The sequence below is a fragment of the Pempheris klunzingeri genome, chromosome 19, assembly GCF_042242105.1.
Source record: "Pempheris klunzingeri isolate RE-2024b chromosome 19, fPemKlu1.hap1, whole genome shotgun sequence".
Classification (NCBI taxonomy): domain Eukaryota; kingdom Metazoa; phylum Chordata; class Actinopteri; order Acropomatiformes; family Pempheridae; genus Pempheris; species Pempheris klunzingeri.
The window spans coordinates 12,531,949-12,604,037 of record NC_092030.1 but is presented as its reverse complement, the minus strand read 5'-3'; the positions used below and the strand labels follow the sequence as shown (position 1 = coordinate 12,604,037).

The 72,089-nt window shown below is 40.9% G+C and overlaps 2 protein-coding genes across 3 annotated transcripts; both read left to right on the top strand.

The window, feature by feature from the left end:
• The first annotated feature begins 19,859 nt into the window (after positions 1-19,859).
• tbx3a (T-box transcription factor 3a) lies at positions 19,860-27,877 on the top strand. Of its 2 annotated transcripts, none has more exons than XM_070850877.1 (7): positions 19,860-21,073; positions 22,139-22,406; positions 22,864-23,010; positions 23,948-24,024; positions 24,479-24,636; positions 25,032-25,675; positions 26,781-27,877. In XM_070850877.1, exons 1-7 carry the CDS (start codon positions 20,682-20,684, stop codon positions 27,225-27,227), a joined length of 2,133 nt encoding a protein of 710 aa, XP_070706978.1. In that variant the 5' UTR covers positions 19,860-20,681; the 3' UTR covers positions 27,228-27,877. The 2 variants fall into 2 exon arrangements, with proteins under 2 accessions (XP_070706978.1, XP_070706977.1); XM_070850876.1 differs by having other exon boundaries at positions 19,861-21,073; positions 22,139-22,421.
• Positions 27,878-50,220: 22,343 nt separating this feature from the next.
• On the top strand, positions 50,221-66,545 carry tbx5a (T-box transcription factor 5a). The gene is made up of 8 exons (XM_070850715.1): positions 50,221-50,364; positions 51,249-51,343; positions 52,953-53,072; positions 54,179-54,326; positions 60,383-60,535; positions 63,600-63,691; positions 65,044-65,276; positions 65,953-66,545. The coding sequence occupies exons 1-8, from the start codon at positions 50,221-50,223 to the stop codon at positions 66,543-66,545; spliced, it is 1,578 nt and encodes a 525-aa protein (XP_070706816.1).
• The last annotated feature ends 5,544 nt before the right edge of the window (positions 66,546-72,089 follow it).

The window sequence follows — 72,089 nt, the reverse complement described above, 5'->3', positions numbered from 1 at the left end:
TTTCTGGAAAGACAGTCACAACAGAAACAGATGTTTTGCTATACACCATAACCTATGACCTTATATGTTTCAGCCTTTGATCTATCACATCTGTCCAGTGATAAGAGCTCTGTGATCTTCACTCAGCTGTTCACCAGTTATGGCTTCAATGTCTTCGTGAAGTCAATGTGAAGTCAACTTGTCGAAATCTAACCATGAGCTGTGACTGTGAGCTCTTTCAGAGAGGCACATCTTTGATGTGTTGATGAACTCCCACTATTTTCCAATCATTATTATTATTTTCCATTGATTTCTCACAGCTTTCACAGCCATTTTTACATTGAATATTCGTGTTAAGGGCTACATTGAGTGATTAATGAGTGTATAACTTCCATCTGTTTAGTTGCCATCGTTATTGCTGCAGGAAAATGAAACCTTATACTTTCTTTTCCAGGTTTCAATTAGCATCTACAGTCACCATTAACTACTGCAATTGACTAAATCAATACCTTCCCAGAAAGCATAAAAATCGGCACAAGATAAAGTAATCAGCTCTGTTTTCAGTTGTCTGCCGTTATACTATAAAGATGAAATACTAATACAAGGTTTCAGACAATATAATTCACCCTCACTCACCTACCTGAATCATCAATACACACAAAAAAAAATGATTTCACCATTTGTAAAGCAACCCAGAATTCTCAATCTTATGCACAGTGCACAACCAGTAGACACTCGCAAACATATGTGAGCCATGAACACGGTCGCGAATCTCCTCCTAACACATTTTCTCTTTTCTACGCCTCTCTTTTGAGGGCACACAAAACCACACAATCAAATCAGCAGTGAGGAAAGGAGAGGGATTTACATTTTGAAGTTAGTTTAACCTTGCAGTGACACCTATTGCAGATGCTTTGAAATGGTTGAGAAGAATAGTTTCCGCATGGTGGGATCTGCAATTAGGCGGCACATCTGCACCAGCAGCAGCACCCCGGCGTCCCCTCAACCTCCAAATCTGGCATGCTCAGAGCTTGGTGTTGGTTGACGGCCAACACAAACACTTCCCACAGCATAACTGTGAATCATTTTATAAGATGAATCTCAACTGGGCAACTTTGAGTGGAATATTTCAAGAGCACCACGCGTTCAACTTTCCAATTAATATGAAAAGGGACAGATTAAGGCAGCAAGAGAGAAGTAGATACAAATCACAGAGCAGGAGCAGCAAACAGTTGAAAGAGGGAAGTGAAGAGACAAAGAAGGATATACAGAGAGGACGATGAAAGGGGGGGGGGGACTAGTGACAGCCATGAGACAGAAATTTACAACCAGATCATCAATTAAGCACTCCAATCACAATGGATCAAGCCATTAAATGTGCATTTCTTCTAAACGACCTCCTGACTGACAACGACTGCAGATCATGAGCTTGTATTGATGGCCGTTGGAACACTATGCAGTCCCAAAGTCTGAGAAGTTCACTGTTTGTCAGTTAATTCAGCACATGCCGTCAGGAACAAAACAAATCTCTGCCCTCTCAACTTACATACGTCTCATTAAATGCAATCCAGTTATTTCAAGCTACAAGACTAATGTCTTGTGCTCTCAAGTTGGCATGTTTACCTTGCTCTCGTTTTTCTTGTGCTGAATAAGCACAGAATGTGACCATTAAATATATTGCTGATGGAGAGACAAGGGGAGGGAAACATCAATATTAAAGTGAACTGGAGTTACTGCCGACTGTGTTACGTGATAGGCTATCCCTGAGTGACGTCATCTCCAGGTTAGATACAGAATATGCAATGAAGTAGCATTATGTTAAGTTTCAAGCATTAAGTTCAATTTTGAGTGAAAGTGTGTCATTTAACGATGTTCACAAGACTTATCAATGCTCATTTGAATAGCGGAATTAATTAATGCTCTGTGAGATCAAATGTACGAGGTTATTTTTCAACATATGCTTATTTCCTTAAATTGCCTATCTAGCTATTGAAAATTGAGAGGAAAAAACAGCCACACGCTATCACTGCAATGGTGTCTGTGTTGTGAAAAAAAACAAACTGTGAAAGAAAAGTACTTTAGGACATAGCATACTCAATACAATCCCACTTTCAGCACCTCTGAAATTAGCCCTAAAGTCCCCCAGAGGGGCTATTAGTCGACAAATTCCTGCTATTGACCAGGTTCTGCCCTCTGCTTGCTCATGACTGATGTCCCAAAGTCTTTGAAGTCCCTCACCACCACAACACCAGAACCACTTCCTCTAGACAGAGGAGCTCTAGACAGGCAAAATGCAAGTTGCCCCTCTTAGGACACCAGAAAGGAGCAGGAGAGGTTTTAAAAGGAGGAAAGGGGACCCTTAACATTCAAAATAAGCCAGATGTTTGCATCCCACGCTAACATGTGGAGACATGCGCTTGCCGTGTACCTGCATTAATGAAGGAGGAGGGGGATGCTGTGTGATAGGCTGTGGCGCACACACACACACACCCACACACACACACACACACACCCGGTCACATGTGCTTGCAATAATTTAGCCTGGTGCCACTCTGGTCAGACACACAGACGGAACTGAGCTGAGCATCTATTGATGAGACGAAAATATTTCTCATTTCGGCTGCAGAAAGCGAAGAAAATACCTGTAATCTACTGAAAGGCTGCTGAAAGCTGTAACACTCGTCTTAACAGATGTTAAATATATATACATTGTTATAGGTTGATCCGAAAAAGCTGTAGCTGGTGATGTGACACATAACTTTATATTGTGATTATGTTTTAAATATAAGGTTTAGTGTTCTACTGTTGCTCTGCAGACATCTGAGATAAATAAAAAAAAAAACACTGACAATTGAACCAGAGGATTACAGTAAACTCTGTTAACTACAGTTGAAAAATAATTAATGATATAGTACAATAACTATAACGTCGCACAATTAGAATAAAAGTACATTAAATAAAATTTGCACCTCTTTTGGCGATAAAAACTTCTAACAGAGCAGGGGGAAAATTACATTTTAGATCTTAAAAAATATTGTACACTAGTTAATTAATCCTATTATGATTCAGCCAAACATTTCATGGTTACTTTCTGCCATCACTAGTATCACTATTAAAAAATATGATTTTTGTCTGGTGGAATACTACAGCGATGGGTTAGCATTAACATAGGTTAATATTTAACTTACTTAGATATCTTTAAAAAAGGGGTGCCTATTAAATCATAATGCTGTTCTTATGGACATGAATTATGCTGATTTTAAATTCATTATGCTATTTGACTAAGAGTGTGCCATCTCAGCGAAGGAAGTGTTCCACTTTAGCCGAAAGATTTTGTATCACTCCAGCACAATGTTATTTAATTTTTCATTACGCTATTAATAGAATCTGTCCTCACATCGTGTTGATACAGTTATGAAAATATTGTAAAGAAAAAAGGAAATTAAAAGGCATTTTGGCACAAATTAAAAGAACAGTGTCAATGTTACTTATGGGTTGTAAGCATTACTTGCAAGCAAACTAATATTGGGTGACTTTCTGGCAGGCATAAATGAAGTACTTGTGTGCGTGCATTTTCTGTTTTTCTATCTTCTTTGTTGGACTTCTGAAAGTTTCTGGATCTCTGAAAAGTTCAGTTGGCAGGATTACTGAGCCGCACTGGTATCATGTCGGGCTTAAGAGTTTGTGTGTTTGGCTGTATGTTTTGATTACGAGTGCATTTCAGACGCACTTCAGAGTAATTAGAGATCAGTATACAGTCGCAGTACGTACATTGTAGTGTGACTCACATCTCCGCCATGACAGTATTGCTCCTGGGCATTCAGCAAAGCATGCAGAATATGTCAAAGCGCCCCAACATTTTGATCTGAAAAGCGAAATATGTCAACGTGAAGAAATAACTGCTCGTAGATATTAGCATTTCAAAAAGAGAAAAGAAAGAACTGCACGATAAGCGAAGGGCTGAAGAGCGGAAGGCGGGACAGAGTAAGGGTGAATGGCAATGTGAAGATTGCATGGAATGCTCTTGCGTGAACTGTAAATGAACCCCTAAACCCCAATCTCCACCTGACAAAATCTGTTCTTTGCCCTGACACACAACCACAAAGAGCTTGCAGCGAGCATGCAGGAATTCCACGTTAAGATCACAATTACCTCTCTATAGGCTTGAAAAAAGAAATATTTCCATCCCCGGAGAGGCTGTGGAAACATTATACAATTGAGGATCTTTATTCACTCAATATTTTATTATCCTGCTTACTCTGATTGTTTGGGGGGAAAGAGGGGATATTTACAACCATGATACCTGAAATATACACTAAGATCTCATTAGGGAGGTGAGATTATGGCGCACTTATTTTGGAAAACAACAAGGTGATAAAACTATCACTCAAGAACAAAAACATTAAAATGACTCTTTCGGGATATCCCTCACAATTACAGTTTTTTTTCTTTTTTCGTTCATAGTTTGAACTGAATGAACCAGACGCACAGTTAAGGGCCATCCATTGTTCGAACGCTTTCTGACGGTCTAAAAACAAAACGTTGGACACCTCTGTGGTGTGTGACCACATTGTTGGCTGTCTGATCTCTCTCAGCCAGTCAACAGTGACTCACATCACATTAAAACCGACCCAACTCAGGTAATGATAACCACAGTTGCACAGTGGAACTGGTATTTAAGCAGCCTAATGCCCTGTTTGTTTTCCTATGTGCTCTCCCAGTGGTGCTCTCAATCCAGTGAGAGTGTGTTGAGTGCTGTGATTGGTGTGTTTTTGTCTGTGTGTGTATGTTCAGAGACACTCCCTCTCCTAAACTAGTCAGGTCTTTTTCCCTGTGTGTGTTTGTGTCCGTCTCCCTCCTTCATTCAGTCACTCACTTTCCCTCACTCGCTCTTTTCTTTCTCTTTTCACTTCCCCTCTTAATGTCCGCTTGTTTCCTCCTCCTCCTTTCTTCTCCATCTCTCCTCCCACAGGGGCTGTATGCATTCCTGCCAGGAGGGGCGGAGGTGTCTGTGATCCGGGCTCGATAAGGACCAGGCCTCCCCTCCATGCTACCCTCCCTCCTCGTGTTCGCCCTCACCCCCTCCCTGGGAAAATGGGTGCACCCTCCTCCCTGGCAGGGCACCGGCTCCCCTTTGAGTGTGCTGCCAGCCGTGGCAGCAGAGACTTAACATGATTTGTTTGTCTGCTGCTGCGTGTTTGCACCAAACCCTAGCGCCAACCCCCATTACTCCTGCAGGGGAACCAGAGGCCTGGTTAGCTGGTACAGATCTGGAGTCGGGCTCCTGGAGGTGGGGGGGGGTGGAAGGTTAAAGGGGTGTTAAAGAGGGTGAGGTAGGCAGGGTGGGGGATGAAGGGAGAGATTGGGGTTAAAAAGAGTTTGGAATATGATCCACAGGCTGGAAACATTCAACATTTCTTGAAAATTAGTCTGGCTGCAACAAGCTGCACTGAGCATATATAAGATAACTGGAAAACATGTGCTCCCAGACACACACACACACACACACACACACACAACTATTTCCCTAATCACTCAGTTCGTATTTGCAAAAGACTGAGGGTTTTCCCATTCTTCTTTTTTTTCTGGTGTTTTGTAATTGGCTTGCTTCCTGGTGCAGTGGCGGACAGCAGGCACAGCAGCGGCTGCCCAGTCGGCCCATTGATCTTTCATCAGCCCATAGAGTTAAAGCTGAAGGCATGAGGGAGAGGCTGGAGAGGCAGCCCCTCTTTTTATGGCAGCCCGCTGGAGCCTGCCTCGGATTGTTCCCCGTTTCCTCAGATTGTTTTTCATTTAGCCAGGGTGCAGCGCTGTGCCGCTCTGAGGAGGTGAGGTGAAGTGTCGCAGACATTTAGAGGAGCACGTAACAGCTACGGCCTGGGTAGGTGAATACAATGGTACAGCAGGGCTTGTTTGCTGATAACATTTTAGTTTCTGTGTGTGACAGTGTGTGTGTCAGAGTTTTAGGCTGCAAGTGTTTTTTTGGGTTTTTTTGAGTGTACGGGATGTATGATAGCTCTGGCATATTTCTCCTGTTCCAAAGCGTGGATTAAATGCAGGCCAACGATTGGGAAGGTGTTGATAGCAGTTGATCTGTAGCCTAATAAGTGATTACTGTAAAAAGTCAATTTAGCTAATCTAGACAGAGTTTCACAGTGTGTGATAAACTCAAGTGAAGGATTGTTGTCAGATAAAGTTGTATGACAAACAGCAGCACCACTAATTTAGTGGAGATACATTAGACTGTTGCACTTGATAATATTTCTCCATGGCCTCTCAGACTATTAATCAAAACCATTTTACATTAGGAAAAAGTAGCAAGAGCTCTTAGCGCAAATCAAATTTCACTTAAGGGGCTAAAATTACCTTTATCAATTTGCATGAAAGCCATGGTAGTGGTCAAGACGTCCATGTGATATCCAATCAGAGGGTCTAATCAGTATGTGGGTGTGGTCCATTGTATCCCCAACAGTATTCCATTGATCGAGCTCCAGCGCTGAGCTGCAACAGTCGTGAAGGCCCTGAACTTGGTCATCTAACCGATATGTGATATTAGGATCCTTTCCTCGAGGCAGCTCCATGGGGATCTGGTCAGAGAGAGAGAGAGAAAAACAGACTTCAGATCAGCAGATCAATTTTCACTGGACCTTGAATATTTCATGTAAGGAGTCTTGCAGCAGACACACAGATGGGCTAAACAACCATGTCCAGTCACACACACACACACACAAATGAAATTTGTACAAAAATAAATGCCATGTCATGTTTTCCATCTGATTTGAATGAGCAAAAAGGAGTTGACCACGTTGGTTCAAGCATAGATAGTAAGCCCCCACCCCCATCTTTACCCCCAAAACTGAGCAAAGCAACAAACAAACAAAAAAAAAGATGGCCGTTATATTATTTATGTGAAAATACAAATCCATTGCAATGCTACAAACAAAAAAAGAAGGTGGTTACTGTTTGTACTGCATAACAAGAACATTTCTGTGGGAAGATGTTGCACAGACACACACACACACACTCACATGGCCATTCCACCCAAAGGGCCGAGTTAGGGGAATCATGTCTGGATCATGTTTCTAGTCCAAGCGAACATGTGGTCGATGTAAGACTGTGATACTGACTCAGCCCTGGTGCTGGAAGTGGACAAAACGCCTCTACTGTTTCTACACACAGTAGAGATATACCTGTGTCCGTAAGCGAAATTATTTGTTCATCAGTGTATTATGTGTATTCTATCGATATGTCCTTTGTCATTTAATTCCCACTAAATGGTGCAAGATCATAACATTTTGGAACATAAACGTCAGATAATTCAAAAGAGAAACTTAAATTATTCCCTGTGTAAAGCGGACAGTAAATCTATCCAGAGTATCAGCAGTAACGATGCAACAGGATGACTCGCTCTAGCAGCAATAACCCACACCTGACCCCTAAACCTTCACCCACAGAAAGGATGTTGTTTCACCGACTGTCTTCAAATACTTTCCTCTCGGAAAGACATCAGTGAAACCAGAGCTTGTCAGACCCTGTATTTGTTTATTAAGTATGCTCTTGGACTGGCTTACTCCCAAGATGGCTGTAACTGAGAGATTTGTTCATGTAGGCATTAGGGCTGGCTATCAGTGGTGAATTATTTATTGAAAAAAATCTCCCTTTCCTTGACGGATGAGAGAATATGTAGGGCTGCTCACTGACTCTGCCATATATTAGAGGAATGATGAAAACATTGTTAAGCGCTGCACGTTAAAAAAAACAAAAACAAAACCTGAACAAAATCTCTGTTGCTGGAAAATAATCCTTGTTATAGAAATACAATGACTTGGAGAAAAATACAATTGGCAATACTTCTGCCCTAATACATCAGTTGTTTAGTAACTGAATATTCAAAACATACATTTTAATGACTACAATTTTATATATAAGCATTGAATATTCCAATTGTTAAGTTATCCAACGCTTCATATGTCACATTTTGGCCAAAGCTGTATCAGTCTGTCAGCGGCTCTTTAAGATTGGATTGATGTATTTTTTATAAATGATATCTTGATAAACTTCAGTGTAAACATGAACACCAGGTATTCCAGAACGTAGAAGGAAGTGGTTGCAAAACATGTGCCGATACCGTAGGACCCCCAAACACTGTTTTTCAAGTCACACACAGTCGGACAACTAAAAATTCAGTTACCACAGATATCTCTCCTGCCCGATTTAAAGCACAAATGATTTGTTCGAATCAGAATAAATCACATTTGTAATTTTCTCTGCCCGCTTTATTATGTTAGTTTTCTGTAGTCTGCAGCAGTGAAAGAAAGAGAGACAGACAGAGGGGCCTGGCTATTGTCATTCAATAGCCAAGCCATTTTGGAAATCACCGCTCTCGATTTGCTCCTGCTGCCTCCGTCTCTGTATTCCCTTATGGCTGCACTAGATGGAAGGCTTCCTTTTATAATTTCCAAGTTGCACATACACCACCCACCCCCCCTCCTCCTCCTTCCCAGAATAACATACACATGTCAAAGGCTGAGCTGAATGATTGAATGAGTCAGTGACAGGAATAAAAAAAAAATTATGCTGGCTGGACTGTTTGAATTTATTCATTTTCTTTCAATAAAACCTGCAACAACAGATGCGTCTTTATACTGGTATAACTATTTAACCCTTATTTAAAATTACACAACAAAATAGTTGAAGTTGAGATCTCTCGGGGTAAATTACAACTACAGACATCCATATATTGGTGTTAAAGCTAAATGCTCTCCCACTACCAGAAGGGACTAGTACTTGTGATCTATGCCCGCTCACTCAGCAAATAATCAATCATACTGATTGACTGTGTTTAAAAGGAGAGAATTCCTCAAAATTTTACGAAGAATGATTGAATTAAACAATTTTCTTGCATGTGGAGGGTCACGTTCTAAGCCTTTATTATGTAATGTTAAGGTGACCTGATCTAATAGAAACTATATTGGAGTATACTATGCTAGTTAGAGTGGCATATGGCTTTTGTAAGCTCCATACCTAATTTGAATAAAATCACTCTGGCCCTGTGAGCCAGGCTCATCCAAACACACAGAGAGCCATTAAAAGGGGGCTCCATGACCCATTTTGTGTCTTAGCCCATATTTCAATTATACAGTATTAGTCAAATGTTGCTATCAGTGCGTCAGCATCTTCACTGGAAAAAAAAAAAAAACACAGATCACAGAAAGAGTGCTGTGTACAGCAGCTAAACAGATAAGCAATAAGATAACTTAACAAACTAGAAAACTGCATAAAACCCAAGATATTCATGGAGGAGCCGAGGATGTGCCTGATGACCTGAGTAATTGCAGATCTGTCTTAGAACAACCTGCATGTTAAGACGTTAATTTGCAGGAATCAGGCATAATCTCCAAACTGCCAGTCTCACAATGAGGGAGATTATTCTCAACAATGGGGCATGAAATTCACTGGCTGATCACTGGACACCCTGCCTGTTTTGAGGCAAACAAAGTGACCACTGACGTAAAGTGCCAGTGTCTTTCTCTCTCTCTCTCTCTCCCCGTGTGTGTGTGTGAGTGTGTGTGAGAGAGAGAGAGTGAGAGAGAGAAGAAGAAGAAGAAGACAGACATGTTTGCGTGCCTGCGAGTTCCTCCTTGCAAATGAGAAGGACTTTTGTAGCGTTTTCCTTTTTCTTTTTTTCTTTTTTTGCTGAATAATTTTACATGCATTTTCTCTTTTTTCACACACTTGAATCAAATCTCATTATCAGGCTTCACACATACATTCTATGTTTTCAGAGATAGAATATAGATACCGGGACCATTTTAACTTTTGTGCTACTTGACTTTACGCAGAAAACCATCCAACCACAACGAGCATAAAAAAAACCCTACTGATAAAAGTGCAACCTGCTGAAATCGAGCCTTAAATAACCTGCTTGTGAACAAGCATCGGCCGATTTGTCACAAGTGATGATATTTGGGACAAAGGACAGACTGTGTAGAGAATGCTGCATGACAGAACTGAAAAACGAGATCCCTTGGCTGATTACCATGAAGTAATTGCAATGTGATAAATTGATTTGGTTGGGAGTTTGGGGAGCAGACCTGTACATGCACCTTACTTCAGGGAAATGAGAGAAACCAGTATTTTAGGAATACTTCAACATGTTGAAACACTTATAGCACAGTAAAGGAACACTACAGCAGGTAAAACACAGGTCAGAAGAAGATGGTATAGTTCATGTGTGTATATAGCTTATTTATGATGCAGGTCATGCACGGACATTAAATCCATGTTTGGGTAGGACATGTGGGATAGTGTGCTAATTTAGCTCTCTAAATGGCACTATCAACCCTTAAGGCACATCCTTAAATAGATAAATGTCTATAGTCGCCTTTCTTAGACAAGCTGCCCTGTTGTATGTTCAAATGCTCAGGAGGGAGATCCCTCGGCAGCCTCCAGAGAGTCTCCCCGAGCTGCAGCCATGACATCAAACGCTCCTCAGTATTTACATGACCGGGAAGTGTCCAGAGAAGTGTGTGTAAACGGCTGAATAAAAAGGAGATGATCAAGCAGATCCACTCCCCCCCCCACCACTCCCACACACACACACACACACACACACACACACACGCTCACACACCCTTCGCTGCTACAACACATGGCTGCAGGACGCGTCTCGCCTTTAGCGCAGGGTTTGTGCAGCAGGCGCCGAGAATAATCTGTTTACAGTGAGCACGTTGATGGTCATTTTTTATGATGTTGTTTAATCCACAGTGGATGTGGTGGTGGTGGGGGGTGGTGGTGGTGGTGTTGGGGGGAGGAGGGAGGAGGGAGGAGGAGGAGGGGGGGGGTCTAGCGGAGCTCCAGACAAGCTGGCTCCAGCGGCCATCTCTGTAGGCTATAGGCTTCTCTATTTGAGCAGAGAGACAGGTGTAAATCTCTCCTGCGATCTTTACTCTACACTCACCTGAAGGTAAATAAATGCTTTATGGCCAAGTAAATGAACCACCTCTCTGGGTTTGTGCACACAGAGAGGACGCCCCATTCATTGACATTGTACCGACAACTTAGCCAGCTGTGGTTGTGAATGTAATTGTCAATATTCGAGGGCTGAAGAAAACAATATTAAACTATACTTACCGGTGAGTAAAACTATTCGTGTGTTAATTTTATTGGGAATGTATCTAAAGACACTGAGAATAGGCTATTACAAGATTTTCCTCAAAATGAGAATAGGGAATTTTTATTTTACATTTTCAGGTTAAAACGTATCTTAAGCCGAAAAGTAAATATACCCCGCAATACAGTAAAGTTGTTATAGAAAGATATAAGGCATTTGGAGTGAATAGAAGATAGATAATAATATGTATATTATGTGTATATCCCATTAAACGCCAGTTTAATTATGTAAGTGTGACTGCTGGTGCGCGCAGTTATTGGATAGTTTTTGATAGCCCACTAAAAGGTGATCTCACCATTCCAGGATCTCATTGCCATATTGTCACTCCACGTCACGCAAAGTGTGTGTGTGTGTGTGTGTGTGTGTGTGTGTGTGTGTGTGTGTGTGTGTGTGTGTGTGTGTGTGCGTGCGCGCGCCTGTGTGTGTGTGCATGTGTGTTTGTAGAGAGAAAGCAAGAGAGAGGGGGGCCATTATACCAAAGTTCGGCAAAGTAGGTCTGTGCCACTCTTGATTAGGGATTGCTCCCAAAAGATGGTTGCAGACATGAGATAATGAGGTCCTGTGATAACGCGGGTCTCCTTTAAGTTTTTCCCATGAATCGAGACTGTCGCCAGTCCACAAAACGACACTGTGCATCGGCACCACGCTACTCACTTCTCATTTGTCGAACACAAAAGCTGATCCACCCCAAATCCGCACTAACAAACCAGGGGCCGGGAGCAAATCATATAATGTTCAATCGTATTCACTTCTCCACTAATTAACTGGAATCCCACCTTATTCTTAAATACAGTGACCAATTAAATTGCCATGTATGCCAAAGGTCTCTGGGGGCCACAGTCGGTCGCCAGGAACATTTGTGAAGGTCTGCGGCTTCACTATAGGCAATGGATCTTATTAGATGGATGACCTCAGCGAGGAAAGGTTACAGACTTTTTCACTGCCCTCGGTTGGAAAACTAAGATGTTTCCTAATCGGATTTTAATTGGTTGGTTGGTGCTTATGTCCTCTCGGTGTGCGCACTGGGATGAATGTTTGTATTTCAGCAGATCCACAAAAATGGAAAGCGTGGAAATAAGCTGATAGACGGAGTGACACAATCAAAACGTGCGACAGGCAAAAAATGGCTTTATAGTGATTTATATATGCGTCCACATCGGGGCTAAATCAACAGGTGCTGAGATCCATTGTTGGTCTTTACAAATAATTTCACAGGAGGAATTTTCACAGCTCCACACGGCAGCAAATCTTTGTGAAACAGCCTCTCTGCTCCACTTTCCAAAGTTACAACAGACTGAAATAAAGTTATGAAGGTGGCCATGACCACAAATGACCATCTACTCAGCACCTACCCCACCAAAACGGGCCACGCTCACATTTTTTCCCCACCAGTGCTATTTCTTGCAACAGTTGCCCATCAGTCTCCTCTGCGCACATTCGAGGTTACTGAAGAATCCTATAAGTTAAGCCAGCCAGGTTCAGCTTACGTTCAAATACTCCCCCTCATTACCCCAAAAACGTCTTTATGCAAAACATCTGTAGGGACTTCAATAAATGAAAGCACAGCCCCAAACCGCATCCTACTTATTTTGATTTTCATGTGGTTTTCGTGTATTGTCTAACTTAGTAAATACGGCCATCCTCATATTTCAAATGTCACAAGTCTCTGACGACTTGCAATTTGGACATGAAAAAGCAGCAAAGGCAAACAGCTAGTAAAAAAAAAAAAAGAGAGAGAGCGAGAGAAAGGTGGCTCCGACACTGTCTGACTTGGGTCACATTAAACTCATAATAGATGTATAGAAAGAAAAAAGGTTTTTTTTTTTAATTCCACCTCGGTGGCTGGAGCTCACTGTAGACTATAAGGTGGTAAAAACTGGTAGTTTTATGTCAAACCTAATAGGCCAACTGGTAAATACAGTACAATAAGCTTTTCAATTCACATGTCTCACACAGGCCAGCAGCGCACCGAGCCTGATAAACCTGTTGACTCACAACATCAGTGGCCGCATCATACAGCACAGAGCAAAGAGACAACTTCATCTGCAAACACGTATGTAGTATTCAACGCGCTGTTTGAGAAAAAGAAAAGAAAAGAAAGAGGCAGGGGCGATCCCAAAATGTTTGATCCCAGTGTTGTAAAATGATTTAACCTTTACTCTGCATTTGGCATTTGAAAGAAAACTGTTTTCTTTTCCTAAAATATATATATGAAACATTTCTAAATATCAAAATACAGGCAGATCATGAATACACACATATATATAATTTTAAATCTCAAGTCTCCATACCCAGAGGAGTTTTTTTTTTTTTTTTTTTGCAAACATTTACAAGGCATTAAGGCTTCAACAGTTGACAGAGGGGTCCATCCATCGCGCAGAGAAGCATGTGGGGGATTCAATTGACCGCACTCAACTTTGCCGCCGCTTCAGCTTGCCGCATACACTTCAAATTGTTGTTCTCGCTACTGACAAAACCGTTAATTCACCCAGAAACGGGAGGTCAAGTTTCAGCAGGAGCAGGGGAAAAAAAAAAAAAAAAAAGTAGCTGGCAACTTACAGGAACGTTTGTGTCAGACCACAAAGGTTCCTCTACCCGAAGAGCCCTGAGCTCCTCTAAAATATTTAGCGAACATCATAAAAGTTTGACACCTGTTGCTTTTATTCATCAGCGTGCTTGCAAAAAAAGAGATCAAAGAGTGAAGTCTGAGCTTTAACGGCAGCAGAGGTGATATTAAAAACAAAAAAAAAATCCCCTCAACAAATGTCTGAAAACTCTTTTTCTTTTAAAAAGGAGGGAGGAATCTAAAATCTAAGATCTATATCAGAGAATTGCAATTCTGGAGGAGCCTATTGTTGACATTAACAAAAAAAAAAACTGCTTATACTGTTATTTAGTGCATATCTGAATATTGGGTTTTCTGTATTTTAAAAAGAACCTACAATTTGATTATATGAAAAGTAGAATTTCAGAGTTATCTTTTCCCTGAAGTCTAAAAATATTCTGAAATGACTCAAATCTTTATTTACTTCTCTTTAAAAAGAAATGAAAATACATTTTTTTTTTTTTAAAACTCAGCACAAGTTAAAACACTTCACTAATAGGTGAGAAAAATGCTTGTTATGTATGTCTGTGTTGCTTCACATTAAAAAAAAAAAAAAAAAAAGTAAAAAAATCCAAATCTTAGTGGGATGAGGTGCAGCAAAAGCCGCACTGAAAAGGGTGGATTATGGGCTCAGGCCTGCACACAGCACCTGTAGGGAGTGGCTGGAGAATCCCTCCCAAAGATAACCCAGAAAACTCATCCTGGCAGGTCTACAACAAGGTTGGACAGGAAAAACGACATACCCCCTGAGGCACAAATCTAGGAAAACCTGGCTTACCTCGAGGGAGAACTGACACCTAAGTGAGTTTTTACAAGGTCATTCTGAGATGGGATATACTGCTGTTTATGTAGCATAACTGTGCAGCAAAATTCCTTAACTGCGTTTAAAGAGCTCCCTTGAAGCCACGGTCACCACTATGATGTGGTTTATCTGTGAGCATATAAGCACGTCTGAAACCTCCTTATTTCCTATTGAATGTCCATCATAGTACTTAGCATGGATTTCCTTTAAAAGATTGGTATTGCACTTGATCCATTTACCTCAATGACCATTCTTGGTAACAAAATGTCTGATTGTGGGGCAGGAAGACATAAAAGACATGTATTCAACCGTCCCGTCAGTGGAAATCAGTGCTGGTTTCTTTTACCCAGCCTTTCAGACTGCATGGCACTTGCTTTTCCGCCTATGGTTTTCCATTTCAAAGCCCTATGTCTCCATGTAAATACCAAAACACAGTAATCCAATCTGACCCCATTGCAAATTTTCCAGAAACTATTGGGGGGTAGAGGGGTTGACATGAGCCACACACTTATCCCACTTAACCTCCAGAGAGAAGCCACCCTAACCCCCTTAGCCCAAAGATTCCCTTGGTGGAGGAATGCACTGCTTTATACCACTCTCCTCTTAAAAGCACTGGGTCTTGAGGTTGGACTCAATAGTAAAACCTTATAACTTCGTGAGACTGTAAACTCAAAGCAGCTCAAAGCCAGTGCTGATGGTGGGGAAGCCAAATGGACAGCAGAAATCCACATTAAGGCACCTCCCTGCCCACTGCTCAATGCAAACCTAAATACATTTTGATTCAAACTCTAAATAGTCCCTAACTGATGCCTCTCATGAACATAGCGGGAACATATTTACACTGTGCTAACTTGATGACAAATAACCTGAGGATTGTTCTGTTTCACATTTGCTGTTGTTTGCTTTTTAGCACGCAAAACTGGTTTCAGTGAGATGCTCAGCGCTCAGAACATAAGAGGAAAGATGCTTATCTCTCATGTTGGCGAGCGGTGGCACGAAAGGCAAGCTAAAGACTTTTGACACATGGTCCACATCTGAGGCCTTTACCACGAGCATCTTGATCACACAGCTTGTAGCTGCAGAGAAAGCCTGATGGCTGTTTATGGGGTTGAGCAGACAAATCCCCCTGCATTATGCTCTACAGGTGATGCATGCCACTGGACTGGTTGGTTCTTATAGGGCTGCGTACAATGTACCTTTGAAAAGCAGCTGCTCAGTCCTTGCTTTATTCTACAGCAACAGGTGATAATGAGCATAGCTTGTTTTACATGAACAGGAAGCATTAAGAAAGCATTTAGTGGGCCCCTGGCCAGACAATGCAATACAAATGTATTTAGAAACATAATATAAACTCTGCCCTGAGAATGATTTATTTTAAATGTGAAAGAATGGTTCAGTCACTAATTTAATACATATAACAGCATATCTTGTGAATTCATGACTGTGACACTGATCTTATATTACTTATTGCCAATCAACTACTGGACAAATCAGATTGTTCTTTAAACTTTCTTTTGCTTGTAGAGATTAATATCAGGGCCTCTTCTCAGCAGTATTGCTGTATTTAGATAGTCGATCAAAAGCAACATTTTCCAATTGCCTCTTCCTTAACTATGTGGTAGTAACTTAAAAGTTATGAGCCTGAGTCACTGTAGATGGACAACCTCAACTAAGGGAGCAAATGCCCCCCCCCCTCCTGCACACTACCATTTTCCTTGTCAAGCTGTAGTCAATGCGCTGCCATCAATAAGCACATCCCCTAATTAACTAAAATTGTTTTTCATCAATACCTATAACTGGCCAGCACAGGAATTGATGAGAGCAAGGGTTGACTTGACTAAAAATGCCAGACAGGGACAATTCATCGACAGGTAAAGAGTTTATCATTCCTCCTGCCAATTGACTGAAACATGTGTGTGATTCTGGAAAGTGCATTTTACAATCCGTTCCCCTTTTGGGGCAATATAGCCTCAGTGGATCAATTTTAGCCCCACCTAAATCTCGAAGGTAAACGTTTTGCATTTATAGAAAGCCATTATGCCGTCAATTGAACATGCCCCCCTTCTACTTTGTGTCAAGATGTCCATAATGAAGTTTGGGGTCATTATAGTAGTTGAACATACTAATCTTGTGATGTTTCCTTTCCCTATCATGTTGTGTTAGGGTTGATGACTCTCAGCAGACAATCTCCTCCATTCAGGAGCGGTGCCACCAAGTCTGTCCTTGCTTATCATTAACAATCTGCAAATAAACAGGACAGCATACATTACATCACTTGCAGCTCCATGATCAATTCCAGGAATGTCTTTGAAGCTTTGCTTAATGAACCTACACAGTATAGCTGTTGTGTGTAGCCAGGGCACTGAGGCTTCATAACCCATGACCTTAATGCAATTTTTCCTCAGTGGGTAAATAGTAATAAGAATATTCAATAAAAACACAGTGGCTGCAGTTGAAATAAACTGCAGAGCAGAACCATGTGAACGAAAATGCTTTTCCATTGAAATGCCAGCGTCCTGCAGCACATTCTCTGAGGAGAATGCCTGCATAGTGTGTGGACAGCACTGCATGACGCTTTTGCATATCAGACAAGTTAAAAACATAAGCTGTCCCCCCCCCGCACTGTGAGATATCACCCACCAACCCACCCACCCACGTGGAGTGAGAGATTTCAGAGCCTGTCCAGTCAAATATACTGCCCCTTTTGATTTTGATATGCATGATCTCTGCAGATGTATAAAAGGGAAGCGCTGACAAAGTTGGCTTCATCAATCAGTAGTGTCAGCTCAGACCTTTTTATAGCCTCTCGGAGTCCCTGAGAGCCCTAACCCTGTAAAAGTTTATATAGTGTATTGACCATTCTCTACTTGCTTAGCTAATGAAGCCAGCCTGGCCACAGAGACTGAGAGGCCGCCGCCGTGTCAACACTACTTCCTACTTGATGACACCTTCCACTAAATTGAAATGTGCTGCTAATAGGGGTGAGTGTTTAAAGAAGAATAAGCCACAGTAATTGACACAGGCCTGACCTCACTCACACAAAGAGAAATGGATGGAAGGCCCTACATATGCTGGTGGAAAGGAGCACTTTATGCCATGTGAAGGTTCGGCTACTTGCTTTAGCTGCTGTGGCTTATCAACAGCTATCGCATTTGTTTTCTCTGGCAAATCAATATCACGCAACACATAAGCCGAAAATCCTTGTGCATCTCTCCTGGGGAATATACTGCATATGCATGCAGACCACTCCACTTTCCACACGCACACTCACACAAACACACACACACACACACACACACACTTGTTTGAAGGGCAGTTTTCAACCAAGTCATGCCATGATGGAGGGCTCTGTGACATGTATAACTCACATCAAGATAGACAACAATTGAGCTGCAATGAGCAAAACATGCATAATCTGACAGCAGAGGCCTCTCACCAATAGTTGCATGCATGAGCAGTGCTGAATGGGAATTCAGTTGAATTAAATACTGTCAGAGGCTCCCAATATGAGTCCTGCTGCCTATTTCAAGTTCCTAGCTTCAAAATTATACTAGATAGTCTTCCAAAAAAAAAAGAAATTCTAACAACCAGTGTGCAACAAGTACATCACAAGTTTAAACGTTTATGGTATGTAAGGACTAGAATGATTTATGCTGCTTCAGGATCAGCCTATTGCTTCTTTTGAGGGAGTACTCTCTGCATGGTCCCCCTCAAGGACTTTGAGATCCACCATCGCTGCGGTCCCGCCTGGAGACAGACAATTGACTGAGAATTGATGGTCAATGTTTATCCAAGGTGGCTGACTGGCCACGGCTCTCTAGTTTGCTTGTGAATTCGTGGTTAAATTGCATTTTAGAGAGCACTAGCGTGGCTTTGTCTGGGTTGCACATCTCTTTAGACGCAGTGAAGCCACATTGTTGTACCCAATAGTGAGCCACTGCACACCTCTAATTGGCGTTTTAGCTGAGAATAAAGTTAGAAAAAAAAAAAAAAGTATGCGGCTAACTGCGATTCAGATCTACAAGAAAGGAAATAGAATGACAGTTGTATTCAACTTCACATAACCGAGACCTTTGCTCAGATAGGATTAAATGAATTTGCCTTGTTTTCTCAATAAGACTACTTGGGGCAGCTCTTGCAACTGTCACTCTGTAGACTGAATAAAAGTGAATTGTGTCCCAGAGACAATGGTGCCGGGAAAGCGTGCTATATTTATCATCCCAATTGATTGGTATGATTCAAATCATAGACGTTTCGATGCAAGAATTGGAAATGCACAAGCACCAGTGAACACACCCTGTAGACGTTTGCGCGCAACTCTTGTGATGCAGCCTGCGATCAAACTCCAAACTCCAAACTCCAAATAAAAATGCTATTTCGAGCCCAAATGAAAAATATCCACTAGTTGAAATCAGTTTGTCGCTCATCCACCACTCAGCAGCTCTTTGTGTTTCAATATAAGATGAGAATTTACATTCTTTAAAACACACACACACACACACAGATATCCATAACCGATGTCACTCACACTGACTCAAATCCAAATTTAAACTGGAGAGAATAAGTAGGAATGAGGAGCAAATGGAGTGTATGCCTAAATATCCAGGATGACAAAATTAGAGACAGCGTTTACAGCCACAACAATTCTTACAAAATCCAATAAAGCAACATAAACATCATAATAAACAATTGTCGAGTATTTCTGCAGCGTCTTATTAACAATACATGAGCCTATCATTGAGCGCTTCATCCCGTCATCAGGTCATATTTTCCTTTCCTATTATTTCAAGAGGAGGATGTTACAGGAAATGTTGGCTGATCGGGCTGTTTTACGGCGCTGTTAAATGTCTGGGGAAAGTAGCAGATCGCGGGCGGAATATTGTCAGAGAACAAATATATTTAGATGTGAATTAAGTTGTGCTGTCGACATTCAAAGTGCAGGAGCGGTGCTGTGCTGCGGGAGAGAGAGAGAGAGAGAGAAGGAAGTCAACGGCGCGGAAGATCACAGCGTCTCGGCCGGGGGAAACGTGCCGGTTCCCCCGGCTTGGCTCGTCTGCTCTCTCCGCCCTTTCGCTGGGTCTCACGGAGCGACCGATAGCGCAACTTCTTATAACGATGTTGGCATATTCACACAACACCGGCTGGGGCAGTGGTGGTGTTTCACGGCAAAGCCCTTTTTGAGTTTCCAAACACCTTTTTATAAGTCTGAAGTCTGTCCCCTCCACCCGACCTGTTAAAACCACGCCTACGCAGCCACACAATTGGTCCGAAAGCGTCAAAGAGCCAATCAAACGGAGCGCTGCTACTCGTAACATGCAACACATCCATACAGTATGAAGCCCTATGGGCCACAGAGGCGCTAGGAAAATCACGGAGCTGGGACCTTACCACCTCTCTCTCTCTCTCTCTCTCTCCCTCTCTCTTTCTCTCCCTCTCTCTCCTTGGCCGTCAGCGGACTCCTTTCCTCTGCACACGTCTTTCTCTGAAATGTGTGTGTGCGTGAAAGAGAGAGGAGGAATAAAGTGTGTGTGTGCGTGTGAGGGTGCATGTCCGGAGCAAGTAAAGGCAGGGGGATTATTCGGCGCTATCGAAATATTTCAACACGTCGCCCTCGCTGCAGGACTGAAGCCAATAAGAAGGAACGCATTTTAACAGGAATGCCGATATTGTAAACAGCAGCAGAGGAGAAAGAATGCACTGCAGTCAATTAAGTGACTCACCCGACTTGGTTTAATTCGACTAATGTCCGCGAGCCAGCGACACACAGAGAGGTGTCCGATGCGCGTCAACCTCTGAAGAAAATTGGTTTCGCAGCACTTCTGGCGAATAATGGAGAGCATTTTTACATTTCTCCGTGCAGACTTTTGATCAAACTCAGCGAACGAACCGTTTCCCAGCAACTTGTGAAAATTAAGTGGATGCTTATTTCTGCAGAGCCGAAGGAGGGATTTCCATAGCTTTCCTGCTCCACATTCATTTTTGACCTGTTTTTTTTTTTTTGTTGTTTTTTTTTCCTTCTTCTTATTTTGTCTCCGATTGCTCCTCTTGTACGCAGGCTTCGCTGTTGCTAGAAACATTGTTTCACATCCAGCCAGTCGTCTCTGTTTGTTGCCTGCACTTGGATGAACTTCCTGATGAGAGATCCAGTCATACAAGGATCAAGTATGGCATATCATCCGTTTATACCTCACCGGGGTCCGGAATTTGCCATGAGTGCAATGCTGGGTCACCAGCCGCCTTTCTTCCCGGCCCTGGCTCTCCCTCACAGCGGCTCCCTCTCTCTGCCGGGCGCTCTGGGAAAGCCGATCATGGACCAGCTGATGGGAGCCGCGGAGACCGGCCTCCACTTCTCCTCGCTGGGGCACCAGGCTGCGGCCGCCCACCTCAGGCCTCTGAAGACTCTGGAGCCTGAGGAGGAGGTGGAGGACGACCCTAAAGTTCACCTGGAAGCCAAGGAGCTTTGGGAACTTTTCCACAAGAGAGGCACCGAGATGGTGATCACAAAATCCGGAAGGTAAAATAGTTTTTTTTTTATTTTGGTGTGTTCATTCAAAAAGTGTAATATATTATCTGGCATACCTGTTGTGCACATTGACAACTCACGATGAAGGGATTAGTTAAAATACACACGGATATTTATACATATGCCACTATGAGTTAGGGAGGCTATATCTCTACAACTCCCCCGGATAACGTCAACCTTAAGCCTCTCTATTAGTCCAATTTGTATTAATTAAACTTAGATTGCCGCGTAATTAACAATTGTCATGTAGATATGAGATTTATTACACAATAAAGTGTCACTACAAAATAAAAGCATGACCCACAATATAATCTATAGATGTGTATTTTTAGCTCGATGTAAAAACCAAGAAAAAAAACCGAGACCTCCTGTGTGTTCAAACCCAGAGGTCTGAGGTAAAACGATCCTCTTAACAAACGTGTCTTTAATGCTGGGAAATTGGATGCTTTAACGTTATTTTGTAAAATAAAACGAGGCCAGGCTTGTGGCTGCTGTGTTATTAATATTTAAGCCTCCAGTTACAGTAGCTTCCAGCTTATTTCCACATACACAATAAAAAAAAAATAATAAAAAAAAACAATTAAAAAAAACTGGCTTGCTTATAATCCTGCTGTTTCATTTCCATGCCCGTTTTGTCAGAACTTTACATTGAAGGATTAGTCCACTGAAATGCCAGCTTTCACTTAATTATTTTCGTCTTCAGCACAGTGACAGTACACAAAGATGGCTGCTGTGTCTGTGTACAGGCCTTGCAAGACATTAAAAAAAAAAAAATGAAGACACCAACACATCAGCCTAATCAGAGATAAAGTAGAAAAATAATTTTTATATGTTTACTGAGCTTCTTATATTTAAACACTTTTATGGCCGACTTATCTTCAGCACATAACATGACACCACACACTTTCATCTGAAAAGCATATTTATGCCCTTCTGAAAATTAGATATTTGATATATTGTTGATTTTTTATTTTTTTTTTAAACCATTCTTTTATTTTCCTCTACGTCAGTGCTTATCATTTATCTATTTTTTTTTTTTTTTTTTTTGTGGCACAGGCGGATGTTCCCCCCGTTCAAAGTGAGGTGCACTGGTCTGGACAAGAAGGCCAAATATATTCTCTTGATGGATATTGTTGCAGCCGACGACTGCAGGTACAAATTTCACAACTCCCGCTGGATGGTGGCGGGGAAGGCCGACCCCGAAATGCCAAAGAGGATGTACATTCACCCGGACAGTCCGGCTACTGGTGAACAGTGGATGTCAAAAGTCGTCAATTTTCACAAACTCAAGCTGACAAATAACATCTCCGACAAGCATGGATTTGTAAGTTCCACTAATGTATGTCAATTTTCCTTTTTACCAACATACCCACACGTCATAGTAATTTACATTTTGATGCTTTTACCTGTAACTTACTTTACTCAAGCACAAGAAGTCCCATTTAAGAGTTTAAGAATAAGAATGTCACCATCAATGCGGATGTATAATTAATATAAACACTGAGCAAGTCAATTAAGCTTCATAAATATTCCATCCAAAAAAAATTATGTCCATCATGTTTCTTTTTACAGCGACTGTTATGTACAAGATGTAATTATTTCTAATGATGTGACATTTGAGGGAAATGTGAAATGTTAGGATTTATTCTGTAAAAACGACCACAAATGCCAGTGTTACATCAAGAGTGCGCTTATGTTTTTTTTTGTTTTGTGTGTGTGTGTGTGTGTGTGTGTGTGTGTGTGTGTGTGTGTGTGTGTGTGTGTGATTGTGTTTCTTGCAGACCATACTTAACTCCATGCACAAATATCAGCCTCGGTTTCACATTGTGAGGGCCAACGATATTCTCAAACTCCCGTACAGTACCTTCAGGACTTATGTTTTCCCCGAAACGGATTTCATTGCAGTGACTGCTTATCAAAATGACAAGGTAAGCACAATTATTGCTCACGGGCTTATATCCTGGATATTTTAGAAAATAGAGGCCAGCTTGTGTGTCCCCCCTGCCCTGTCAGACGCGCTCTCCTCTCCGTCTTTCATGCTCTGCACCATTTTGTTGTCATAAAATATGAAAGACGTCATATTTGTTGGAGCCTGGGAGAGTGGAGTATCATAGTGGGAGGGGGGTTGGGGTGGTGGTGGTGGTGGTGGTGGGGGGGGATGATGTTGCGAGTAGGTGCCATATTCGCCAGCCTGTGGTAGGAAAGCAATAATTCTGAGGAATGTTATACAGGTTGTCTTCCTTATATTTAATCACGTGGAAAGGATTTGGCACAGACCCAGACTCATGTGTGTGTGAGAGTGCCAGTGTGAGAGAGAGAGAGAGAGAGAGAGAGAGAAACTAAAAGGGTTGGGGGTTGAGAAATGAGGAAAAGAAGAGGGGCAACACTGTATGGTTGAATGGAGAAAAAGAAAAAAAGGGAGGGAGGGGGGGGCATTTGGTTGTGTCAGGCTGTGCTGCGTGGTAACATTTTATTCTCTGTAAGACATAAAAATAATGAAAATCATCTCCTCGACTGTTTGATACCCCCCCTTCCTCCCCCTAGTTCCCGGGATTGAGAGGAAGTGGTGTGGGAGTGAAGTTTTGCACACAAAAACCTCGTGGAAAAACATGCCAATGTTAGGACTCACGTTTGTGCGCGCTGGTGTGCCTGCGCGTTTTGTCTTATGTGCGTTTCGTCTATAAACCAAAAAAAGGTGTTACTGCAGCAGCTTTAACCCGATGGGACAATAACATCCATGTAAACTTGTAGAAATTAGCCACAGCTTTGGGACTGTGTGTTTTGCCTGCAGTTGAATGTGAGCACTACAGGGAAGTGAAACTACTCCCGCTGATAATTGTATTGTAATAATTTTATTTATTTCAGATAACCCAGCTGAAAATTGACCACAATCCATTTGCCAAAGGATTTCGTGACACTGGCAATGGGAGACGGGAAAAGAGGTAAGACATGGGAGGAGGGGGGAGCGGGGGGGTTGAAAAAAAAAATTAAATGAATACAATTCATATGTCTTGTGTCTGATACATGGAGTTTCTAACCAAATAGCTCAATAAACTATAGTTCGCTATAATCCTTAAATCTTATCTCACTAGTGGCAACAGAAACTGCTGTTTCACTAGCTAATTATTATTTTTCAATATACATTTTCCCCCAAATGTTGAATATTTAAAATTAGGTGGTGTCTGCATTCAAAGTGGACAATGTGGTGGATAGATAAACAGGCCTGCTAGAGCAACGGCACTGCACTGGCTCTCTAATCGGAGTCAGTCAGGAGCTTCGTTATGTCAGGTGTCCAGTCTAAATAAGCTTCTCCACACCATCCATCGTGCTGCTGATGTCGTCTCTGACCTGAGAACTGTGGCCACCGCTTCTAACAACCTGAGTGCTTGTGCGCAGGAAACAGCTGGCTCTGCAGTCCATGCGTTCATACGAGGAGCAGCAGAAAAAGGAGAACGGGGCTTCAGACGACTCCTCTGGAGAGCAGGCTTCCTTCAAGTGCTTCGGCCAGGCCTCGTCCCCTGCCGTGTCTACTGTGGGCCCCCCACACCTGAAAGGTAGGCAGGCGGACCCCACAGTCCTGTGGAGAGTCGTAAAATATCCACGGTGGCAAGGCTTTTCTAACAGCCTAATGCGCAGAGTAAGAGTAAATGTGTAAAGTAGTTATAGCTGTTAAACTTCTTTAATATCAGCTACTCACTCATATTCAGCACATTGGGACACTGATAGCAGTCCTCTGAATTGATTGTTATTGATATCAACAGTAAAACATAAGGACACAAGAGGCAAGATCTCAGTCTGACACAAATACGCATCCAAATATTATTGGGAACATTTGGGAAGCTCACGTCACGGGTGTTTTACTGGTGAATTGACCACTCCAGTACATGGGTGATAAAGGGGGTCAGTGTGCAGAAACTCAACTGATGGCTTACTCCTCCTGCTTTTCCAGATTTCTGCGACAGCGATGAGGACAGCGACGATGAGAGCAAAGATGGACACATCAAAGATGGTCCGGACTCCAGTAAGATTTCCACGACTACGGAGGACGGAAAGGATCACGAGGCGAGCCCAGCTAAGGGGCATGCCTTCAGTAACAGTGACACTGGCAGCAGGAACCGCGACAGCGGCCCTCGGACTGAGAAAAGCCAGGCAGACTCACGACAGAGCCCCATCACCGTCATCTCCAGCACCACGCGCTCTGGAGAAGACCTCAAGAGCCCGAGTGTGGAGCAGCCCAAAACGGACGAGTGCAGGCCAATAAGCAAAGACAGTTTCATGCCTTTGACTGTTCAGACTGACAGCCCGCACATAGGCCACAGCCACTTGCATAACTTTGGATTTCCAACAGGCCTAACAGGACAACAGTTTTTCAATCACCTTGGGAGTGCGCATCCGTTTCTCTTGCACCCCAGTCAGTTCAACATGGGAGGTGCATTCTCAAACATGGCCGCGGGCATGGGGCCACTATTGGCAGCCGTGTCCACGGGAGGGGTGAGCACCATGGACACAACTACCATGGCATCACCTACGCAAAGCTTGACGGGAGCGCCGGGCCTGCCTTTTCATCTGCAGCAACATGTCTTGGCATCACAGGTAAAACCTGTTTTCTTGGGCCCTGGCCTCCTCGCAGCCTCGAGTGAAGCACACGTGGGGTTACAGGCTACAGTAGCGACAGCAGACAACAGGCTCCACGGGCCTACATTACATATGCCAGATGTTGAATTCCCTTTAATTCGTTATTCTTCATGCCATCAGGTTCACGTGTGCATTGTAAACATAACTTTAAGTGTGCGTGCGTGCGTGCGTGCGTGTGCGTGTGTGTGTGTGTGTGCTCGCCCTTGTTTGTTTTGTTTGATTGCCAAATAGGCTAATATTCGAGGTAAAGTGGAGCAGCTGCATTTTGACTGACTGGGCAATTGGGCCTCGTTTTATCTCGTTTCTCTTGGCATTGTTGTAGCAGATATTAACCTTCTTTAAGAAAAACAGAGCTGAGAGACTGAGACCACCTTGCAACAGCTTAAGGTGTTCATTCAGATCACTTAGTTTTCCAGCAACGATTGCGAGTATTAAAATGCCTCATGGAGGGAATCAACATCATGTTTTAATAGACAACAAATATCGTCTTTGTCTGTTTGTTGTAAAAAAAAACAACAAAAAAAACAAGTGTTATAGCTACAACCTGCCTTGTTTGATTGCAGTAATACATAATAGGCGTTTTTTATTTGCATCACAAATTCTTGAACAAGCACCAAAGCTGTTTATATGTCGGGTGGTCACGTTTTTTTGTTCGTGAAAACCTGTGTGAAGCGCCGAAAGCACGACAGACTCATGTGTGTGTGTTGCCTAAAGCAGATCTTCGTTTTGGATCAAGTTTTCTCGTCCATCAACCAAGCGTCAGGCGGCGTCTGTAGCTTTGTAAACGAAGCATTACTAACGTCAGTGCGCATTTAAAGCGCTCTTAACTGAGCACAGTGAGAGTAAAGTGCAACAACAGACCGAATCGGGGCAATTTGAATCAGTATCTTTACGCATTTGTTCCAAGACATTAATCCAAAACGCACAGATGGAACAGTCTGCTAAAACAGATTGGCCATGCATCCCCCTTCCATTTTCCATCTCCTTCAGAGGTGTGTGATCTGTGTGATAATATTAGCTTTCTCCAACACCAGCCTCACTCAGCTTCTGCATTTCTCCACAGGGCCTTGCCATGTCTCCGTTTGGCAGTCTGTTCCCCTACCCCTACACGTACATGGCAGCAGCCGCTGCAGCCTCCTCCGCCGCCTCCTCCTCTGTGCACCGGCACCCGTTCCTGAACGCGGTGCGCCCCCGACTCAGGTACAGCCCCTACTCCCTCCCCATGACGGTACCGGACAGCACCCTGCTCACCACTGCCATGCCCTCCATGGCCGGCAACGGGACGGAGCTGAAGGGGGACGGCATTGTCCCCGCCAGCCCCGTGTCTGCAGGCACCCTGGATTCCACATCGGAGGTGACCAGTCACTCCTCCACCATATCCTCCCGCTCGGTTTCCATGTCCCCAAAAACTTGCACGGAGAAGGACGCCGCCAACGAGCTGCAGAGCATCCAGCGCCTGGTCAGTGGACTGGACTCAAATCAGGACAGGCCCCGGAGCGGCTCCCCATAGGAGTTTTTCTTCTTTCTTTTTTTTTTTTTTTTTTTTTTTAAACACACCACCTGCTTCTCGTTTCGTTGTTGTCATGAAAAGTGTTGACGGTGATGAAGACATTAACAGTAGGAGGACACCCTCGTAGATTCACGCAGGTTTTAAAAAGAAAACTAAAAACATGAACTGTTGGACGTTTTAGTTTCTGAAATGCACTTTGGTTAATACACATCTGATATGTATATTTTTCTTTTTTTTTTTCTTTTTCTTTTTTCTTTTGTGTTAAATTAAACAACACTTTTATCCTGTCTTTTGAATACCGTACAAGTATTGAAACTGAAAAGCTGGCATGGGTGTGACTAACGGAGAAGTTGCTGCTGTGTCCTGTCTCCTAACTTTATTGTACACGTGGAGAAATGTGTTTTAATATGCACTCTGAATTGATTTGACTTATTTGAACTCACTACCGTTTAACCTACCTTATAAAGACTGCTGTATTTTGTTGTACACTATGAATTGATTGGCCAAATGTTGCATGCCCCCCTAAAAACCCAACGAATGTTATTTTACCGAAAACTAGGCCTATGAAAAATATTCTGTTTTGGATAGAATTATCATACTCCCTTTGCTTAAGTTTCCTCTTAATTTGGTTGTTCCTTTTTCTTTTTTTTTTTTTACAACAAATTTGTTTCTCTTCATGCATTTTTGAAATCAGAATTGCCCTATTGACGTGACTGGTGCTCCGGGATAAAACTATGGCCCAAGCATGCGGAATTTAGCCCAAATGTCCAACAAGGCAAAGGGAAGCAGACATTTAAATATGGAAAAATTAAAGGTAGTATTGATTAAAGGTGTACATAGGGATATATAAAATATTTATGTAATTATTTCATATTGTTATTGCGTGTAAATACAACGGAGTAGTTTGTTTCTAGGGTTCTGTTCTTAATTTATTGTCGGTATACCTGTGTAAAGATAGTTTGTGGGCTATTATCCTTTTGTTGCCATCTGCATTTATACCCCTCTTAAAATATGGGCTTAATTCCTCCCCAAATATCCACTGAGCTAGTTATTCACACTCATGTGCCATGTACTTTCATTTGTTGTCCCCGTGTGTGAAGTGCTACTGTTTCAAACGAATGAAAAAGCGACAACGCACTGCACCAAAGGCTTGAAAATATACTTTTTTTTTTTTTTTTTTTTTTTCTTCGAGAAGAGCAAAAGACGTGTCGTTGAAGTGTGACAAAAGTGGACTATTTTTTCTGTTATAAAAAAAAAAAAAAAAAAAAAACTTTGCGAACCTCTTCGTAAAAGTGCCGCATAATCGAAAATATGAAGGTTTCTTTTGTGTTTCTTAAGTTGTCAATGGGTTATGTTGTATTGGAGTTCTGTCTAGTTTACAACATCGACATCGTGTTCTTGAAAGTTTCAATAAAATATTGAAATGCCGTTTCGTGGCGTGTCCTTCGCTTTATTCCATTATGGATGAGAACTAATTGGATGGCACAGACTGCACCTTTACGCATGCAAATGAGCCCCGTGTCTCTGCTCGGGTTTGGAAGGTGAGGGGAGCCCTCTGATTTCACTTCACTACACTTCTGTTGAGACACATCCCTCTATGCTGCGTTCAAAGAGTCCAATTAAGATAACTCAGGGCGAAGCAAAGACTCCCTCAAGTCCAGAGGTCATAACTGGGGAGGGGTGGGGGGTTCTACCTGGACAAGAGGACCAGAAATTAAGCTCTTTTTTGTTTTGCCTCATTTGAGTCAACCACAAAATAGGGCAGTTTTGTTTTTTTTACTGTGACTATGCAAAGGAATGCATTCATAGAGAAATGTTTTTTTTTTTTCTTAAAAAGAGATAAACATGCAAGCAGCAATCTGGACAATAATTCTTCTGAGGTGAGGAGTTTGGTGCTTGTGTTTCATCACAGTGACCAAATGGCAATTTGAGGTCACCCAAGAGTGACGTTTTAGAAGCGACTGCAAGGCTGGATGTGACACTACTGATGGGACCTACTGAGGATGTGTTACTTTAGGCCAAAGTGGAAGGTGAAAAAAAAAAAAAAAATCCCTTGATTACCCTGTATATTGCACATCGAGTCATGAGTTTATCAACACCATATCTTTATTTGTGTATTGTCTGGTTAATGTGTAGCGAGGCTGGCGCTAGTGAATGGGTGTAAACATGACACAAGCTGTCTCAATTGCTCTGTCTTATTGCTCACCTGGCGCCTTCGATGGGCATATCTTCCATTTTATTGCACGGAAGGCGACAATGCGTCTGTAATCAAACCAGGACGCGACGCCCCCAAGCGGCGACAGGACCGGTTTATTAAAAGCAGCGCGAGCAGAAGAAACCACAGGACGAATCGTGGGTGAGATCTCACCGAGGGGGGGGGGGGGTCAGCGATAAGGAGCCGTCTGACCTGGTCCTGGTCAGACGGCTCCTGTAAATTCTCTCTCCAATAAAGAATCTGTTCCATCCAACTGGAGCTCAGAAACAGCCCGCAAACATATTTAAATGACGCCCGGTGTGGCCTGCAGCCTGATCCCGCAGGTTGGACCGCAGATATCAGTCTAACAACTCGTGGCACGAGGCCATTAAGTAATATTTGACTGATGTCATTGACCTCTTCCTTTTCCCTTTTTCTTTCGGCCATTAACAAAAATGCAGTGTGTTCCAAACGTGTATTTACTACCACTCAGATGTGGCGACACCCCAGCATATTGCCACATATTCTAAATATATAGGCAACTAACTATACTGTAGTGTTATAGTAGCAGGAAAAGTACTATAGTTCGTTGAAAGAGCAAACCTGAAAGGTTGAATATATATTTTGACCTGTCCTGATATTCATGCTCATCATGGTCACTTCAGTTTTGACCAAGTTCTCCTGTCAAACTAAATAAAACGGGCCTGTTCTACTCTTAAAATCCGTAAATGGACCCGATTTATGGCAAGTTTGTCTGCTTGCTGATAGAAGAAAGCCTCTCCTGCATCGGGACATACTCAACAGGCTCGATTTTTAGTGTTGGACAGACAGGCCTGTTGAACAGGTTGCTTTTAGTCAAATGTATGACACGGGCCAGCTTCGCCATCTAGTGGCAGTAAATCATGACTGACAGGGGAACCTTTTTAACTCCACTGTCCTGGTTCCTGACTGGAAAGCTGACTGTGTCACCCACTGAACTTTTCTTATTGGATTATTACATTATTTCTCTGAAAATGAGCCAACTATGCCGGTTTAATTCATCTAAAATTCCATCCCATCACCTGGGCCACACACACTTTGACAGAAAACACTACATCTCTTTGGAGAATCGTGGCACAGCACATGGACAAAGTTTAAAACCGCTATATCTTCAGATAAATCTATAGAATAAAAGCAAACACATGATAAAAATGGGGATGGGGGAAAAAAAAAGAAAAAATGGCAATGTGCAGTTTAAAAAAGGCAAAATATAAATAAATCTATGCAGCTTTAAAACGAGCTCAACAGAGAATAAACTCAAAATTGTACACTGTCTAAAAAAGCTGAATCAAACTTGGAACCTGAGCACAACAGACTTTAACATGAAGGCACACTCTCAGTACATTTACCGAGAAGCCACATGAAATGATCTCCAACAACCTTGATGCAGTTGATAGTGTGTGTTAGTAGAGAGCAGACTGACAATCATGACCAATAATCTGTTTTCAAATACCTTCACCTGACTTATATACCAATACAAGGCTTAAAAAGAATGAAAGTGAACGGGTTGTGGTATAATTTGCAACTGATTTTAATATTGAAGATGTTTTCCACATCATCAAGTTGCATTCCAAGAATGTGTTTCAACACGATCACTGATTTGAAATGTAGCAGAGACAATCATAAATTACACAAGGGGTGCAAGGTGTGTCTCTGTCAATGGGAGGGAGGGGGGGGGGGCGGTACTGTGAAGTTTAGCTCTTTGCTTTTTCTATAATGTTAAACATACTTTCTGGAGTTGTAGACAAGAATATTTATTTGTTTTGCCCAATTCTACATGAACCTATTTTTGGATACGATATCAGATCTCTCCATTACGCCTGGATTTACAGTGAGTGGGTCAGGGGCATTTTAACACACCGTCTTTTAAACCCCAGAAAGCGGAATGACAAAACATTCTCCAGTTACTGCACATGAAAACACTTTGGCGTTTTTATTTTTATCAAAACCTTTGAAACTACTTTAAGACAAAAGTCTGACTTACCTTTGAAATAAAAAAAATCTCTTAGGGTGACTTTCACTTATTATAGCAATTTGTAATACAATGAATTTGTACTATAAAAGTTTTAACTTACATATAGACAGGCCAGAAACTGAATGTTTATGTATACAGTGTTATCTGATTGCACACCACAGATCATTTTGATTAGTCTTAATGGACCTTTTATTATCCTGGTGCACTGTAAACAGTAGGGATACTTAGTGAAAACATTACCTGTTGTTATGGCAGAATAAAAAATTTAAAAAATCCCAGTATTGAATTGACTTTCTAACTGTATCCTATAACCATTGAGTTAACTTTTGTACACTTGAGTTACTTGTTTAAGTGAATGTTTTGACATAAAACAATAGTTTCAACTATTTTCGCGATTTCCATCTTTGTGTTATTGCTTATGCCTTCAAAAGTGCTGCTTAGAGGTGGCTATGAAACACTGCCCAAAATCAGAAGTCGAATGCAGTGCGACAGAGGAAAAGATGTCCGTTTTCCTGCAACGGGATTATGAACAAAAATCTTGCAAGTTATGTGAATTATTGCCATTTTAATGGCAGCTAGCCCTTATGTGAAGTGGCAGCGCACTCTAGTGTCCAAGCAATGTTACTACAGGAAAAAAATCTGAACATCAGCTGGAGAAAATTCTAAAGGAGGCCAGAATCAGTGGATGTAAAGGGGCTGAAAACCATTTAAATGTTGCTAGATCAAACACACTAATGTATGGAAGTGTGTTAGTCCTAATATAGTCTATATTTAAGAGCAAAGGTTCTATTGTTACGGTAAATCCAAATATACTAACCTTACATGAAATAAACTATGGCACTTTAAGCAGTATACTCAACCATTATTTACAAATTGTTTTTTTTTAATTAGAATTTAAGAGAGAATCGACCATTTCATTTGTAAGAGACATGCAACTGAATCTGTGCATCGGAGTGCAATAGCAAAATTAAGAATTGTGGTTTTGGAATGCCCTACACAAAACATGAAAAAGTGGACGGTGACATTTAATAGCGTAAAGACTATAACTGAGGCATAAAAGATACTCAGGTTGTTCAGTGTTCAGTGTAATATAAGGTGTTGACTGAAGAGAAAAAAAAAAAAAACAGGGCTGTGTGCCAGGACTAAAACATCAAACAGAAGGTGATACTGAAAGTAAAGGTTTCAAAGAAGTTTCGGAATGAAAACATGATTTCTGCCTGTGTGACAGTTTGTCTGCAAAAGGAACAAGCCCAGGAGGCGTAAACCTGACTTTGGTGTTGTGAGAAGGCACAGCTCAAAATATCACTTCAGCGGATAAACTTACATTGTTCTGAGGATTTTGCAGCCTGCCGACGTGCCTACCTGTCAATCAGTGAGATGCTCCATTTCTGTTGCTGTCAGCCCTGATTCTGCTCAGTCATAATGCACTGCCCCGCAGCTGTCGGGGTGTGTTATGGCTTGCTTAAGGACACGATAGTGCAAGAATCTGTTGTTGGATCTGCGGTTCACATCAGTCCGCATCATATTACAAAATGTAGAGGGTAGCATTTTTTGTTTTGGATGGCACCAGCAGATGTGCCACATCATGTCATTTCTACTCAAAGTTGGAATTAGATGCTAAATTATTTGTCTACAGTCCATCCACAGATCCACTTTCGATAACTGTTTTCAAGCTTTAAAATTCTCATGATTTCAACTCTTTTTGGCTGATTCACTTTCATCCTTCCTTGAAGTGTATTACTCTTCAGTCCTCAGTCCAAGTCTTTCTGGCAAATACCAGTGATGTATCGTATGATGTGATGTATGAAAGTGTTGCTTCAAAATGCCAAAATAAACTCTCTGCTTGTTTTTAGCACCCATTGATGCCCACTTACCGGTAATACTGAAAAACGAGTTGCCATGTATTGTATTTCTGTGCGAGTTATAAAGTGCTTAAAAAATAAAAATAAAAAACAGCCCTGTGTCAGAAAAAGGGAGAAATTCAACCTTAATTTCAATATGATACATTGATTTAAATCAAGCTACTAAAATCTGAATCGCAACACAGAGCATGACATATTTAGCTGATAATGAGAATTTATTATTTGCATAATTAGGAGAGCCTTCTAAGTTCCAAAATATTCCCATATCACTACTTTTGATTTGTGTAGGTTTTGATAATTAAAGTCTTAATATCTTATATACTATAGTTTATAGCACTATAGTTTTTATTTTATTTTATTTTATTTAACTCGCACTTTGGTTTTAATCTTTTTATCAATTTATCTACTTATTTATTATCTGCTTATTTATTATTGTATTCATGGTGGTGGTCACTTTTACTCGCTTTTGCTGCTGTAGCACCAGAATTTCCCCTCAGGGATCAATAAAGTATTTCTATCTATCTATCTATCTATCTATCTATCTGATGAATCAGTTGCATAGATAATTGGTGTCATGTATTTTGTTCATTTACAATAGAAGCACTAATATTTCTTAGAAATATGACCAAGAAGACTAAACTCTCCCGAATAATATTAAATTAATCTTTTCAAAAACATAGAATGTAAACCTAATACAAACCCTAAAGGACTGCCAGATGTATAAGGAAAAAAAAGGCTGCATGTGTGGCATGTCGTGTGAGTCATGATACATTGTTTGCACATGCAAAGCCACCGCTATTCTGTCATCTTATACTAAATGGGTTCTTTACATGCTTTTCACTCATTCAAGTTTCTTAAATGGCAGCCCAAGTCTAGCCACAGAATCCCTCCTTCTAAGAGAAGATGTTTAATTTCTACCACCAGCTGGGAGTTTCAATGAGCTGTGGGGAATGAGAGAAGACAGCCAATTCTCCCTTCACAGACCTAATAGTCTCCAACATCAGCAGCACTTCATAGACAACCACTGGCTGGCAGATTAGAAGGAAGGCTCACCGCAAACACAGGCGGACGCACGCACCCACTGTTATGCTAGTAGATCCAAGTCATATCCATGTGCTTCTCCCAAGTATACCGAGGATGTGCATAAATTGCTTTATATACAAATATATATTAAAAAGAAATACATTCACACATAATGATCCTCTAATGGGTAATGCAGCAATCCGCCCACATGCTCTTTCTTTGAGTTGACCATAGTGTGATGTATGCCAGCAGGTTTGGTCGCGCTTCTTTGTAAATTGATACATTTTCACCTTCTCCTTTTTCTCAATGAGCTTTCTGGTTGCTTCAGTCACACTCAATCATCTATCTATAGCAGAAAGCTGAAGACGAATGAAAAAGATCCATATTATTTTCAAACTGCCAAAAGAAACTGCCTATGCATATTAACACTTTTATGGATATATGAACACAGGAGGAGGCCTCCAAAAGGCTTCCTCCACAATACACTGACCAGCAGTGCAGTGGATCAAGCCCAGACTGATGGGGGAGCCGTATGCAAACAAGTGTTAAGACAGAGTGGCTCATTAGACATAGCCATGACCCCCTTTTTAACCGTGACAGACCAAATTCTCATGACATGACAGCATGACATGGCAGAGGTATTTGAGCAAAAGAAGAACACTATTCACCTCGATCTACAAATCTAATCAACATATGGATGGGGAGGTGGGGATGCAGGAACATAACAGACAGCCGTCAAAGCCAACAGAACATACAGTCGCAAAAAGAGCAAAAAGGGAGTGAATATTGGATTTACATACACCAGATGGCCACAAACACAACAGCAAATGAATGACGATGTTTCTCTCTATGTGCTGGATGTGTAATTTAGTAACTGTTAAAACTGTTAGTAACTTAGAAACTTAGCTGATATGTCATTGTTGTATTCGCAACTTGTTTTTATATAGTTTGATTCATGCTTCCAGAAAAAGGCTGCTAGAAGTACTGTTTGTTTACTTCACAAGTGTCCCCCAAAATGCAGAACATTAAAATAAATCCTGGAGAGGAATGTACTGTAGAGTATATTTACTTACTTATACTAGAGTATACTACTAATGTTTTCCAGTCAGTGGATTGTTGTGTTTTCTGTCATATTGTCATCTATCAATCTTTTGTTCTAGCTCACCCCACGGGAATTTCACCCATTTTGCACATGAGAGGCTGTTTACAGGTGTAAAGAAGTACTACCGCAAAAATGTATCGAGCCTTGTGTATCTGCTGAGGGAGCTGCGGAAAACGTCAATTCTGTTTCATATTGGTTTCCTCAAATATTGAAACAAGCACACGACAAAACAAAAAGAAAGCAAAAACGACAACACGTTATGGTTGTTTTTACTAGAGGGCCACCAAAGTAGGAAGTTTCCTTATTATAGTAGTTGTCTTACAACTTTAAGAAGACCAATGCATCATTTTGCGGCAGAGAACGATGTCCTTGGAGGTGCCGACTCTCATCCCAACCACTTCAGTGCACGCTGGAGGTCATGGCCTAAAGAAGCCAACAGGCTCACATCATCCACAAGAAACATAGATGCATTTCTGAGGTTCCCAAATCAGATAGACAATCTCCTCACCTTGGCTGCGGCTTGAGACCATGCTCATGAATATCACAAAACGAGAGTGCAGACACAGCTCTCACTTTGGTTATAGCGGGACCAGATGGCTCATAGCAATGACCCCAGCGATCCCGCAGCAATGGTCCCTGTACTCCTGCAGTAGCCACCACAGTACTCCCTGAGGGCCAGGGTCATAAACCTTCTCCAAGTCCACAAAACACATGTTAACTGGATGGGCAAAATCTCATGACCCATCCAACAGCCGTGTGAGAGTAAAGTGTTGGTCCACTGTTCCATAACCAAGGCGGAATCCTTCCTGAATCTGAGGTTCAACAGTCGGTTGGAGCCTCCTCTCCACCACGAGGAGTAAACTGTCACGTGATGGCTCAGCAGCGGGATACCGATAATTGGAGAACACCTTCCAGTCCTCCTCTTTGAAAATAAGAACCACCACCCTAGTCTGCTACTCTGCAGGTACTGAGCCCCACCCCCACACGCAATGGAAAAGGCATGTCAGCCAAGACCTATCAATGTCCAGAGGCTGCAGCATGTCAGGGTGAATCTCATCCACACCTGACACCTTGCCACTGAGCAACTTCATAAGTTCCTTGGAGACCTCTGCCATGGGTACGGGTGAGGCCTCCCAAGTCTTCAGACAGTCTCCACTTCCACAGGTGTCGGACATGTTCAGGAGTTCCTCAAAGTGCTCTTTCCACCAGCCAACGATATCCCCAGTCTGGGTAGCAGTTCTTCTCCCCTGCTAAACAAAGCCTGGGCCAAGCCCTGCTCTCCCTTCCTAAGCCAAACAGTTTGCTGAGGCCCACTGAAAGTTAATCTCCATAGCCTTTTCACTGGAGGGTCACCAAAGTAGAAAGTTTTCAGAAAATAAAATTGTGAAGGTGCTTTTTTGACTTTAGTAATTATTTAGTGCTTCAAATGGGATACTAACTGATCATGCAGAGTATTACACTATGTAATTCAAAATGATTTGAGCCATAAAAGCTCCAGCTTGCCTGATGGAGGTACATCCCACTGTAGTTGTATTATAGCTGCTTGTAAGTGGTTTGGGCAGACTAATCCAAGACTGTTCAAGCATGGGTCAAGTGGATTAGATTTGTGAGATCTTTCCACAAAGACTCTGGCGAGGCTTTTTATTAGAGCCTTGGATGGTTCTGTGGTCATTGCAGCCATCTTTTCATTCAGAAAATTACCTTCGTATCCTGAGGAAAGGAATGTATTTAGATCTGAAGACTCTTCGTGCAGATGACAGCTTCACAGTTGTCAGGTGGAAAGCAGCCTTAGGTACAAACTGGGTTAATTTAGCTCTTATGCCAGCTCTCTCTCCTCCCCTCCTGGGGCGATCACCCCTCTTGCGGTGGTGCTTGGTCCCGACGGTCTGGCTGGGTGGTCAGAAGATGCCCTGGGCAGCGATCAACTGAAGGCCCACTTTAATCCAAATGCTTAATTCAAATGTAGAATTCTGCCAAAGGTATTTTTTTCAGCAATAAGGTGAAAAATAATAACAGATTCAAACATCTTAGTAGCAAAATTAGAACATTTTCGCTTGAAATGCACATCCCTAAATATTATCTTGAGGTGGACTCACAGCTGATGCCCTTGGTTCAGACTTGGCTTTTTCCTACCACTTCTTTTCAACCACAGCCTTCAAAACCTGCCTTGTTACAAATCTACTTGAGGTCCGATTCATTAAGTAGTTTCATAAATCCTACATTTTCCACCATAGACAAATCTCATTCTTAAGAAATACATTCATCCAGTTCTTGTTTCCTGGTGTTTACCACAAAAGCAGAGGAAATGATTTAGGATGACAAGTTGAAAAACACAGTATACATCTCAGTGGCTTTTCATTTTAAAATATTTTATACCTTGACCACACCACTGCTTAAGTTTGGCTTTTGCAAAGGACTTCATGATGCTTAAAATGTCTAAGCATCAAGACTGAACTGCCGCTATATGCCAAGTGCTGAGGGCACAGTAAGCACTGAACCTGTAACAGTTGTGTTAAAGGAACAGCTAGCAGTAACATCATAAACACCTTAAGCAATTCCAGAACTACAGAACTAGCTCATATTCAAGTTCACCCATCTTTACCTAGCTAGCGCCATGCAAATAAAATATCAGTATCGGTACAGACAAGTTCAGACCACCTATGAGGTCACTGACAAAACGAAGCAGGTTGCTTGACATGACTTTTGCAGATCCAAAGCAAATTCAAAACGGTTTACACATCCTTGCATCTGAATGTTACCAACTCCAACACCAACAATAGTTCAGAGACATACAGGAGAGATACATTGGAAGTGCTTGTAGCTCTGGATTTGTCTCAAAGTGTGTCTTAGCTCCGTGTCAGACTGACGACTAGTGATGGCGACTAGAAAATGGATGGATGGTTAAGGTTAGCCAAATCACAGTCATGGATAAAGGAAAGTAATTAAGGGCAATCAAAAATACAGTATACCACTGATACATTGGCAGGTGCGCCTATTAATGGCAATTCATGCATGAAATTACAGGCTGGTGGCGCAGTGGAAGCAAACATAATACAGTTGTAGTTCACCCCTCTTAAGTAAAGAAAATGAACTCACGAGGGTGAACCCCAACTTAAACCTTAGCATCTGTGTAGTGACGGCAAACATTACAAAATGCTGTCATTTACTAAACATTCCAGCCACACTCCTTTTTGTCCCAAAGGCATCTGAATAAATGGTTCATACTATTGCCACTGAGTGAGCAAACTGTTCAGTTGTCAAAGCAGATCAGATGGCACTCACTAACAGTGCTTCAGGGGTTGTGTCATGTAGAGAGTTTTTTTTGAGCAGGTTAGTTTCAGTAGCCAGTGACATTGCGTCTGCACTTTCAATTATGATCATTATCCAGCAATGGTGAGGATGAGGCTCTTTTTGAAGCTTTTTTCTCATTTCCATGACTTCTGTTCTGTCTGACAGCACAATGAATGCATCTGTAGCTCTTTTCAAAGATAAGATAACTGCCAAACATGGTGGGTCTAAAATGAGCCTGTCGGGGGCAGACACTGAGGGGAGAGGGAGGAAAAAAATACATGCCTCCTTTGTTGAGGCTGCAATGGACAATAATAGCCAAAATTAATAATGTAATAATTAAAATGTTAACCAAAATTAACTAGGACAGCAGGCATGGCTACTCACCCAGCTCAAGGGAACTGACACAGTGGGGCAAGAGTCAAAGTCACAGGAGTTCAGGGAAGGCCAGCACACCTCTGTCATCGGCACCCAAAGGCACTAAGTACTGTATATGTTGCAGTCTGTAAGTAGCTGGTATAGCCACACAGCTTACTACTAGTAAATTCTCCTTGACAACAGATCATTTCTCCAGTATACTATTTGTGCCACAACATTATCAAAATACAACCCGCAAAAGTACACAATCTCCTGCATTATAGAAATGCAGATTTGCTAAACAGAGTAGTGTCTCTACTTTACTCTTGATCCCATGAAAAAAAAACTACCTTGGTTGACATTCTGAGCAAAAGCACTGCAAATATAGGTATCATGAAAATCCTTAGCCAATGTCCAACATAAAAACAGGTGAACACAGCCATGGCTTACTTTCAGGTATCATTCTTAACTAGCTTTGAATGTTTTTTTAAATAATTATGGCTTTACAGGTCCAATTTGTGTGCTTAAACAGTTTAATTTGCATTACTTAAATGGCCCAATGGTTGTGCACATTGCAACTTTGTCTCACAGTTTTCATAAGCTTCCCTGCTCTAAGTTCTTTTGACCAGATGCCCTTTGTGAACATTTGAAGCCTCAAGTAATCAACAAATTTCCAACTCATTTGGTGGGAAAGAAAACAAATAGTTCTTTAAAATCACCAACATGAAGTCTATCATTGTTCTGCCAGTTTACCTAAAGAGGAAATGGAAAAATAGCAACCCAAGATGACACCACAGCTGTGTTTAACATGTGATATTTTTCAGGGATCACCTGTGGTTGTGGAGTGTGGTTGGTCAGGCGACGAAGGCACAAAAAGGTTTTGATGCTGTTCTGCTGTCCACTGTTGAGAATTGGAGCTGTAAAATGAGTTTGGTGAAACAAAAGTCTTTCAAAAAGGCAAAAATGGAAAGAAAACTCCAGCATAGCACTGTCAGCAGTGACTGGTCAAATTATTCAAAAATGCCTTCCTCCTCTTGTTCTTGTAGTTGATATCCATCTTACAGGTGCGTTACTGCCACCTTCTGTTCTGGAGTGTAACTCCCACTACTACGAGAAACACCTTACTACCTACCCACCTACCTACCTAACACTTAATAAATCAGATAAATCATACAACAGTTATGCATGTTTCTAAATACATAAATATAAGTATCTTCCTAAACATTTCTAACAGATTAATTTTGCAAAAATGCACAAAAAGTACACTTTTCTTAAAAAAATATCACAAATCCCCTCCACCTGTGCCACACTTGGTACATTCCTCCAGGAACACACCCATAAAGGGAAGCCATCATTGGGTCAGTGTGGTTTGGTAGTTCCTGGGCCTGAACCTGGGCCTAATCATGTGCAGCAGAGAAGAAAGGTAAGAGATTAACACAAAGTGATTCAATAAAGATGATAAAATACATAAATACAAAATACATTCAAATCTGTGTCATGCAAGAAGCTGACCAAACAGGTCATCAAAAAGTCTGTTGTTAACTGGTAACACACACTTGAGATGGTAGTTTGTATTTGTACATCCTACTACACACAGATGGTATGGGATATTCTAAGGACAGCAGAGACCTATTTAATGAAACAAGTTACTGGGCCCTGCGTTTCTATCCTGATTACTGCATTTAAATCCAGTCTGCCTCTTCTTCCTTTATGTATATGCAGCTGGCATGCTTGTAGCTACATTACTGCCATCATTTATATTTCGTGTCCCACAGTTGCCTAAAACAGCCCTGATATTACTGAACAATCAAATAACAATCCTCTGCCCTTCCCACAACCGCCACACTCCAGAGTTGGCCTACTGTTTTTCTTGTATCCTATTGATATGACCTATATCCTGTTAACTCATGTTCGGTGTCAGTGCTGTATTTACCACTGGAACTGTATAAAGATTTCTGTATAGCTACTGTTTATTTTTCCAGTTATCTATTTTTTTTAAATCCTGAAGTGGCATTGAAGGCAAAAGGGCAAAACCAGAGTTTCATTGTGCTGTGAAACTTGTTTTTATCTGTACATATGAATTGTACAGATATTTAATTGAATTTTTCTGGTGTGTGTGATGTCATGATTTCAGTACCTTGACATTGATCACTAAAACTAGTCAGAGGTGTACCTGTCTGGTGAAGTGTACTCTTTACAATACTGTGTCCAATTCTCAACCTAATCTGTTGACCAGGTTCTAAATATAAATGCCTTTCCTTTGTTTCTTACTATTCTTGACTAAGTTCCTTCCATGCCATTCAATTTTCTCATTTCCCATAATGCCTTAAAGATTCATTAATTTTCTTGCCTGTTTATTATGATGTTGCAAGAGCTACTGATCAAGCTGATCAAAAGTCAGTTGCAATAGTATAAAGGCATTTTTCACAGTTTAACTTTAATCATACAGAACTGTATTACTGATTATCTCAAAATCTTTTTTGACTATTACTATATAAGTTTCTATATCATACAAGATAGCTTGTCTTATAGGGCTAGATTGGATACAGTTCTCCACACTGTTTTCCTCCTAGGTGTACTGTAAAGCCCAAAGACATCTCTGTTTTAGATTTTATTCTCTTCAAGGCTTGGCTTTTATCTACACTGCGTTTCATCCTTCTTACGAGCCTAAAAGTATCTGCTCGGGATTCAAGGCGGTTCCTGGACATACCAAAGACTCAAATGTAAAACCTAATTCATAATTTTAGTTTTTGACACGGTCATAATTTTTGCATTTCAACATGTCAGAGTTGAGGGCGCTTTGACCTCACTGAAGTGAGACCTGATGGCCCACAGCCACCCCGCCTCCGATGTCTGTGAATGTGGCCATAGCTGGAGCAGACCACACCACATGATTCCCATGCTCATTACTGCAGCTTGGTAGGTGGCTGGCTATCTGCATCTGTGCTGGAGACGACGTCGGTGTTCGTGGACATGTGTTTGTGTTGTAAAGGCTTGTGGCACTTTTCTATATATTCTATATTCTATACACATAGAATGGATAATTAATGAAGGATACAATACTAGTCTAACTCTAATCAGGATTGCTGGAGCGTGCATACAACTGCCTGGTCGAACAAGTCTACATTTAGAACATAGAACACCATATTTCTGTCATATTTAACTAAAGGAAAACATGTATCACTGATAGGCTGAAATTTGTCTATGACCTAACACTTCAAACATATCTGTAGTATTACAGTTACTGTTGTAACTGATGTATACATTTTATAGTTTGTGTTTTCTTTCATCAGTTGAAATTGCAGCGGGGTGTAAAAGTATGTACTGAATTTAAAAAAAAGACAAATAAATCCTAGTTATGTGGTTTTGTGCAGCGTATTGTTTAGTATAATGTTTTTAATGATCTGCCATTTTGAGCTCAGCTGCTGCTGAAATAAATTGCAAGCATGAAAAATTAAGTAAGCATTAATTAACACTCATGTAATTCCATGATTTTTGTGCTTACATTTTACATTGTGTGTGAAGTCACTGCAGTGGGACGTGTCATGTTTTTGGTAAACTATCAAACAATCTCACTAGAGGGCAGCAGAGGACATGATATGCAGTGTAATACACAGCCAGCCTCACACACATGTGCTTCACTTAAATGACCAGCCAATATGTCAGGATGAACTAGATCCAGATGTGCTTAAATTACATGCATTTTAATGACTTTACTCTTCAGCATTCCAAAATATGGACATATGGAATATGGATGTGTATATATACATATATATATATACATATATAGTGGCGGTGGCTTATCCAACTGAAGAGTTTATATATTATACCACCTCTTCCTCATTTGAAATCATGTCATCTGCCTCCCATTTGATCCGCTGAGTTCATTATTTATTTTCTTTGTTTTAGTTTTAGTCAAAAGAAACAAACGATTAGGTTTTTAATTCCCTTTTTGGCTCGAGTTGGAGGTTTTAATGATTTGTTATTAGACTTTTGAAGTTAGTATGTGTGTGTGTATATATATATACATATATATATATATATATATTACATAGACATCACTGTCATTTGGTATTTCTGTAAATGTTTTCATGAATAATTATATTTCTCTAAGCTCAGAATACTGACCACATAAGTCTGCCTCATGCCTGCACAGTTCCTTCAAGACCTGTTGGGGGAGGAGGACGACTGTGAGGTAGCCCAGGGAAAACAGGATGGGGGGGTTCACCAGGAAGTTGGAATGTGGGTCCCTGTGTGTGATGTGATTGTTAGCAGAAACGTGTCAGCCCCAAGCCCACCGCCACTAACCCACCACCACCACCATCATCACCACCACCACCACCCTGAGCCCACAGCCCTGCTCAGGTTGTGAAAGTAGAGCTCTGTACGCGAATATGCATGCCTCTGTGTGTGTGTGTGTGTGTGTGTGTCTGCGTACACACAATATACTTCTTAGGCCTTCTCTGCCATGGAAGCGCAGATACCTTATCATTGCCTTTTCTAGTGGAACAGTGGTTAACTCACTCACGAGGTTCAGAGTGATGGGCCAAAAGACAGCCAAACACTCAGGGCGGGGGGCAGGCCACAGGCCCATGTGTCGCCATGCTGTGTGAAACCATACTGGATTAGGAGGCAGTTTACAACGCTCCATCTTTATATACAGAAACTGAAAAACAGAGGAGGAGGATGGAGGCTGAGTGGGATCGATCGGTATACATCACTTTCTCGGTTCTTCAAACACAGATCCACAGTGCAAACTTTGTTTCGTTTTTTTTTTTTTTTATTTGATTTTCATTTTCTGCTGGAGCTTTGAATATATTTTAGATCAAGAGGTTGGACTTTAAAGGTGCAGCCTGCACAAGCGGATTCAGCTTCTATTACCATCTAGTAACATTTGTCTCCTCATTTGACTGTGGAATGTTTGTTGAATATACATGCAGCTGAGTGCTGAGTATTCACAAGCAACAGAACTTTGAATGAGTCATAATGTTCCTTTGTTTATGTTTTAGAAGTTGCTCATGAAATCCACTCCATGCTTGTCTTAGACCCATTAATACTGTAGAGCAGAAATGAAAACACACTGCAAGCAGAAATTAATCTATTTATACATCTTTGAAATGGAAAAAGAATCCAAATTTATACTCATTCTATCAAATTAGGTGACTCCTTGGTAGCACCTGGAAAACGTCTAGCCTAGAAAAAAAAAATGCAATCTCTGCAGCTTTTGTTTTCGTTCTCTCCCTCTTTCCTCTTCTCTGGCTCGGTGACTGTGGATAGGTTTTCAGCCACAAACCTCACAGCTGGTCTTTGGTGCAGAGCATCTGGGCAGGTTCCCCTCCCTGATCCAGGAGTCCTGGCTGGACTGGTGGTTAGCCACACCAGCGTTTTCACCTGCCTGTCTGCTGAAATCTCACCAGACTTTAAGCAGCTCTAAACAAGCGGTAACATCAAACCACACACTCAATAGTACTTGGAGGTAGGGAGTATGTATTTAACCCCTGTGTGTGTGTGTGTGTGTGTGTGTGTGTGTTGCACTTGCACACAATTTTTCCAGCACAAAATTCACAAGAACACAGCTCCTGCTGCCATTGTTGTGTTCTTGCAATCCTGCATTCAGTTTGCATTCGCCTTTTTTCACCAGTTGTTTCAACCTGGTACATCAGTCATTTTTGGCTCCTTGTCATTTGCACCTGGATAAGTGGGATTTGTAGTTCTTCAAGGGGAACTTTTGGTGCCACACAGCTTGCTCGGTCACTGGCAATGTGATTAATTTTTAAGATATGAGATTAATTGGCTTCAGAACCTGTTTGTGTCCAGAGGTTTGATTTTAAAGCTGCACATTTACAGTCTAGAGCAGCGGCGGGGCTGTTTAGATGCCACAGGTCAGCAAACTGTTGCTAACTGACTTCTGCGGTTGATGTATTGTATGTCATCCAGGCTACATTTAGGTTTTGTGTTTCAGAGTAGATGTTAATTAGGCAGCATCGTCACACAGCAAGTTGAGATGTGTTTTTTGAGGACAAGTTTAATTTACTTTACAGTACATAAAACCTGTCTATCTTCTCCCACAGGTAGGATTTGATTTTTATTTTTTTTGTTAATGTAGAGAAAGTTATCCAAAGATGCCAGTTTCCCCTGTTCTTCATTTTCATCACTTACATCATTCGGAAAGTTTTGTATTTAGTAAATTTGTCACTCAGCCTCTCTGTCCTGCAGACCAAGTGATTAAAACACTGCATTTATATACCTGCAATTTCATTTTTTTTTAGGTTTATTTTGCAGATGTAGAAATTACTGCAAAATGTTGAACTTTTTTTTTTTTTAATCCTGTCAGTCACAGTGATTTTGTTTTATTATTATTATTTTTTTAATCTAAAGTTTCAAGCAAAAAAGAAATCTCTTGTGAGTTAAAAGGGATATAATGTTGTAATGTATGACTATGCATGCAGTGTATGTGTTGCCATAATGTTATCTTTTTATATGGCACTCTAGCTTTGTGGAGGAATTATTTTTGTTGTCCTTTGTTAAAGTCAATTCATTTACAGTTTGATTTTAATGTAATTTATTTACACTTAATTTGTTAGGTAGCATTAGACCCTTTTTTTTCCTTTTCTTTAGTTATGTGAGCTCAAAATGAAACATGAAACTAATAAACATAGGTAGGTAAAGGTGATGTATTTATGAAATTGTCCAACCATTTCTTGTTTTATCAATCAAATTTTAACTGCTGTACACTGATAAGCGGATAATCTCTGATTTTTCTATGCGAATTACAACGAATGATATCAAAAAGCTGTTTGTCTTCAATCAATCTTTATGTATTTATAGATAAAGCGCCAATTCATATTGTGGACACTGTTTACCTTTAACCTTCAACTTCTTCAGGTACATTTGCATAATGTTAAATGCGCCTTTCTTTTGCTTATAGGAAAGTTTTTGTGTCACGGCTGCATCAGCTGAACTTTAACCCGTCCAACACATTTAGTTTTAGAGCAGTCGCATAATTTCCCTTCTTTTTAAATGCGTCGCTACAGAATATCACTCTTTAATGACTGCATTTCACATTTTAGAATATTTCCTCTTCGTTGCAATGCCTGTCATCAAATCATGTGAATCTCTTTCATTGAATTTGGCCAGAAAATATTTACCATCACTGAGGATATTTTCAACAAACGCTTTTCAATTGTTTCATTGACACCATCTTTTCTACAGTTGTTTTTTTTTTTTCTTCTTCTTGTGTCTTTTTTTTAGATTTCATTGTGGTGCGCAGCGCTGTAACGCGTATCCAGTGTGACGCTGTAAGTTAATTATAGTGGATGTGAGGCGTTCAAGCTGCTCCTTTCTACGTGTCATCTGTTTGTGACGGTTGCTTTTAACTGTTTAAAACGATCAAAAAGTTGCATTTTGGGTTGTTGGACCGCTGTTTTTTCCCCTTTGCTTGCTCATTAGGCCTTCGGTCTAATTTCCATGAGGTCCGTTCTTCTTAAATAATGAGTTTCACCGTTCAAGTCTGTTCAGTTTCCTTTATGAGGGCCAGTGAGCAGGAGTGGGTTTTTTTTTTTTTCTCCTTCTCGGCCCTTTTTTTTTTATTTGGTATTCTTCCACCTAAAACTCATGAAGTCAAAAACATTTCATTCCTGATAAATGAGTTTCCGTGTCAATTAGTATGAGGCAAGAACAATTGGATGGGCCTATAGTGTGCACATGGATGTAGCCTAGAACTGCTGGGATTTATACATTTCTATCAAAACTGATTTGTCGAAATCAGTATGGACCAATCTTTACTTCCATGATTTTACGGACTCCTTAAGGGAAAGTGTCGACCTTTGCTTTATATTGACCTTCCAGCGCCTGGCTGAAGTTTTCAGTTCGTGACACGTGATCTTAATATCTTATTCAGGCGCAGACATTTAATTCCTTTGGACAAAGATCGGCCTTTTTAATTGCTTGCAGGGCAAACTTTGTGACAGCTTTGTTCTTAATCTGCAATCTGCTTTTCTCTTTTAAAGACCCGATTTTCTCTTTGCTCTCTGTATAATCAGTATGTTCTTTTTTTTTGTGAACTGTGTGCTTTACCTTGAGCATTATCATACAATAGTGTTAAATGAATAAATTCACATCAAACAAATTACAGATGCAAACAATAATCCCATAATCCCACATTCAAGGATTTGGTACCTCTGGTATTATTATATATATATTTATATATCTGAAAACAATATTAGTGCAGTATAGTGAGGGGGTGCTCCGTGGCCTTGTACTGCAAAGATATTTGTGTTGATACAGTAATGGAGAAGCCATCCGGAAGTCTTTCAAGGCTCTGTGCGCAGTTGTGCGTGTGCGTGTGTGCGCGCGCACGAGAGTGTGTGTTCGGAAGAGAGAGTTCTCTAGCTCAGCAAAAAATGTTTCTTGAAAGTTTGGAAAATTGTACGTGAGGCTTTGAGGATCGTTTTCTTTCAGCCCTTTCGGTGCCTCTGTTTTGCACTTTGAGATTTGTACCTCCAAATGTAAAGTGCATTATACATAAAATGCATTATTCTTATTATTATTATTATTATAAGACGCGATATGAGTGGGATGTTGATATGTGGGTATATATGTTGCATCCTTAATGTCTTAAATATATTCACCAATTCTTATTTTCGAATCAAATTCTAGAGCAAAAATTAAAGTAATTCTAACTGCTATACTTTTAACCCCAGAGCCACTCACGCTACTGCTCTATCATTACCCTGCGTCTCGCATAGCCAGCTGTGAAGTTACCAGTCATATCGACTCAGGAAGTGTTAATATTGACGGCTTGCTAATGGACAAACATCCCACTCACGCTGTCTCTCCGTATCACGTTGAACGGCGGGGAAATTAACTCTGTGGATGCCTGCGTAATGACATAACAGCTTCAAATGCAAATGAGACATTTTAGCGTGCACACTGCAAAAAATGCCACCTTTTTAACACACTGAACACACTAAAATCAGATTTTCTGCCCACAGGGTGTTTTGAGTCTGCTGTTTCCAATGTTTCAGGAGGAGCAGTGCAGGCCAGGCAGAGCTGTGCTCCATCCACTGAAGCTGCAACAGTTCAAGAACAACACAAATACAATGAAATTCTTAATTGTGATTCTAAAATGTCACAACAGCCGCACCTCCAAGGCTGATTTCCTTTTCTACTTTTTCAACACGTTGCGTGTGAAATTGAAAAGCCGGCTACCTTTTGCAGTGCATGTACCTCTCGTAACACTTCCACCGTAAGGTCAGCTAAATGCGCGTCTGAAAGCGTGTCTAACCAAGCACCGGCAGTGCAAACATGAGTCCATATCTAATTTAAAAGGATCTGGCGGTTTGTTGTGATCTTTATGTCACACTGGGTGTGCACACTAAACCTGTGTGAAGCCACAGGCCTAAACATAGCCTGCGCCAAATGCCAAATTTGTGTGTGTGTGTTTTTTTTTTCTTTCTGTGCAGACAAATCTATCCAATTCGGATCTATTTGCGTCTTTTTAGCCTCCTGTACTCTCAGCCGTGGAAGCTGCTCTGTTCCTCACCCTGCGGAGAAATGATGGGACACTACAAGATTCTCATCCATAGCCTTTAGACACAAGCTGCTCTCCGTTAATTGGCCTTGTTAATCGCCCAGACTCTAATAGAACCACTGGCTAGACCTATGGTTGCTTCGTCCATACACAGACCTACCACGTTGACCTATAATATCTGACTGTGCATCCATCAATGTTTAGATTTTGCTTAATAAACTTGATGTCTACATTGTCTGGAGGAAGGAGAGGTTACGCGTAATGGCGCATAAAACAGCAAATATCAAATGGATTTTTTTCCACCAGACTTGGATTATGGAGAGGGTTTAGAAGAGAAACCGGGGTGGGGGCCTGGAAGGAATTATTATTTGGGGTATAAACCAATGCTATTCCGGCGCGGACTGCTCCCCCATCAACCCTACCCCCCCACCCCTCCAATCTACGTCACGGACTCTGCTTCCGCTTCGCACGGTTGGTCATTGATGCGCAGTGGAGGGTTGGAGAGGGAGCGCGCGCGATAGAGAGAGAGAGAGAGAGAGAGAGAGAGAGAGAGAGGGAGGGAGGGAGAGGTAGAATTGACAAGGCAGAGGCTGGAAGAGAGAGGAGGGAAGAAGGAGGTGACGGACCTGCTCCTCTGGGACTCGGCTACAGTTTACCGCTTGGTGCTATCAGCTGGCTCGGCTCACAAAACGGTCTTCGGCTGTAAACATGCACGATACGGCACCGAGCGGCGCCTCGTAGCTGTCACCGAGCTCCGCGAGGCTCTCCGTGGTCGCAGGCTCCGCGTGTAGGAAATCTGGACTAACTGTGAGAGAAGGGGGGGGGGGTTAAGAGAGAGAGAGGGATTCATGGAGATTCTGTGCAGCTGCATCGAGCAAAACGCCTGGATTATCTAATTTGGCGACAGGGCACTGAGCATTCTGCAGGCGAGGCGGTGTTTCTCTGTTGTGTCCAACTCGAGAGAGCCCACGACGCGTTTTTGCCTTTAGGTAAGCTGATCCTGCTCTCATCCGGCTACGTGTATTCATTGTTGTTGTAAGTCATAGCGGTTTAGGCTCCTCCGCTGTGCAGGGATCGCTGCTCTCTGTAGAAGTGTGTTTTTTTTTTTTTTGTATGCGCTGCATTGTGCTCTGGACCTCAGCATGTCGCGATATAACAATAAAGCTCATGTCTTTTGTTTGTGGGACATGAATAGGAAATAATGTTTCCTAAAAGCGAGGGGCTGCTCCAGTGTGCAACCTTGTTCTTTCCAAAATCAGCCGTACTAACCTTCTGATCTACGTGCTGGACTGTGTTGGTCTCCTCTTTTTCAAATATCATATTTGTTAATAGCCACAAAAAAAAAAAAAAAAATAGAGAATACTTGGATGAGAGAGCCCTCACTTCCAAAGTGAATTGATGTGTTTTGTATCCTGTGCGTTCAGTTGAAGTTATTTGGATGTTTAATGCTGATATCCAACAATTCTAGTGACTTTATGACAACATATAGTGGCAAAATAAAACTCATCCGTGCCTGCCCGTATGCATGAACTTATTCCCATGACAAGCACTTCCAGTCCCACACACTGACTTCTCTGTTTGGGTCTTACAGCCGGGACAGTAGTTTTTCGGAGCTCAGGTCATGGCGGACCAAGAGGAGACTTTTGGCCCTCCAAACTCGCCCGGTGGCTCGGATTCAAGGGAATTACTGAGCGATAATAAATCAGAGAAACAGAACGGGACCTCAAGCAAATCTCCATCATCGCAGACAACTTACATCCAGCAGGTCAGTATCGGTCAGGGTGTAGGCCTCACTTTCCCCCGCGTCAGACAGCGAGCCGAGGCTGCTCCCACGGACTTATGGGGTCACAGTCACACACATATGTAGATATATATGAATGTGTGTGTGTGTGTGTGTTAGTCCGAACAGTTCCACGTTGTCGTTTTGGGTGTTAAAATATTCATAAAAATGTTGCAGAAACATGTCTCCCAATGGGATTGAGCGATTGCGCATTTTGCTTCTTTTAAAGTATGGTCATGAGCAGATGTGTGTTTTTTTTTTTTTTATGGATTCAGTATTCAGCCTGTGTTCTTTGTAGCACTGCGTCGCTCAAACAAACTGACTCCAGGAAAGTTAAAAAAAAAAAATAATAATAATAATAATAAATAAATAAAAAAACATCTGGAAAATGTTTTTGCTGGTGTTTAGGTTAGATTTTTTTTTTTAATGGCTGGATACGGGATTATCCAGATGAAATTCTTTAGGTGAATATGTTGATGGTCAGACATGAAGTGTGGCCTTATTATACTTTGTATGGTTTGTAGTTTTAAATGTGCAGTGCTGAAGGCGCAACAGGTTAAAAGGCTACAAGCATGGCAGGGTGCACCCATGTGGTTACATAAGGGTTACATTGTCACCACATGCTTTATAATATTTATAGTTTCGATTTAAATATGCAAAAAAAAAAAAGTTTTTTGTATGTTTCTTAAAATTTAAAGTGAACATTTGACGTCACGCCGTTGGCACTTGTAATTTCCTTTTTGTCAGCCGAAAAAAGATGTTTCTGACAACAGGCTGTAGGCCTAAAATCTATGACACCTCTACTCAACTCTAAAAATGAAGTGAGTCACCTGCAGCAGCTATGAGCACTAAGATCTTTTATTTTGAAGGGAATGGAGGGAATAAAAGTCTACCTGCACGAGAGGGAACTCTGGACAAAGTTTCACGAGGTGGGAACGGAGATGATCATCACCAAAGCCGGAAGGTAAGAGGATAGACAATAAAAAAAATATATATTTATTATTGTTATGACCAGAAACTAATCCGAACAGGAACCCCACAAGCCCACGTGAACTTTATCGAATCCTAGAATTAAAATGTTCACTACAGACCAGGCTGGAATTTTTTCTTGCGTGGGGTTTTGGAGACACAGAGAAAACACATCTGGTTGACGTTTTAACGCTCTGCAACACCACGAGAGCATAGCCTACATTTTGGTCTGGGTGGCCCGATTGGGAAATACAATACCATCGACCAACCGGCTTCACAGCAAATGCACAAAAACTGTGTAAAATAGTGCAAAGTTTGAGTGTAATTCACTCAACATTTCTTCAATTCCCGTGGAATAAATTCATTCTAGTAGCAAATATTCTGCCGTTTGCAATATTTTCTCTGTATCTGCAATACAGACTGCAACACACAATTGCCCATAAAGTTGGAATAATTGTTCAATTTTGTACCCCCAATTTTGTTCAAGCCTGAATACACAGTTTGCAAAGGTTAATTGTGGTTTAAGTTTCACTGTGATGTGTTTGGAAGAGTTTGATCAGTAAAGTTGAGAAGATATACACTTTATTTATCAAGAACAAATCACATTGTCACAATCATTTCATGAGAAAAACATTTTATTCCAACTTTATGGGCAACAGTGTATATATATGTGTGTGTGTGTGTGTGTCCTTGCGTGCAACACTTGTGCAGCAACATGTTACGCACGGACTGCAGGCTACATGTGTCTCGCAGTTGCCGCCGTCGGCTGAGTGTGAACTTGCATTATATGCACGCTGGCTGTGCTCGTGATGGCTCAGATGTGACTGTTAGAAATGATGAATATTAATAGTTCAGCACAGCTTCATATCATTGCGCTTCTCCAGAGCGGGCAGCAGGCAGTTGTTTTCTCACAGCTGCATAAAGTCTCCATTATATCCCTGTCAGTCATTTCACTCCTGTTTTTGGCGTGAAATGATATTACACAGCACCCCCCCCTCCTCCTCCTCCTCCTCTCTCTCTCTCTCTCTCTCTCTCTCAGCCCTTCCCTTTGACTCGTGAGACTGCTTAAGACCTACTCACGTTATATGTTTTTCTACAGTGTGACAGCTACCAAATATCCAAATGATTTACTAAATGGATCCTGGAAAAATCTGGCCCCACAATTAAACTCGTTCTGTGACGCACAAGTCCCTCTCAGACCCTGATAATAGTTTTTAACTTCCCCCAACAAATGAAAAGCATTTGTTTTTACATTTTAAACCATTCCACGTGAGCTGTCTGTATGCATCATGATCTAGTTTGCAAATTGGAATCACTGAAAAAAAAAAAAATATATATATATATATAAAGTCATAAGCTGCATAGGCTATTTATTCTTTTCTTCATTCTCTGTGTTGTAAACGTGTGTGCCCTGATGGATGCTTGCAGGCTGCCCGCTAAACGTTTAAAAATGGCTCAAATTGGATGTGAATTTTAGTGATTTCTTCTACAGGGCAGAAAACCATTAAAACTCACCACAGTCTATATTTTTGCCTGTGTCTAGCCTTCTTTTTCCACAAATACCATATAGGCCAGCGCTATAAACCGTGTTTTGTCCTTTACAGGCGAATGTTCCCCAGCTTCAAAGTGAAGGTCACGGGATTAAACCCCAAAACTAAATATATTCTCCTGATGGATGTTGTTCCTGCAGACGACCATCGATACAAATTTGCTGATAATAAATGGTATGTAAAACACAACGCTATCCACGCACAAAAGCGGACTCTTAAGGACTTTTCTTGCAGAAACTAACTTTCTTTACTTTTACGCACACGACATTTTACAATAATGGGACTCATTGTTTTTTTGGGGGGGGTGTGGGGGGTGGGCAGCTACTCTCTCTAGAGTTTACTCCAACAGGAAATTTTAGATTGTTGTCCTGATGGACGAGAATCGGAAGTGAACATATTAATTCCCCAAGAATTATGAACTGTGTATTTTCTAATGCTTGCCAGGAAATGTAGTCAGCGGGGAGAAATGTTTCTGCCGAAGACTTTTCGGTGTTTTACTAACGCTGGTGACTTTTCCTACAGCTATGTAGCCTATATGTGCATTGCAACAAGGCCGCCTTTCACAGTAATCTAGGACATAAACATGCAGGCTGTTTGTTTAGTGTCATGTCGATCTCTCTAACCTTGGTCAGGAATGCCTTGTTTGGGTCAGCGCCTTTCAATGAGGGGATACTTAAAGAGGGTACTCGCATGCCAATACTGCCGATAATGACCTGTCCGAAGCATGTCCTGGAACTAATTCCCCTCTTGATCCAACGATGTTGGAAAACAATGTCTACCAGCCCTAATCTGACCTCTTACAATCCAAAATCAACTTCTTAAAGTATTACATATAATACACAATGGCACTGTAGGCCACTTATTTTTTGATTTTTTAAAGTTAAAGAAGCTCTAATGCAAAGTTTTACAACGAAGTAACCATCCTGGTGTCCTGAAGTTAGTGCGTAAAGCAAACGCGTAAAGCAAATTATAAAGCAAATGCTGTCAACAGCTTTAGAGGTTAGCGACATTGTCTTAACTATTGGTGTTGTTTTGTTTCTTATCTTTATTTAATTTTGCTTTACATTTCCCGTTCAATAAGCAACATTCAGCTCAAATATCCATCTGCGTAAATTCTAAATTTCAGCCTACAGAATAATAACGTACAGATGCTGGGGAAGTGTCTGATTAACATTTTAGACCAAGCACACGTCCGCTTATGTTAGAGCCTGGATAGTTGATAGCTGGCATATGGGTGTCAGTTCAGGGTGTCACAGTGTATCTGTGTTGCTGTAATTCAGGTCTGTGACCGGGAAGGCAGAGCCCGCCATGCCCGGCAGGCTCTACGTGCACCCGGACTCTCCCGCCACGGGGGCGCACTGGATGAGGCAGCTCGTCTCCTTCCAGAAGCTGAAACTGACCAACAACCACCTGGACCCGTTCGGACACGTAGGTGCCTAGGCTTATCATCTATACTATTTGATCACGTGTGTGTGTGTGTGTGTGTGTGTGTGTGTGTGTGTGTGTGTGTGTGTGTGTGTGTTGTAATACCCTGGTGCTGCACTGATCCAGGACGTTTATTTTTCGGGTTTTTATTTTTTATTTTTTGCTTGTGTGTCGCTCAGTGGCACTTCAGTGTTTGCCCAAGTGCACCGCTTCTACTCCTCTGTAGGCTGCTTTAGTACTTGTTAAAGCACAAGTGCTGCGCTCATACTCGTTTTACATTTCTAAACTTTGTTATGCATTTGTAGGAAAGTTCAACAGAAACTTCAAGCATTTTACAGGTGGGCTGTTTGCTTAGAATGAAAATTATTATTATTATTATTATCATTATTTAGAGAAAATGTAAAGGTTGTGTTTAATATATTTCAAAACTAAGATACTTTGCCCATATATCTTATTCGAATTGACTAAAACCATAACTACCATTTATTTACACAACTATGGTGCCTTTAGAATTAAAGGCATAGTTATAATTCAAAAAAAATAATAATGAAAAAGATACAACTGCCCCCCTCCTCCTGCTTGATTAGGCACCATTAAGGCTGAATGTTGCCTGTTCAATTTACTTTAAAAGTTTAACAGACGAGGATTTCAGTCAATCCTCCGCTTCTCAAACATCAGGCCCCATAAACCCAAAGACCTAGTGAAGTTTTGGTTGTGCTATAAAGTTCATTTTATTCAGTGGAGACTCTTTGAACGTGTGTAAAGACGTATATTCTGTGTTACAGAAACTATTTAAATAATAGAATAGAAACTATTTGAATATATTTTTGCTGCTTTATTGTTTAGACTATCAGACTTCTATTTCTGAGGGGAAAGAACCTGTAAAAAAAATAAATAATTCTGTCTCTGAAATGCACATGGCCATAGAGAGACGGTGGACTTTTTCTCTATGGTTGCTGCTGTTGTAAAGTAAAAATTACGGTTTTAAATGTTAAATTAATTTCCAAAAATGTGTTTAAACATTTTTTTTTTCTTTTTAATGTAAGACAGTGTTGGTTTTATTTTAATCTCAGAGAACCTATGGGCTGACAGAATGAATCAAGTGTATTCTAGTGCTTCAGTCCAAGAAAGATGAGTTAAAAGGGCCAGTTATTAAATTCAATGCAAGACAAATGCAAAGACATTTTTTTAATTCAAATAATGCCTGACATCCTTTTGAAAAACAAAGACAGGGACGTGACCTTACCCCATGTACAGCTTTCCCTAAGAGAAACACGTGGAAAAAAAAAGCTTTGACAAAGTGAATTTACATTTTAGATCATATAAATGGCTAATTTTCTCCCAACAATGCAATTCACTGGTTCTCAAAATGAAAACAATGTGATACAGTAATGTTTTGATGAGTGCCTCTTTTACATTAAGAGAAAACCTCAAATTAATTTTAGTTTCTCAACGCAGAAGCTCATTTGAATTTGACAGAGTAGAATAGCATGTTGGGCTCCAGCGTCCTGGAACCCCTTTGGTACTTTTCGCTTGCCCAGGTCCATTATAGCACCCCCTACATGCATTAAAGTTGTAGACCTCCTGGAAGTCAGCTTGCATAAATAAGGAGCAGTTGGGCACTTTTTAGCAAAACGGAAAGAGGCAATTGCACCCCCATCCACCGCCTCCCTCTCCCTCCTCACCACTGAGGGACTGTATGGTGCCCATTTCCTAACTTTAACTCCTCATTATTCTGCACTCACTATCTGGCCCCAGGCGTTTGTGATTCCTGCCTTACCCAAAACAGAAAACACAAACATCACTTACTTCATCAACAAATGGGCCTGTTTGCGGCCGGTTTTCATAAAGTTTTAAGTTGATGGGCACACTGTGGCCAAATTAGATCTCTTTTTTTTTTGCAGAAACGGAATAGACACACGATTAGCTTTCTCACTAATAGGCAAAGTCATTAAAGGAAAAAACAATCATGAGTTTGGAAAGGGTACATCAATAGCTTTTCTCTTTATAAGGAGGGAAAAAAACATAAGCAAGTGAACTAAGTTGAAATTATTAAAAGTGTTCCACCAATGCTGATTAGAGGTGTTAAAGGGACACGAGCAAAATGTTGTTTACCATTAAGACACAGCACTAAACCATCCTTTTTTCCCCCACATATTTTGCCAAGGGAATGCAGATTGATAGTTATGTACACAGCTACAAGTGTTCAGTTTGATGGTGAATCTAAGACTGGCCTTTATACATTTACCAAAGCCGATAATGCACATGCATTTCTAAACAGACACAGCCACTGTCCATGCTCATGGCACCTATAGTGGTTGTTTCCTTGCCAAAGCCCAGCTGGTGAAATGAAACTAGAGCTCAGTCCAAATGTGTGTGTGTGTGTGTGTGTGAGTGTTGTAAATTTTGGGTGAAAGTACATTTTTGATTGGTTGCAGTGGTTCTTGGCTCACCTTCTTTTGTGCCGTGAGACAGCACCCTGGGATTCATAAATGAAACGCTGGTGGCTGGACAGAAATATATTCCATCGTTTTGTTGGTCCAGCTGGTTGAAATAACTTCTGGATGATTTATAATTACTAGCAATGAGACATGTTGCAGATGTAGATCGGACCAATTTAAGATGGGCTTGAAGCAGCCGTTTTTCTCTGGAAATGTCTGGTAATTAGACACATGTCAGTGGATGGAGCTGGCTCACCAGCTCAGACCTGAGCTCAGAACTTGTGAAGGAGTCTGATAGGAAGCAATGGAAGCTATATATTGCATACAGTTAATTGTGCAGCTTTGTTTTTTTTTTTGTTTTTTTCATTCACATATTTCAACAGTTTGAAAAATCGAGTTTACAACCAACTTGCAATAGCAAATGTTTTTCTGTAAGAAACAAGAAAGAAAAAGTGCTCCCTAATCATAGATCTGAATGGAAAAGTGTATCTGCGTCTCACAACTTTATTTTTATAGATATTTTCAAGCAGAAAAGGGTGGGTTGATATGTGCCACGTCTCTCAGTATAGTGTTTGTGGTGACATATATCATGGGTCTTACAGGAACATACATGTATATGTATGTTTTCCCTTATTTTGCATATTAATATCATAGTCTTAAGGTAAAGATTAATTTCTCCATTTCTGTTTTTTGACGCTACAGCACTTTTGTTAAGTAATAAAGTACATTTTCATAACTTTACCTGTCTGTACTTTTGAGCATTTACATTTCGTGCCAGTTTATACTTTTACTGCATAATATTCCAGAGGGAAATGTAAGGCAGCAATTAGATCAGCTTTTAAAATATGATGCACTGCTCTCAGTTAAGATATAAAACGGCATAAAAAGTTTTTGAAAGTGGCTTGACCACCTGCAACAGTGAAATGCTGCATATTGAACGTGCCAGTAATAATAATCCATTAGTACTGTAGATGCTGTGCAGTGTGTAATCATACAACACGCTAGAAGGGGCCATTCTGCACAATTAGTACTTTATGATACTTTTGCTGCCAATGCAATTTTAAATGTAGTATTGTTATTTTCAACAAAATATCTTCATGTTGTAGTAAAGGGTTTAAATATTTTTGAAACCCCCGGCTCTACAGTGCTGCATTGGTCTCATTTTAGTTCCCAAACTGGTGTTGTTTCTGTATTTGAATTCCTGAAAATCGTTAGTTTTTGTCTCAGGTTTCATACCAAGCTGCAGTTTTTGCTTTGATCTCCCCCTCAACTCCTGGAATATTCCTCTGTGTTATTCATCTCCCCCCTCAGTTTGCTCCTGCACTCGTCTCTCTGTCTTCCCACACATGTTTTGGCCAGGAGGGTGGAGTGTGAGGATCGCACTGTTTATATTTGAATGGCAGTGTGCAATGAGCAATAGATGATGGTGTACAAAGCCTGCTAATCCCGAGGCTCGGGAAAACTCTCTGATGTGGTGGAACTTGAAAGCAAAGGGCAGCGGCTTGAGACCCAAAGTGATCCCTCACTATCATTAAATACTATCATCCAGAGGCTGGGAGGTGGGGTGGGGGGGCAGAGATACAGGGACCCAGGCAGGGCAGCGGCTGGGCCAGGGAGACGAGGCGTGTGCTGGGGCCCCAGTGGGTGGTCTACAGCTACACCCCCCCCCCCAGCACACCCTACCAACACACATACTGGACTTTGGGAACCCACAGTCAGCAGACCATGCTATTTTCCAGGGTAAAATGTGCATTTAGATATTTCCATGCAACTCCTAATGTGTTTCAGTGGCAGACATTTTTAGCCTCTAAAACCACGTAGTGTGGTGAATGAAGTGTTTGCAATGATGGGCTCGGTGTTGTAGTTTGTCCCCAGTCTTTGACGTATCTCTGCAGACATTAATGAATGTATGCATGGGAAAATGTTTTAACCTACTTTTTCTCTGCACTAATAGAGTGAAGCCTCCCAAAAGAATGGTAGTGCTGTTAGGACATTAACTTAAGAACGTGTTTTCACACTGACATAACTTAACAACACAGGAACCAACCATTAAAGCAGAGTTACAATGGAACACGATGGCTTAAAACTGTTCTCACCTGACTTCCAGGTATGCAGCCCCAAAACTCTTTCCTGCAAACAGTTTCATTTATCATACACTGTAACATTTGCAAAAGCTTAGTTGCCATCTGCAAGCCCTCCACTCTTCAGCAGCCTGCTTATCTACCCAGAGTGATACACTCAACTGATAGTTTCTGCACCGGGTCAGGAACTTCCATTAAATTATCTTGCATCTACAACATGCATGGCAGGCAGTTGAGGCACATTTTTACGTGCTTTCTGCCCATTACAAAAACCTATTGCACCATGAAATGAGATCAAGATCAACTGGAAATTGATAATGGATAACTATTGTATCGTTTGTGTATGCCTCTATGGTTCACTTGGCTCTGAGAAAGGATCTGGGGTTATGTCTGTTTAATGCTACAGGATGCCCCCACAGGTACTGGTGGTCAGGGCAGTCCCTTGTCTCTTCTCATGCTGGCAGTGAAAAGCAGGTACAAAAACAATCTTTATAAGATAACAGATAGCAGGAATGCCTATGGGACAGAAAGGTGGGGGTTGATGGGTGTAAAAAAAAAAAAAAAAAAGGAGGGGGGGAGTTAATAGGAGAGGAAGAAAAAAAAGCCCTGTTTTTATCTTTACATTTAAGTGGATCTGATGAAAATAAAAACCATTAGATTTCCTCAAGGCTGATGACCACGACTCTCTGGTCCGTCAACACGATTAGACTTAAGACCCACGGATGAGAGGGCCTCAAAAGAGAAGTTCAAGGCTCAAGTTCAACTGTGTGGGCCGCGTCTTAATGTCGCCAAGCTGGCCACTGGTAGCAGTCATCTCTTAGCGCAAACTAGGTTAGTCAGGTTAGAGGGACAACTGGAGAGAGGACATGTTTATGTCGGAGCTTTTCTCTCCTGGTGTCGCTCATCTACTGTATGTGGGGAATCAAACCTCTGCAAGGATACAGTAATGAGTGTGGAGTTCCATGGAACTTGTCAGACCTTCATTTCTTTAATGCGAGAAGAGGGTGATGAGGGGGTCCACAATAACGCAATAAGAATGCATGTGGCCCAATTTTTATTTGAAATATTTATGAAAGCAATAAAACCTGCAGTAGATTTTGTAGAGCAATAAAGGTTTTAACTTTAGGTTAGCAAGTCATTTGTTTGAATTTTTTTTTTTTTTTAAGTGTAATGATGCAGTTTTTTGACAAAGTTAACTTCATTTGATCTCTTTGGCTTCTGTAACATTAATGAACTATAACCAAAGTAGTTGCCAAGCCAATGAAATGTCTCACTTTTTACATTTCGTTTTGGCACGTTTAATCGAGAAGGTACCGTGTTGCATTCTTAGCCTACAGGCTTTGCACCAGCTTGTCTTAACTACTCAACAAAAAAAAAAAAGGTTTTCCTCGGAGTTGCTTGCACAGCTCCGAGGAAACCCTGCTGTGAATCTCTCTCCTGCAGGTATTCATTTTAGAAAATTGGGATCTAACAGACCTTGCTTTGATAGCATGCAACCAAGTGTCTCACACCAGGCCTTGCTTTTACTTTATTCCAGATCATCCTGAATTCGATGCACAAATATCAGCCGAGGATCCACATAGTGAAGGCAGATGAGAATAACGGCTTTGGCTCCAAAAACACGGCCTTCTGCACTCACGTCTTCCCCGAGACAGCCTTCATTGCGGTAACGTCCTATCAGAACCACAAGGTAAGACCTTTACGCGCTGCTTTTGGATGGTGTTTTTTTTTTTTTTTTCATTGCATGATTAATAGACATCTTTCAATTCATGGCTTATTTTATGAAAAACGATTTAGTATTCTTTTTTTTTTTTTTTTTTTTTCAAAAATGGCAACAAAGTGAAAATACTAACAGATCCGCACATAGCACATTCAGTCTTTGGTAAGAAAAAATAAATAAATACAAAAGTGTGCAAAAAGTCTAATTTCCCCTTCAAACTAAAAAAAAAAAAAAAAGAAAAGAAAAATAATTCATTATGTCACACATGCAAGACTTCTATTGGATTTTCCCAAATTTTCACCAACTCCTGACCGGGAGAGAGAATGTTTGGCAGGTGAGGTTGAAGTAAAGCCTCGTCACTGGCAGCTGAAAATCGCTGCTATCACATTGAGTCACTGACAGACGAGGGAGAACTTCAGATACCCGACTAGACGACGTCTGACCTCAAGAGACTTCTTCCAAGTTACAGGCCTGCAGCGCTTTGTAGAGAGAGACAAGCTGCAGATAAACCGGATAACCCGCTGGCGTGACTTTCCAAGTACCTGAGTACCTTATAAAACCAAGGAACAGTAGAAACTAATAATAATAATAATAATAACACGTTTAGAATGTTCTTAATGATCTTTCGTTTTAACCAAATAGGCACAAACTAGTTCAGTTTCACAATGGCAGAAAAAAACCCTGCGACGGGAAAATAAACTTCATGACCATGTTAATAATATTATTTCTCTACTTTGGTTATTAGAATAACTTTCTGCGTGTCTGCGACAGACGCGCGACATAAACCCGCAGTTCACAAAAAAAAAAAACAGAAGGTTGTTTAAAATGCACAACATTATAATATAACATAATAAATATTTCACACATATATAATTATCCTAAACGTTCACTTCCATATTTCTTTCGCTTTGTGAGTTTCTTGCGCTCAGTTGACGGCGCAATAATTAGTAACGGTATAAATAAGAAATTCAAATTGCTCTCCGTCATAGCTCACTTGTGTAAAAGCTGGAAACGCAACAATTTAGAAATAATATAATAATAGCATTAAATGGGAGTTCGGTGTGATTTCTTGAGCCTCAGCCTCACGGTTGTTTATCACTTTAGAGAGACTTGCGTGTTAAGACCTGGAGAAAGAAGCAGATATAAAAACTCAATATTTACTCTGCACACATTTTTTTTGGGGGTGGGGGGGGGGTGGGGTCTTGGGAATACAGATGTGTGTAAACAGCGTCTGTTTAACATCATTTAACCGTGTAGACCTATATGTTTTTAGTTTGGGGAATATGGGAGAAAGGGGCGAAAGCTCATAATGTCCCAGCAGCCAATCCGAAGTCTCCGCTCTTCTGGGAACAGGAAGCACAAATGACCGACATGCTGAAGAAACCATTCATTATTTTCAAACCTCTTATTGGGGGCTGAGATCGTAACCCCGGGCTAATTATTGGGGCTTTCCAGACCTGCAGAAAAACAAGCATTTCTGATCTGCAGGCGCTTTACCACAACTGTCTAATCAAACGGTCTAACATCTGCCAAAGTAATATGTGCTGCAGGCATGTGTCCAATTCACCTGTTAGACGCTCAGCTAATGAAAATGGTCAGACTCTCTGGTTTCAAGTCTCTCCTGTCACAGCTTTAATTGAAACAAAAAGAAAAAAAAAAAGCCAAACTGTGTTTTCTGAAATAATGTTTTCTTCTATAGAACAAAAAGTGGCAAATGACACAAAAGCTTTCTAATGAAGAGTTCTATTCATTAGATCCTATTTTAGTTATTTCACTTCTTTAGGTTAAAATAGCCCAAAGCATCTGGATAAATGTGATACAGACCTCAGTTATTTTAATGAGCATAGTTTGGATACAGTCTTGTAAAACTGTGCAGTCTTTGAAGCTGTGAATGAATTTTGCCTGATTCCAGATTATTTTGCCAAATTATTTTTAACAGTATTCATATTCTTAACTCTGATTATATCCATCCTCTGAGCCCAGTCAGTAGGACGACTTGCACGTGTTGTGCAAAAATATATTCTTTTCTTTTTCTGTAAACAGAACTCAAGCTATCACTTTGGAACGTGTAATTATTTGTCTAGCTGTGTTTCTTCTTGGAACGCCTGTGGAGGGTAACAAGAGTTCAGCAGGACAGCGAGCTTTTTATTTCCAACTTTTAAAATAGATGAAACGATATGTAAATGCTCTGCCAGGCTGTGTGTATTAACAAGAAGCTAGCAAAGTGTCACATGAGAGATTTTACAAGGTTTGGTGAGAGTGTCAGCCAGCGTGCAGACAAACCTCCAGTCTTGTCAGAAAGCTGGAAGCACACAAGAGCTGCCAACTAATTACCTGCCAGAAACCACTGCTCATGAGAGGGATATCCCTGGATTGTGTTTAACCTCTTTGGGATTAACTTCCTATTTCGGGGTGGTTCGCTGCACTTCTTCTTGTTTGATATTTACAAAGACATTTTTACCAAAACATAAAGTCATATAATAAATCACATCATTTGCATCTGTCAAGCATGCGCCAACTATCTGTTAAGCTAGAGACCAGCAAATGCAACATTATAAATTATGCAATGAAAATAAGACGTGCTTTTATTGAACTGTTTAGCTCAGGAGTCCTAAAAGCATCTTATGTTTCTGGAAATGTGATCTATTATTTCATTCTCTTGGGTAGCTTGTGAGCAGTTACATGCATCCAAAAAAACTTCAAAACACAGCTCTCCAAAAACGTGTTGTAATACTGTCATCATTGGAGCCTCAAGCTGAAGAAGACTTGTGTATTGCGGGAGTACAGCAGATACTGAAATATGGCATTTTCTATAAAGTCTTGGTTTTAAATACCTTCTTCTTTTTGGACAAAAAAAAAAAAAAAAAATGATGCACACATGTGTTGATTTTGATTTGGGCCAATATGCATTTTTTAAATCCCACATAGTGGAAGATCTTGTAATGAAGTGGCAAGAGCCGCACAATAGCTTTTATTGCACCATATGTGACTAATTAAGTGTTTTTTTGTTTTTTTTTTCTTTTTTCTGTTTTAGATAACCCAACTGAAAATTGAAAACAATCCATTTGCAAAGGGATTTCGTGGAAGCGATGACATGGAACTGCACCGGATGTCCAGAATGCAAAGGTAGCTGTAGAAAGAGTCTTTTAAATAAGCTTTGGGTTCATTTTGGAGATTGTGTACGTACCTGTGTTATTCATAATCACTTCTTTGATTGATCTCTGTCTGTGATACTTGGAAACTGACAGATGTCAAATGAGTAGATACACGGTGCAGGGATTACTGACATCCTGGTCACTTAACAAGCCCCACTTTAATCCTGCAATCATACAAATGCAAGCCAGTTATGAGTATTATTTTCAGTGAGTGTTATTTTCAGTGATGTAAGTGTAGTTCTTGATTCTCGGCCAGTGTTCATGCTGAAGACTTTTATGGCTGATCTGGCATAACCTCTGAAACACAACTGCAACATCCCCCTTCCACACAGATCTTTCTATTAGGATGATCCAACTGCTTATGTATCTGCTGTGTGTGTGTGTGTGTGTGTACATACATTTGTGTTGGACTGGTGGTATCGCTTGGCCCAGCAGCCAAGGCAGAACACAACCACATCGCTCTCTCTATATTATTCAGTCCAGATGAGAGATGGAACATGGGTCCATACTGTGTGGAAAACACATTTTCAAAGGAGAAAATCTGGTTTTGAAACTCCCAGCACCCCCCAGCCCCCATCTCCCCCACCCCTTAGGGCAGCTGATGCAGCCGCTGTGTGTATTAAATGTAGAAATGTAGATTATCGGCCTGGTTTGTGCTATGGAGGAAAATCCCTGGAAATCAGGGGCTAGATTTTTGTGCTTCACAGTTCTTTTTAAAAATCCTACATTTGATTGTATCAGACATACGTAAAGTTACTTTAAGTAGGTGCGTGCCGCAATTTAATGCGACGTTTTGAGTGAAATGCATTTCACCTATCAAAACTTGCAAATGTATAGAGCACGGCGAGGGGCCAGACCACACTATCAATCTTACATGCCATTGTCCAATCCTGCCGAGTACAGTAAGCTATGCACGTCTGCTCTTGGTTACATTTTTGAAGGAAGAGCTTATTGCAAAACCAGGTCACTGTTTCAACTGAAGCGATCCCTGAAATCAAAGAACCAAAAGTAGCAAAGTGATCTATTGATGGTTCCTGTGGATTTATAGGAGTGAAATACATACTGGCATTTTCACAGGAAATGTTTTTTCTCCAGTGCAGCTCGTGTGTGTGTGTGTGTGTCCTAAGTGTCTGTGATTCACTGATGAAGAACAAATCTTAAGTTGAATCAAACTATGCAGAATTAAACTATCAATATTGTTGCTTTAACAAACTGCTCACAGCAGTGTTACATGTGCTGTGTATACAATAATATTTTAGAGGGTCAACTGCAGATGATCACTAACAACTGTGTATATATGTCTGTGTGTGTGCCTGCACATAGTACCAAGGAGTATCCAGTAGTGCCTCGCAGTACAGTGCGCCAGAGAGTGGGGCCCAGCCAGAGCCCGTTCAGTGGGGAGGTCCAGGGCATGGCCACCCCGAGCACCCTGAGCTCCCAGTACTCCCAGTGTGAGAACGGGGTCACAAGCACCTCACAGGACATGCTGCCTCAGTCGGGCTCCTACCCCCTGCCACATGAGCACGGCCAGGAGTACCACTGCATCAAGAGGAAAGGTGGGAAACTCTGTCTGATTTCATCCTTTTAGAGGTCACATCATTTATCTTAAAGTTTAGGTTTTATTGCAGTATTAGCTGCCTTTGCATGCTGACCCTTATTTATTGACCAGTAAGAGTCAGATATGTTGTAAATTTTACAATTACCTTCTTTATATATGGAAACACTATATATTATTTCATCCAGATTGCAGCCACTTCAATGAAAAATGTATTAAAATGTAAAAATGCCTGAATTTGCCAAAACGGACAACTTTTCATCTGAAGTTACTTTCCAGACAGTTTTGTATACACAATTTAAATAATCAAACTGTGTTTTGTACAAGAAACGTATAAAACAAATGTAGCAATAAACATGTACAACTTACATACATACAAATATCGACAGCCAGGCATGTGCATAAAATGGGCAATCATCATCCAAGCAAAAAATACTCAAACGTTTTGTGTTTATATTCAAAGCATGTAATTCATTTTTTTTATAAAAGTCGTATGTTTGTGTTTTTATGATACGCATTTATTTGTCATGGAAATTATTTGTTTTGGTGTCAGTAAAAAAAAAAATTATTGAAATTAATAGGCAATATTGCATGATTAGTAACAATTGTTTTACTTTGCATAATGTAACGATAACCCTTATTAACTCTGCTCTTTAACTCTGTAATTGTTCCTGCAGTGGAGGATGACTGTCACTCAGGTGAGCACAGCTATAAGAAGGCCTATCTGGAGAGCTCGTCCAGTGAGGAGGACCATTACTACCGTCCTGTTGGCTACGCCCAGAGCCTCGGCCTGGCTGGTGGGCCCTACCGCAGTGAATCCAGCCAGCGACAGGCCTGTATGTATGCCAGCGCCTCGCAGGGTGCTGAGCCTGTTCCTAGTTTGGAGGACATCAGCTGCAACACCTGGGCCAGCGTTTCACCCTATGGGAGTTGCTCTGTCACCACCATGCAGCCAATGGAGCGGCTGCCCTACCAGCACTTCTCCGCTCACTTCACGTCAGGGTCTCTGGTGTCCAGACTTGGTGGCGTTGGGGGTCACGCCTCCCCACAGCTGGGCGATGGCCACCACACTGCCATGTACCAGAGCTCTATGACCCATCAGACTCTGGGCCGCCAGTGCAGTCCTGGGGCTGGGATCCAGTCGCCAACAGCCAGCTTACAGGGAAACGAGTACCTCTATACACACGGCATACCACGTACACTATCGCCACACCAGTACCACACTGTACATAGTGTCAGCATCATGCCAGAGTGGAACGAGAACAGCTAAAAGAGCTTTTTTTCACACCTATCAGATAAAAATATTAAAAGGAAAAAAACAGAAAAGGACCAAAATAAGGCAGGATTTAGATGAATTTATATTTATATTTTTAGAGGATGTGTTGCTGATCATTTTAATGACATCAGTTTTTGAGTAGGAACGCAAGCATCTTATCACCTAACTTGTTGTGACAGCATCTGCACTTATAAGCAAATAATATAAACATGAACAAAGAGGAGTTGACCAGAACACATGCGAAGACTTCCGAAATGCGGAAAAGTGAACACGATGGAAATTCAGACATTGAACTGAAGAATAAAAATTCATCAGATGTTTTGCCAACACTACCCAAGTTGATGGTGTTCTTGTGTGGTGATGTTTTTTGGATGTCAAGGTTTTACAGACAAGTGGATAAACTCTTGTTTTGTATTCATGTCCAGAATTTGTATAAAAAAGGATGTTTGTCTTCTGTCACATTAGCCTGAGTTCTCATTTTCTTTTAAGTTTTTGTAGTTAACAACTTACAATGTAGTCAAATTGCTATAAGTTAAAAATGAATAAGCAGATGGGAGCTTTTGTTGTGGCTCTGGTGAATTTGCTTGATCTTAAATCTGTCAGGAGGGTCATTTTGTTTTCTTGTTGCTTGGTCCATAATCATGCAAGTCAAGAATTTAAGCTGAAGGCCATTATGAGAAACATGATGATAAAAATCACTTCAATTAAATTGTTTATTCATGTAGAGGCAATTCAACCCATTAAGTGATGCAACCAGGCACAGGTGAGCTTCACAAGATGAAACCAGTGGCATTAACATGCCATGACAGAATACAGTAATCACTGGATTGTTTTGCCAGTTTTTTTCTGTCATGATCCATTCGATTCAATTGGCTACTTTATACCTCTCAGTTTGCGGGGTGCATCACACTCCAGTGTAGTCCAGTCAAGACGTGACTACACCACTGATTTACGAAACAGACTGGCAGCCAGCAACGTGAAGCAGGAAGTATGTGAATAACGATAAGAGAGCAAATGGACTGACAGAACCTAAAGCTCCATTATTAATATTCAGTATCACTATCATTAAGCAAAATGTTTACATTAATAATGAATCAAATTACCAGTGAGTATATTCAAGTGAATATTAGACATCAAGAAACTTAACACCAAATGAATGTCAATGTTTCTCTGTGTCTGCCGGCTGTGTAATTAGGCGATGGTTTGCCAACACATTACAACTTTATAAGGTGATAATATGTCAGGGCTGTGGGTATGCCACCTTGTTGGGGAGTTCTTCTGCCCCCAAGTGGTCAAAAAAATCATTAATGCAGCTTTAATTGCTGTAATTATTTGATCACAGCGATATAAAGTTGGATTGTGGTGTCATTAAGTTGAAAGGGCATGTGTTCAACACTGTTTCACTTTTCATGATCACAATTGCTTTTATTTCACTTGGTAGTATAGAGATCAGTGCTACCTGACAGATGGGTAGTTAGCTGTACAGTAAAGAATGTGAGGAAATTAAGGTCAGCATAAACTCCAGATTTAAAAAAAACAAAATGGATAAACACTTGTCTCAATTGTCAATTTTATTTGAGTTGACATCATTAATGTCGCAAAGTATTACTGAGGATCTAAATACTATTGAGACTTGTTTTCAATTTCTCATTTCAGTTTTTATTTACAGCCTTTGGTACATCAGCACAGCAATATAGTGAGAGTTTATGGAAGTGGACCTTCATTAGTTATAATCCATAGTGTAGGGGCTTTTTAAATGAAAGCGGGGATTTTCTTACAGCCCTTGTTCCAATCCACAGAAAAGCTTCATAACACTAAATCAATGGTAGGAAAGGGAAATGATATAAAGTGGGAATATTGCAGTTGGCATTAGAGTGATAGATATGTCATGACTATTTTTATTACCAGTTAATGGAACAAATACAAGACATCTAAAACACTCAAAATTTTGATTTTAACTCTAAATGTGTTGGAATAATTTCTATATGATGAAATATATTTTCTATGCCATTATTCAACAACAACATTTTCAAGAAAATCAGGTGTCAGAAAGACTCAGGCTACATGCCACTTTGTGATGTTAAAAGTCTCTTAAGAGACATACTCCAATCCCACAACTTGTTACATTGGAAATTTAAAAGATATTATGTGTTTGGATTGGATAAAACACACTCTCCATGAAATTGCTGTGATTTTGATTAACCACACATGAATTATTTTGGTAACATAAGAAAACAGTGCAGTATTACATTGATTTCCATGGAATACTTTGGACAAAACACCATAAATATTTTGCCCTCATTCTGACATAAGAGCCCTGCAGAGTTTGAAGGACATTTCTTATCTTTGTGTACGTTCTAGTTGTGTGTTTCAGTCTCATGCACTCAGTGAATGTGTCTCCTAAAATATTTTGTATTAATCCCCAAAATGGCACTTCTCTGACAATCAAACTATACCGACATGTAAAGTAGCAGTCGGATACCACTTTAGCTTAAATTTGAAATTTGAAAACACAAACAAATTTTACTTGATACACATTTTGAAGCAAAGGTCTTTTTCACAATACAAAATGAGTGTATGTTAGAACTATGTTTTACATGTGGACAAAGGCTAATTTTTAAATGCTTATAGTTGATAGAATGCTATTTGTCAATAGTATTTATTTTCAACTATGTAAATCAGCTTGCTCCTGCATGTATCAAAGATAGATGGTCCCATTTCTTTTTTTATAGCCTGTTTTTTATGATTGTTTATAGGATTTTCTAATCATACTTATATAGAAAACAGGAGATTACTATACAGCTGTCAAAAAGTATCAAATTAAGATTGAAACACATGGGTAACTTTGTAAATAAACATGTACATAACAGAATACCTGCAATAAATTAAAAAAAATAAAGCAGTGTTCTTTTGTCTGTTCTTGCTAAATTCTGATTCAAGTTCTCACCCAGATAAGTTTCTGCTATGTAGAGGTAAACCAACACAGGTGATTTTATTTTTTTTGGCTAATTCGACTATTCCTATGTTGTGTTGGCATATACTGCTAAATTTGACTGACATCTTAGTGACGTTCGTGTTTGTCTCGCTTAACTTAAACTTAAACAATTTGTGTCCTGTGACACGAGCACTGTAGGACATGAGTGAACATCAGGAAAATTCAGTAGTTGGCGGCAAGGAGCTGCACGTTGTAATTCCCAGCATCCCTTTACCCAGTAGATAATCCAAGGGATTAAATGTCTGCTGTCTGGACAACCTCCCAACCTCATACTCCTCGAAAGCTAAATCCTTGTGTGTGTGTGTGTGTGTGTGTGTGTGTGTGTGTGTGTGTGTGTGTGTGTGTGTGTGTGTGTGTGTGTGTGTGTGTGTGTGTGTGTGTGTGTGTGTGTGTGTGTGTGTGTGTGTGTGTTAAACAAATGTTGGAGTAATTCATTCATAGCTGACGGAAAGCACCTGCTGTGACATCACAACGGGTGTGGCCACAAGGTGGAAATTGCACATCATTTTGCAGATTCTAATCATTTAATTCATTTTAAAAGCTTATAGCCACTGACTTTGTAGTTTGTTAACTTTTCTAAGATAAGCAATTGCATCTGTATTCATACCACCATGATGTTTGGCACTGATTCTGTCTTCAGTTCAGTATTCCATTCAGTTGCTTACTAGTTCAAGTTATTGTATCCAGTTTGGTACAAAACTGGGTCTATACAATCGCTGTTTATGAAGTTAATAGCTCAGCAGCCAACTATTTGTAACAATTCTCACATCATGAGTTTCCTTTAATGAGTTTCTAACTGGGAAGTAATTTACTGTGTATCATGCCTTAGCTGACAACTACATCAGTGAGGGGAAGCTCCTCTGCTAAAAGCTACTGACTGGGTCAGTGACAATGGTGATACAGTACAATGAGTTCAGTTTGAAGTTTCGGCATAACGATTTGTTCAAACATGAATGAACGACTCTTGTAGCCACAATTTCAAAAACACAAAGAGCAGCAGGTTTCTGTGTGTAGGTAGGGTACAGTCAGACTAGATTTCACCAGTTGGAATTTATGGGATGGGAAATAGAACGTATATTGCTGTAAGCATAAACCACACCATCTGCCTCATAGGACGATGTTGCACCACATGATGCGCAGTCCAGTTCTGCAGCCACAGGTACGACAAACCTGTTCCAGGGAAACAGAACACTCATGCGGGATAAACATCTTTACATCTTACTTAAAAGAGGCACGGCCAGGCCTCAGATAGCAGGTGGAAGGGAGCGAGTGTTTTTAAATTTGTCGCGTGGCGGCTCAGTCACACCAACCAAAATATTTGGTTCTACAAACTTAGCAATACGGAAACCAGGTGGTGAACGGTCATAACTGCCAAGGTAACCGCTAATGTGTTTGCCTGCTTAGAACATGCTAGCATTAGTCAGTCACAAGCTTTATGTTTTCAGGAAATTAGAAAAAATGACAAACCCTGTCCACAAACCCTTCCCCCAATCACTTGACCCTCACAGTCTCTTGGTTTCTTTCCTATTTATCTTTCACTGTCTACCCATCCCTCTGCCTCTTCATCTCTTTTACTCCCCGTGATCCTGTTCCCAATCGCTCCAACCACCCCTCCACTCTCTCCACCACCCCATGGCCAAACACAGTGACCTAGACTCCCCGCCTCCTTTGATGTGAGCGATGTGACCCCTGCGCTCCAGATGCCCCTACACCGCCAGTCTTATCCTCTCCAAGAGCCGGGACAGCCCAACAGAGAGGGCCAGTCATTAACCCCGTACAACCTGGGCCTCCCCTCCTCTGCTTAAACACATGATGTATCACAATACCCACCCCCATGCATCCCCCCGATTCACCCAAACATGCATGTGTGGGCGAGGGCTGATGATGCAATAGGCTCTTTAAACATTTAAAGAACAGGTCAGCTTTTCAAAGGGAGAAGCTGGAACCTTTGGCCACTGCTTCAGTTATCATGGTCAGTGGTTGAAAGTCTTGTGATATGTCAGAAGGAAAACAAATGAATGTCTAATGAATGGAAAGCCTGGATGATGAATGAAACTTCACACTGGTACAATGAAGGTTTATTTGGATTATGAGTGTATATCTTTGCCATACTTGTGCTGATAGGGTTAGATATGATGAAAAGAAGCAATGCTTTTATCTGCTAACTGATGATATGATGACATGTAAGGAAAGTGTGCAACTTAGTAGAACTGTTTATTATGATATGCTAACACTTAAATGAATATAAATGCATTGAAACAGCACTGGGTTCCTTATATCTACATCAAGTATATTTCAGTAAGCCCTGCATATTTTTGTTGCCTCAGTAGAGAGCAAATTAAAACAAGTCATTTCAGAGTAATGATGAGTCATGGCCTCAGTCAACCTTAAATCTGAAACCTAAACAAATCATAGTCTGGGTGCCCCCACATGACAAAGGAGAAGAGCACAAGAACAAGAGCATTCCTGGGGGTAGAAAAACGAGGGAGGGGATTACTTTATTAAGATGTACTGAAACACAGATCTCTACAGATGGATGAGCG

What these genes read in the sequence shown, in the direction of transcription:
- tbx5a (XM_070850715.1), top strand. Translation starts at nt 50,221, where the DNA reads ATGGCGGACCAAGAGGAGACTTTTGGCCCTCCAAACTCGCCCGGTGGC. An exon ending in ATCATCACCAAAGCCGGAAG is followed by an intron (nt 51,344 to 52,952) that starts GTAAGAGGATAG and finishes TGTCCTTTACAG; the next exon opens with GCGAATGTTCCCCAGCTTCA. An exon ending in CCACTGCATCAAGAGGAAAG is followed by an intron (nt 65,277 to 65,952) that starts GTGGGAAACTCT and finishes TTGTTCCTGCAG; the next exon opens with TGGAGGATGACTGTCACTCA.
- tbx3a (XM_070850876.1), top strand. Translation starts at nt 20,682, where the DNA reads ATGAACTTCCTGATGAGAGATCCAGTCATACAAGGATCAAGTATGGCA. An exon ending in CTGCTTATCAAAATGACAAG is followed by an intron (nt 23,011 to 23,947) that starts GTAAGCACAATT and finishes TATTTATTTCAG; the next exon opens with ATAACCCAGCTGAAAATTGA. An exon ending in GGGCCCCCCACACCTGAAAG is followed by an intron (nt 24,637 to 25,031) that starts GTAGGCAGGCGG and finishes CTGCTTTTCCAG; the next exon opens with ATTTCTGCGACAGCGATGAG.